The sequence below is a fragment of the Phoenix dactylifera genome, unplaced genomic scaffold (genome assembly GCF_009389715.1).
Source record: "Phoenix dactylifera cultivar Barhee BC4 unplaced genomic scaffold, palm_55x_up_171113_PBpolish2nd_filt_p 000402F, whole genome shotgun sequence".
NCBI classification, from domain to species: Eukaryota; Viridiplantae; Streptophyta; class Magnoliopsida; order Arecales; family Arecaceae; genus Phoenix; species Phoenix dactylifera.
Genome location: NW_024067844.1, coordinates 329644 through 400454, shown reverse-complemented (window position 1 = coordinate 400454; position 70811 = coordinate 329644). Strand labels below are relative to the sequence as shown.

General features: G+C 45.4%; 3 protein-coding genes across 12 annotated transcripts in view; 1 reads left to right on the top strand and 2 right to left on the bottom strand.

The window, feature by feature from the left end:
* The first annotated feature begins 33876 nt into the window (after positions 1 to 33876).
* On the top strand, positions 33877 to 48773 carry LOC120105939 (E3 ubiquitin-protein ligase At1g63170-like). Of its 9 annotated transcripts, none has more exons than XM_039118738.1 (8): positions 33881 to 34564; positions 35344 to 35414; positions 35518 to 35579; positions 35667 to 36279; positions 38074 to 38199; positions 38279 to 38573; positions 46435 to 47399; positions 47494 to 48773. In XM_039118738.1, exons 3-7 carry the CDS (start codon positions 35558 to 35560, stop codon positions 46669 to 46671), a joined length of 1293 nt encoding a protein of 430 aa, XP_038974666.1. In that variant the 5' UTR covers positions 33881 to 34564; positions 35344 to 35414; positions 35518 to 35557; the 3' UTR covers positions 46672 to 47399; positions 47494 to 48773. The 9 variants fall into 9 exon arrangements, with proteins under 9 accessions (XP_038974667.1, XP_038974666.1, XP_038974665.1 ...); XM_039118737.1 differs by having other exon boundaries at positions 35512 to 35579; XM_039118732.1 differs by having other exon boundaries at positions 35518 to 36279.
* Positions 48774 to 51827: 3054 nt separating this feature from the next.
* LOC120105938 (protein FAR1-RELATED SEQUENCE 11-like) lies at positions 51828 to 55642 on the bottom strand. Of its 2 annotated transcripts, none has more exons than XM_039118729.1 (4): positions 55307 to 55642; positions 53586 to 54664; positions 52975 to 53418; positions 51828 to 52863 (listed from the first exon to the last, which is right to left on the bottom strand). In XM_039118729.1, the coding sequence occupies exons 2-4, from the start codon at positions 54615 to 54617 to the stop codon at positions 52075 to 52077; spliced, it is 2265 nt and encodes a 754-aa protein (XP_038974657.1). In that variant the 5' UTR covers positions 54618 to 54664; positions 55307 to 55642; the 3' UTR covers positions 51828 to 52074. The 2 variants fall into 2 exon arrangements, with proteins under 2 accessions (XP_038974657.1, XP_038974658.1); XM_039118730.1 differs by lacking the exon at positions 55307 to 55642 and adding an exon at positions 54910 to 55281.
* A 9247-nt stretch (positions 55643 to 64889) lies between these two features.
* Positions 64890 to 70811, bottom strand: part of LOC120105937 (N-terminal acetyltransferase A complex auxiliary subunit NAA15-like) — a 22894-nt gene continuing 16972 nt past the window's right edge. Inside the window, exons 15-26 of the mRNA XM_039118728.1 lie at positions 69352 to 69480; positions 69164 to 69246; positions 68856 to 69086; positions 67845 to 67977; positions 67655 to 67765; positions 67181 to 67312; positions 66542 to 66598; positions 66344 to 66441; positions 66200 to 66258; positions 66010 to 66121; positions 65813 to 65913; positions 64890 to 65667 (exon numbers count right to left, since the gene is read on the bottom strand). Of these exons, the coding sequence (XP_038974656.1) occupies positions 65468 to 65667; positions 65813 to 65913; positions 66010 to 66121; positions 66200 to 66258; positions 66344 to 66441; positions 66542 to 66598; positions 67181 to 67312; positions 67655 to 67765; positions 67845 to 67977; positions 68856 to 69086; positions 69164 to 69246; positions 69352 to 69480 (1446 nt within the window). The 3' untranslated portion in view covers positions 64890 to 65467. The remainder of the gene's footprint in view (positions 65668 to 65812; positions 65914 to 66009; positions 66122 to 66199; positions 66259 to 66343; positions 66442 to 66541; positions 66599 to 67180; positions 67313 to 67654; positions 67766 to 67844; positions 67978 to 68855; positions 69087 to 69163; positions 69247 to 69351; positions 69481 to 70811) is intronic.

Sequence of the window (70811 nt, the reverse complement as noted above, 5' to 3'; positions counted from 1 at the left end):
GTCGACGTTGAGGGCGTGAGAAACGACCTCCGGGTCGATCCCAGGTACATCGGCCGCCGACCAGGCAAACACATCTGCATTGGCTCGGAGGAATTCCACTAACCGGAGCCGAGCTTCCAAGTCGAGGTTGGCACCGACCCGGACCGTGCGGTCCGGGCGGCCTTCTTCGAGGGGAACTTCGATTACGCCCTCGGCCGGCTCCCCGTGCCGCAAGGCCACTTCGTCTCTGGCGTCAAGTGACTCGACGCTTAGGGCCTCCATGGGCTTCTTTCCTTTGAGAGTTGCTAGGAAACACTGCCGTGCGGTCGGCTGGTCACCTCGGACCTCTCCAATCCCGGCCGCTGTGGGGAACCGCATGAGCAAATGGTAGGTAGAAACCACCGCGCGAAGGGCGTTCAGTCCGGGTCGTCCGAGGATAGCGTTGTAGGCCGAGGGGACACGGACGACCAAGAACCCGAGCCGCACCGTGGCTTCTGCGGGTGCAATGCCCGCAGTCACAGGCAGCTCGATGACACCTTCGGCCGAGATAGCGTCTCCAGTGAATCCTATGAGGGGGGTGGATGTTTTGTGCAACAATTGTCGGGAAAAGCCCATCTTTTGGAAGGCCTCGTAATACAAAATATCAGCTGAGCTTCCACTATCCACAAGAACACGCCTTACATCATAGTCCGCCATAGTGAGAGAGATCACCATGGCGTCATCGTGGGGAGTCTGAACCCCCTTTACATCTTCATCACAAAAAGTGATTACATTTCCGACCCGCTGCCTCTTCGCGACGGCCACTCCTGATACTTCCGCCGAACCCCCTGCATTCCTCACGGGCCGAGAGCAGCCCCCAGTGATGGTGTGGATCACTCCCGCAACGGGTCGATTCTGCTCCCGAGGCTCCTGAGGGGCCGGGTCGGCTGGACGCGGGTCTGCGGGGGGACGTCGGTCGTTTACATATCGACCGAGACGCCCTCGGCGAATGAGAGCCTCGATCTCGTCCCGAAGCTGGAAGCAGTCTTCGGTATCGTGGCCGTGGTCTCGGTGGTACTCACAGTACGCCCGAGAAGGCTTCCTCCCAGGGATCTTCTTCATCTGCCTCGGGACCGGGAGGTCCTCCCGCCCCTTGACCTCCATGAGGATCTGGGCCCGGGGGGCCAGGAGTGGGGTGTACCGGTTGAAGCGTCGGTGCGGAGAACGAGGGCGTGTGGCGCCGTGGTTCCTTGCTGGTGACGGGCTTCTGCGCCGGCGTTGAGGCGTCGGGCTCCTCCTCTGGGGTGCCTCTTTTCGCCTTTTCTTCCCGGGCTTTAGAGGGGCCTCGGCGGCCTCCTTGTTCCGGTGGGAGGCTGCCTCCTCGGCGTCTGCATACTGGTTTGCCCGAGACAACAGCTCCGGGAAGCTCCGCGGCAGGCGTTTGTCCAGGGAGAAGGTGAGTCTGCCCTTCCGGAAGCCTCGCTTCAGGGCTGAGAGAGCCACCTCCTGGCTCAAATTCCGGACCTCCAGTGTTGCCTTGTTGAAGCGGGTGAGATAATCCCGCAGGCTCTCTCCCTCGTTCTGCCGGACATCGAAGAGGGAGTCGGAGACCAGTCTTCGCCGGCTACTGACGGCGAAATGGCTGATGAAGAGACGGGTGAACTGGTGGAAGGACTGGATGGAATTAGCCTCCAGGCCGGCGAACCACGCCCTTGCCGGGCCGCGGAGGGTCGCCGGGAAGGCCTTGCAGAGGAGAGGATCCGATGCTCCATGGAGGAGCATAAGAGTCCTGAAACTCTCCACGTGGTCCCGTGGGTCCGCCGCCTCGTCGTAGGGTTCGATCGCCGGCATTTTGAACCCCGGCGGGTTTAGGGTTCGCAGGATCCTTGAGGCAAGCGCCGGCTGGGAGGAGATTTCCAAGTCGGCGAAGGGATCTTTGGAGTGGCCCTTCAGGACCTGGAGCTGTCTGTGGAGATCGTCCACCCGCCGGTCCAGGGAGCGCGACCGGTGGGTGGGAGACAAGGAGCGGCGCGAGGGGGACCGACTGGAGTGCGGGCCCCTCGAGGACTGGGGTGTCTGAGAACGCGCCCGGGTCCGCCTCTCGTACCCCGCGCAGCTCCGATGAGAAGGTCCTGGCAGAATGGACCGCACTCGAGAATCCTCCCCGCGCCGGCGCTCCTCTCCATGGGAGAGGAAGGAGCGCGGGTTGTGAGGAAGAGGCGAGTGCTCGGGGAGCAGCGGCTCCTGAGCCCGCTGCGGCACCCGAGAGATCACACCCTGCAGATTCTGCACTGCCTCCGCGAGGGTGCGAACCTGCTGGGCTAGCTGGTCGAACTGAGCAGGTTCGACCGTCTGAATGGGAGGAGAAGCGGTGGAATGCTGCTGAGAGTGTGTTGGGGACGCAGCAGCCTCCCGGCCAGAGGCGCGAGAGGCTCCGCGACCGGAAGCATTGGAAGCTCCGCGACCACCTCGCCGTGCCATTACGATCGTTCTGAGATTCGTCCCTTCCTCTAGCGCCATCTGTTGCTGGTGGTCCAAACCGAGAACGATTGACACGACGGTGTGAACGGGGTTCCGCCTGAGTTGTCTTGGTTGGTGCTGGTTGCGCTCCACCTTCCGCCAAGGAACCTGCAAACAAGCCTTGCACCACCACCAGGGTGGTGATGGCCCTCCGACGGTCAAGTCAGAGGAGATTGGAGGAGGAGAGATGATAATCACAAGTGGGAGAGAGTGCTCTGGGAGGTATTGCTTACCCCCCCCCCCTTCTCCCCCCAGCCGCATATATACCTGGCTGGGAGGTCTCTCAGGGGGGTTTGTCGTCGTGGGGCACGATAGAATGGCCACCGACATGGCCGTTACGGGGCGTCGTGGAGCAGCGCTGGGTACGGTCATGGCAGGGCGTAGTGGAGCTCCGCTTTGTACGGTTGATACAGGAGATCGTGGGCAGCATCGGGTACAGCCATTGCAGGGAGTAGTGGAGCAGGAGGCCGCGGCGTGCCTCTGGAGAATAGCCTGTCGTTATCAAAAGATCTCCGACTCGGGGTCGGAATGCTGGATCATAGGGCAGCCGACCCGGGGTCGGGCTGCGAAGCCGAGGAGGTCCGACTCGGGGTCGGAGTGCTGGATCATAGGGCAGCCGACCCGGGGTCGGGCTGCGGAGCCGAGGAGGTCCGACTCGGGGTCGGAGTGCTGGATCATAGGGCAGCCGACCCGGGGTCGGGCTGCGGAGCCGAGGAGGTCCGACTCGGGGTCGGAGTGCTGGATCATAGGGCAGCTGTAGCTTTCCTGGATACGCGTGCCGATCACGTGGGGCATGGCGGCTCAATTCCCCCATAACAATATATATATATATATATATATATATATATATATATATATATATATATATATATATATTATATATATATATATATTGTTGCTGGAAATTAGACCGGGGGCGATGATCGGCTGAGAAGGAGGAGCTCCGGTGCTGGATCAGCAGGAGGAGACAGTCCGTCGGCGAGCGGCGTCCTCCGGTAGACCTGCAACAAGCCCGTGGCCGGGGTTTCCGGCGCCGGCCCTCCGATACTTAAGTTAGAGGGGGAAATATAAGTAGGAGCAATATGTCCAGAGTTTCAGCGTCCAGCCCCTTTTAAGGTAGAGAAGTTCTTCTTTTATAGAGGGGTGCTGGGTTACCTATGATGCGACGGGACCAGGTTGCCGTATGACTGAGCACGTCGCACGAATTGGTGCACGATCATGTGAATTAATGCCTTGCCGTAGAGGATGAGGTCGGAATCAGGGAGTTGTCACGGCTGACTGAACGCAGCCGAGCTGACTTGCCGTGGAGGGCTGGAGATCCGCAAACAGCAGGAGCCATGCGCATTAATTGTTGAATAAGCCGGGGGTCTGCAGGGTTCGTGCGCATTAATTGTTGAGTAAGCCGGAGGTCTGTAGAGACCATGCGCATTAATTGTTGAGTAAGCCGGATATCTGCAGAGACCATGCGCATTAATTGTTGAGTAAGTCGCCCAAGCCGTGGTCCCAAATTGGGCTGTAGGAGAATGTGACCGCAGCGGGCAGTCAGTGAGGTTCGACTTCTGGGATCGGATGCCTTCCGAAATCGGGCGCTTTCTAGGTCAGACGTTCCGAGGTTGAGAGTTTCTGGGTTGGACGCCTGGTCGGGCGTCCGAGGTCGGGCGCCAGGTTGGTCGTCCGAGGTCGAGCGCTTCCAATCAAGTGTTTTGGGGGGACCCGTATTTCCCTCAACATATATATATATATATATATATATATATATATATATATATATATATATATATATATATATATGAGAGAGTGAACATCGAGCCATCACTAGCACACTGTTTGGCCGTGCGATAACTCCCCAGGCGTGAAGTAGCTACTTAATGTGCAGTAATTGTACAATATCTCGTCCTGCAACATATCTCATGAATATGTGGAATTGTAATTGCTTCTCTTAATGAACTTCATTTGTTTTTAATATGCTTTGAATTAAAGACACTAACCCCTTGTTGCCGGTCTGTGGGCTTAATCATCATGGCCTCTAGGTTGTTTGGCTGAATTGGTTGGTCATAAGCCAACGAATCCAGGCCACATCAGTTTCATCAATAGAACATAGCTAAGGATTCAGCATGCACCATGGATGGTTGTGTTCTCTCAAGAATGCATGCTCCATTTTTTGTAGGAATGTTCCATGTCCAAGCAAACCTCGTATGAATTTAAAGAAAGGAATCATTTGTTACCCAAATCAGCCAACGTCGTTCGAGGAGAAAATAGGCATACAGACAGCAATGTATATTCATGTATATGTTCAATGTGAACGAGAACATTTATTTATTGGAATCAAGAGTATGATTTGAGGGAACGCGTTGTTTCTGGGTCTGGATGGTGGCGGCCAGCCGGGCACTGGCTAAGCCGGAAGAAACGGAAAAGAAAAGGGCTGGGAAGGGAAAAGGGAACCGGGGGAGCGGTATGGTGGGCCCAGTCAACTTTCCAGAAGCGGGGAGTAGTCGGTCCCCGGAAGGACAACCATGTGACCTCTGCCGGTCCGTGTCGGCGGCCTGTCCCCCGAATCCACACTCGTCGGTCCACCACACCGCTCGCCCGCGCGGTTTACGTGCGGCAGCCGGCGCCGATGACCGGGTTCCGGGGGTCCTTGCCTCGCTATAGCGTAGACTCCAAAGTTTTAAGATGATGGTGGTGAAAATATAAGGCAAAAGTATATCAGAACTCTTTGGAAGCGTATCTCTTATACGAGGCGAGTTCTGGAGCCTGGTGCATCATTCTGGAGGGAAACTTAATGAACATGATTAAGTGGATTCTACAGAAGGGGCCGGAGGTGTTTGACCATCTGCTTCTTGAGGACGCCTGGCAGCTGCTACAAGAGTGTGATGTCTTTTAGGTTGTGCATGTGTTCCAGAAAACAAACAAAGCAACTAATCGGATCGCCTTCTTTACTGCTCATCATTCTGAAAAGATTCTCTAGACTTACTTTGCATCTGTTTTTCTACATCTATGGAGTATTTTGCCCCTTGACTCAGTAGGCAGTGCTCATGCGAAACTATTGTGAGCCGCCGGTATACCAAAAGAAAAAAATATTAGAAAAGATTATTAGTTGTGGTTGGGAATTAGAAAGTGGTGGGAAATCCTGAGGGTTGGGTTATGATTGGTCTTTCTTTAGGTGTGGTCCATGGAATCTTTGGGGTCCCTAGGTGCACTAGATTTGTTAAAATCATCTTTCTCTTCTTTTTTTCTTTTTTTTTTGCCTAAAAAAAAAAAGAGAAGGGGGAGGAAGGGACAAGCCCACTTCCGCGAAGCAGTCCTCACTGGGCCCCCCATCCCGCCAGAAAAATATTCAAAGCGGACAGAAATGATCGTGTGTGTTGGGCACCCCAGCCGGTTTTACTCATACCCTCCCTACTCGTGGGCCCGGCTCGGTTACCCCTTTGGGCTCCGATACAAATACCATGTGTGAGTACGTCACACCTGGCACCACCGAGGCTACCAACAGAGTGATACGTCCTTTCAGATTCCGTGTCCGAACAGGGAGCATCCGGTCTCCATAATTTAATCGATGCCTGTGCGTTTCAAACTTGGAACCACTTGATTGGAAGTAAGGCCACATTTTTATTGGACTACCACCCCGATGGTAATCATCTTAATTTACTAGGAGCAGGAATAATTTTGAGCCGTTTCTCTCAAGCTGCATCTAGGTGATGAGAGCTGCAGACGACTCGGTGCATGGACCTGACATTGCGTGGTTGACTCGCAACCTTCGACGAAAGTAGTACTTGCTGGAAGATGTTTGCTCGTACACGACAACATTTAATTTCATGATGTTACGGTGGAGATAGTCATATGCATTAATAAAGCAAAAGATACTCGAACAAGGGAGCCGATTTTTCCAAATTAATGTAATTTTTGGGGTTAAAAAATTTGCTAAGTTATAAAAGAGAAAATAATTTGTTTTTCCTGATACAAACAGGGCTTAAAGCCTTTTTTTTTTTAAAAAAAAGAGGTAAACAGCAATATGTCCAGCCAGGGAGCATGATGATATATAGTGGGCAGCCAACTATACAAATAATGTTAAATTTATTTGATGTAATGTAGTGCATAGTGTTGGATTTACTTCCTTTAGAAAGCTAATGTTTTCAAAAATTGAGAGCATCTGCTTGAGCAAATTTCACAACTGCTAACTACATGCACATCAGCATAATTTATCATCTTTGTTTTTATCGTAATATTTTCATCGTAACGAAGAACTTGGGAATTTAAAATAATCCTTAACACTATCTTAGAAAAGGAAAGCAAGGGGAAAGCATAATTTACCATGTAACAAAGAACACAGGGACACCCTGTTCTGTAGCTCTCGGTTATCTGTTTCTTTACCTGAAAAAAGAGATATATTTTAATAATATTTATTATAGTCACTTGTTATAATTATTGTGCAAAGAAATTACTAGAAAATATCTAAGCAGTAGAAATAAGTTATAACAGTAGAACTAGGGATGCAAATAAGTCAGATCGAATCAGGCCTTGAGTGACCCCGAAACGGTTTTTTTGTTTGGATCTTAATTTTGGACAGACCTGACCCAATTGAAGGTCGGGTCGGATCGGGTCAGGTCCACGGCTATAATATTTGACACAACGGGTCATTAGGGTCAGGTCAGATTTATGTATAACCCAAATCCTACTCTAAAAATTCGGGTTCGGGTCTGGTCCGAGCACGTATGGGGAGGGAGAAGCTGCCGGAGAAGGTGACATTCTCGAGGAAGACCTGGGCAGCGAGGAGGAAGACATGGGGAACGGCAGCCTTGATGCCCTTCTTGTCACTGGCAAAACGCTGTCGAGTATGTAGGTGATGGGGAGGAGGAGGCCGAGGAGGGTGCGGACAGAGACGTAGGCGGCGAGGAGGGGGTTGCGGCCGTTGAAGACCAGGGATCGGGGGCAGCGGTGGCGGAGGAGGAGGAGGGGGGAAAGCAGCGGAGGAGAGGAGGGGGAGGTAGACGAGGGAGAAGAGGGCAAAGGCGATGTCGGCGGCTGCGACCATGCTAGAGGCCAAGAGGACGATGATGACGGTGAGGGCGTTGAGCTGCCGGAAGGACAAGAAGCGGTGGCGTGGGGAGTGTGCGGCGATGCACGAGCACGAAAGGGGAGCTTGATTCGAGAAGGCACCAATGGAGAATCAAGAGATCGAGAGAGAGGCAACAATGGAAACCGAAAGTCTTGAAAGGAAAAGTCGAAATGTCGAATGAGCCTCGAGTCTTGGTTGAAAGAGTAAAAGCCTGAAACCTTTAAAGAGTTGAAGGCTTAAAGTAGCCTGAGGATCGAACCCGAGCGAGCGATGCCGACGAATGGCCGAGTGACCCAGTAATCCGAGTTCCCTTGTTTGCAGCTAAGGCATGTGGGGCTACAGGCCCAAATGGGTAATCCGGGTTTGGGTCGGGTCGGATCAGGTCGTTGGGTAAACAATCCAAAATTGACCCAAAAAATAATGGGTCGGATCCGGGGCAGATCGATAATTAGTAAACCCAAACTCGATCCGAAAAATAGAGTAGGTCTAATTTTAGGACTCGACTTGGCTCCGCGGATCCTCTAAATCGGATTGGGTTGGGTTTAAGTGGGTTGGGTCGCGTCACGGGTCAACCCGACCCATTTTCAACCTTAGGTAGAATACTCTGTGACATCTTTAGTAGACACAAAAAAAATCTAATTTTTTGTGGAAGTACAATATTTTGGATGGTAATATTTCTAACAAAAAAATCAACATGATATGATAAAATGGTAGCTCCTGGCTTGCAAAAGTTCGCCAATATCTCCAACGAGTGTTGTGATCATTTTTAGTATATAAAATACTAGTTAGTTACATGATGAGTTAATGCAGTCTCAAACTATAAACTATTTAATTCTTAATTCCAAACTATCCAACTTAATCTAGATATTTCAATATATATGTAGATGAAATTTAACTATTTTAGATGTTCTAAATTAGAAATCTTGCCGAAGTTAAAATTTTGTTTTCATTTCATACACGAGCAAAAGCTACAAATTTCATGTTTGTTTAAATTTAATTTTAATTTACAAAGTATTTAGAATTGAATATTCTTTAAAGCATTTTAACTATATAAAATAAAAATGAACAAATCAATAACAACACATAGCGTATTACATACGTCATGGTCACATCATGGATGTCAAGAAACTCTGCTGCAACTAGACTAGCCTCTTTTCTCTCCCTTTTTAGGCTTATATTTGGTTGAACATTTTTTTTTAAAAAAAAATTTTTGGTCAAATATCTACTATACTTTTAATAAAGAAAAGTAACTTATTTAAAAATTGTAATGACTTAAGAATAATTTTTTAAAAAATTAATTTTTATTCGGTATAAAAAAAGTAGCTTTTCTATTTTTTTGTAATTTTTTTATAAAATATAAAAGTTTTATTGGTATAAAAATATATATTTTTTTGAAAACTCTAATCAAATAATTTTTTTTATTTGTTTAATTATCAGGTCAGGACCCAGCGCGCGTGCGGGAATGTAGGAGGGGGACCGAACTTTTCCGAAAGCGAAGCTGCCGCTGAAGGAGAGGGGATCTCGTCCGAGCGACCTCGAAGCGGATATTTTGGGAGTAGTTTAAGCACGGATTTTGGCGCGATGTCGGGGAGAAGCTAAGCTAAAGCGACGTTTTGAAGTAATTAATTACAGCCAAACGTTCAACCTGTGGGAAACCGACCGTCAAAAATCTCCGAGGCTGCGCCGCGTGCCAAGGGACGGGATCCTCCTCGGGAGTTGTTTCGATTTTTTCTCGGACCACGATATAATTCCCATCATTCGTTTTTCCAGGGGCGCATTGGAGAGTATAATTCCCGTAGCTCGCTGATATCACGGGAAGAAGAAAGGGGTCAGCTCCGCATACCAGCTCTAACATGTGGTGGAAGCCGGGGATGGACCATGAACGTGACGTTCTTAAGCTCGAAAAATAATGGCCCAAAAATAGTATGACTACATGCGGCTTGTGTGTGGATGACGATAGTGAGCAAAATTTAATACATGCATGGTAGCCATATCATACCAAACATCTTATGCCATATTGATACCAAATCGGTATATAGTTTCATACTATACTGATATTCAGTATTGTTGCTGCTAGAATCCGAGCTAAGGTCGGTCACCATCCGAGCTCTCTCAAGGTCGGTCTGATTCGAGATGAAAGCAGGTTGATCAAGAGTTAAGGAGTAGCTTTAAGACACTGATGGACCAACGTCGCTACTTCGAAAGGCGAGCACGACCTGCAAGAAAGTTCATTTGCCCAAAGATTTCTAGCAGGGGACTCTCCGATGCTTAAGTTAGTGAAAATCTAGAGTATCAATGGGAGAAAAAGAGAGAGGCCAGGCGAGAGCGAAAGAGTGTTTACTAAAGAGTGCCCCCGTCATTCCTATATATAGGATGGGGTGAGTACTCGTTATCTTATTTGTCGAAAGGTACGATAATTGTATGGCGACAGCTAGCCTTATTCGCTTAATGCATGGTAACAACTCCTTATGATATATCTACAATTGCATTGATTGTGTATTTTTGCCCCAGCTCGATCAGTTGTTGTACCATAATTGCAACCCTTTCATTATCTTGCATTATTCCACAGTCGGTCCGACCAGCAGAATACATCGCCCAATACCAAGGTTATTCACCTCAGTCAGTGCCAAAATCAGGGAGGTTGGAACAATCTGAGAACATGATAACTAATATTCTCCCCATCAAGTACACCTCGCCATCTCATACATACCACATACCGATACTATAATAGAATGATATTGGTATAAAATTTAGTACATAAATGGTGTATCTTGGTCATAAGTGTTTGTTCGTAGACTCCACCAGTCTTCAAGTTGAGTGCCTTATAATCAAGACAGACCTAGAACAAGGTTTGTTTGTCCATGACCAAAACAGTATTTTGCAAGATTTCGGAAATGACACTTGTGCAATGAGATATAAATGGTTCGCGTCATGGTTCAAATGTTGGTACATTCTAAAGTAACTAAAATGAGATGCAGATACCCTGATGATTAGTCAACCAAAGCATATGTCACTACCTAAGCGTAAATGCAACGTACATGCATGTTCCATTTAGCTTGTCTTTTTTTTTCTTTCTGTCTAAAAAAGAAAGAAATAAGGCCAAGGTCTACTAGATAAGCAGGGATCTCGATGTTTTTCATTGTATTATACACTAGAAATATGTGAAGATTCATACTGGATTCTGTATTTGGGGAGATAAATTAGTGTCCTTTGAAGTTAAGCCATGTTGGGCCCCATATCGTCTCTCTATGGTGCATGCACGGAAATATTGCGCACCTGGAGCTTTTCTTAAGGTCGAGACCTGGATTTTCGAGCTAAGCTAATGCGAACGTTTAGCTTATCGATGCTGGATACTATTTCACTACAAGAATAGTATCTTATATCGGCGTTTTTTATAGCTTTTACCGGTGCTTATTAGTGTCGGTAAATTACCGACCGATGCTAGAAAAAGCGTCGCAAAAGCGTCGACGATATTTGAGTGGAAAAAATTTTTACCGACGCAACATGAAAGCATTGGCAAAACCAAAAATTTTCCGACGCTTATTAAAGTGTCGGTGTATGTTATTTTACCAACACAAAAATGCATCGGCATAAACTATCACTTGGGCGTGCCGGGATGCTGTCAGGGTTTTAGTTTCTGCATGCAGGGCAAATTGTTTCATTATAACATTTTAGTTTTTGATTGTCTTTTGGAAGTCACGCCATGGAAACCCTTTTTAGGTCGGGAACGCATGATTAATTTGATATTCTTGCGGTGACTGTTATGATGTCATGATGGTAAGTTGTTTATCTAGATTCATTTTTGGGTAAGTATCATGTTTATAAGTTAGGATTTGTAAATATACAAACACCATTCATGATACCAGGGAACGGTACGAAACTAGCCTATAACCCATGTGATGCACTGGATATAATTTCTTCTCCTTTTCTAAGCTAGTCTTGAAATATAATATTGTTGCTGGAAATTGGACCCGGGGGCAATCTTCGGTCGAGGGAGAGGAAGCTGCGGGTCACCACTGCGGGGCGGCGACCAGTCGGCGGGCGGCGTCCTCCGTTTGGGGTGGCCGGAGAGAGGGAGCAGGGGGTCCTCACAGCGGGGCGGCGATCCGTCAGCGGGCGGCGTCCACCGTCTGGGGTGCCTGCAGGCAAGCCGGTGGCCGGGTTTTCCGGCGCCGGCCCTCCGACGCTCAAGTCAGGGAGAGGGCAAAGTGTGTAGAGAGGAGATAAACAGTGTTTGTAGGGCACGAAATTTCCCCCCAACCCCCTCCTGAGAAGCCAAGGCTCCCTTTTATAGGTGGGGGTCGGTTTACCTGTAATGTAACAGGGCGAGGCCATAGTACGGCTCGGCATGTGGCTCAGGTCGGCGCACGGTCAGGCGAATCATTGTGCTGATGTCGGCGGTGGGGGCGTCGTACGACCCGAACCAGTACGCTACCAGGGGAATCATTGCATTGGTGTCGGAGGTATGGCCGAGATCAGAGACTTATCATGGTTGACCAGACTCTGCTGGGCTAACTTGCCGTAGAGAGCCGAGAGTCCGTAGATGACAGGAGCCATACGCATTAAATGTGGAGTAAGCCGGAGATCCGCATTAATTGCAGAGTAGGCCGGAGATCCGCATTAATTGTGGAGTAAGCCGGAGATCCGCATTGATTGTTGAGTGAACTGGAGGTTTACAGTAGCCATGCGCAATAAATGCTGAAGCAGCGGCAGGATATGGTCCTCAGTTGGACCTCAGAGGAGTACGGCCGTAGTAGGTGGCTGACAAGGGTAGACCTTGAGCATCAGGATTTTCCTAGGTCGGAGGTCTCGAGGTCGGATGTCTTGAGGTCGGGCGTTCCGAGGTCGGACGCCGACTTTGGCTGTTCAGGGTCGGCGATTGTGCGGCTTCTTGGGGGCATTTGTGTCACCTGGGGGAAAAATCTTATTCCCCCAACACTACCCCCCGACTTCCGAGTTCGAGCGGCCTGCGGGCTCGGACGTGGGAAGTAAAGTCTATCATTAAAGTTGGGGGGCGAATCTCGTCCGCGCCCTCGTGTTTCTCGGAGTTTTTGTGGCGAGACCTGCGCCCTTGGGCGTTTCGAGGTTGCTTTATTCAGCGAACTTATGGTAGAGCTCGTATCCTTACATTTCTCGGAGCGGATATAACGGGGGTGGCGTCTCTTGGATTGCCAAGATCGCTTCGTGCGGCGGACCCATGGTGAGGGTCCTCGGGCTCAACGAGGCGGCGCCTCGATCCCGTAATCGAGACTCCCCGCTTATTAATGAGTGTGCCGTTACGGGGTTCAAAACGGACACGCGGCATGACCTAGGGTCGGACGCTTCCGATCTCGTATTACTGGATCATGGATCCGGCGAGGTGGAGGCTACATCGGGGCTCCACGTGCCCCGGGGCCTTATTAAATGAGGGGAGCGGAGGTGCCATCCGCTCGTTCTTCAAGGCGATTCGATTCTGCGGACCCATAATGAGGCCCCGAGGTCCGATGGGACAGGGCTTCGATTTCGTACCCGATTTATTGATCCGGAGTGAATACGGTGCCTCGGCCTCCGAGGTCGACACGTAGCGCAATCCGGTCGGGGGATGGGAACCGACCCCGCCGATTTGGGCCGTCAAGGGGGTCTATATAAGCCCCTCGAGTTTGCCCTAAAGGTTTTATTTGGCTGCCTCTTATTTTTGTTGTCTTTCTCCCTTGCTTCCTTCCTTAACCGAACCTCGCCGTCGGTGCCCGGAGCGATTTCCGGCGATGTCCAGTAGGTCCCTACCCTGTGATTGCTAGGGTTCCTCTTCTCTTTTCCTCCCAGTTTTCATCCTCTGCTTTTAATTTTATTTCTCTCTCCTGTGAAATGGGTCTTGGTCCGGAGGAGGTAGGGTCAAGTCTGTCAGGGGAGGAGTTGGAGTTAATCCGCTCCCGGTTTTTCTTCCAGCCCGGGTTTCGTCTCGAAACTGCGGGGCCGGAAGACAGGGTGACGCAGCCGCCCCCAGGTCGAATCGCGGTTTACCGCGAGATGCTTTGGGCCGGCCTACGGTTCCCTGTTCACGAGTTCGTGAGCAACTTGCTGGTCGAGTACCAACTCGTCCCAGCACAGCTCGCTCCGAACTCGTGGAGAACCATCATCGGGATCCTCTCCCTGTGTCTCGGGCATGGGATCCCGATTACCGTGAGCGTCTTCCGTCGGTGTTTCTTATTAAAGAAGAACCCGGCGGACGCGGAGTGGCTATACTTTGCCTTCCGAGGCGGTATGTCGCTCTTTCACGGGGCCCCTTCCTCTATACATGAGCGGAAGGGGAAATTTTTCTTCCTCGCGTCCGAGGCGCCGTGGGGGTTCAATCCGAGGTGGGGACATCCTTGGTTGAGGGCCCTCAACAAGCTCTCCGAGCCCTCGGGGAGGGAGCAGAGGACCCTGGACTCTCTCCGAGCCCTCGAGAAGGGCTACGACCTGACCGAGCTCCTATGGGAGGACGCCCTGGCGAGCGTGGGTCTGAGCTCGGCGCGCCCCGAGGGTAAGGATAGTTACATTAGTTTCTTTCCTTGTCCTTTGTTTTTACTACCACTGGTCTGACACTTAGTGAAATTTTTGATTTCAGATATTCCCCATATGCCGACCAGCAACACATCACTTTTTTCCCGCCTGAGGAGGCGAGAGGCCGAGGCCGGGGGAGCTATGCCCCAGCCTCGGAAGAAGGCGAGGTCGGCCGGTGCTTCCACGTCGGCCGGGACGAGTGGCCTTGAGGCGGGGGCCTCTACAGCCGACCCGAGGCGGGCGCGGGTCGTCAGCGACGCGGGCCCAGCGGCCCCTCCTTGCCCTGCCCCCATTGCCCGGCGGGAGGGCCCGGCTTCGGGTTCCTCACAGCGCTCGGGGCCCGAGCCAACCAGGGGCCCTGAAGCAAGCTGCCCCGAGATCCCGAGGCCGGACGTGCCGAGCTCCTCAAGGTACTTTCAAGAGGAGTCGGATGAGCTGGACTCCCCTATCCCCGAGGGGAGTTCAGCTATTCATGATGCTGAGGTCGCACGCGCCGTGCTCCGGCGTGTGATGCTTCCGGCGGACCGGGCCGAATTCCGGAACATTTCGCTGGAAGAGGTCGTTGACAGTACCTACTGCAACACCGCCCGGGTAAGTCCTTTTCTCGATTTCCTTAAAGTTGTTAGCGAATCCATATGTTTTTAACTCACGATCATTTTGTCTCTTTCTTTATAGCATGTTCACGAGCTCGACACCCTGGTGTTCATCGCCCAGGGATGTCAGAAAGAGACCCGGCGGGTCAGCCGGCAGTTGGAGCCGGCTAAGAAAAGGATCGCCGAGCTGGAGGCGGCGTTGGCCGAGGCCGAGACTCGGCGAGAGGCCACCGAGGCCAGGCGCCTCTCTACGGCGGAGGCGCTTGAGGAGGAAAGGGCTGCTCACGCCCTGACCAGGTCGGCCTTGCGCGCTTCAGAGGCGCGCTTGGGGGAGGTCCAGTCCGAGGTTGCGGGCCTTAAGTACGAAGACGGAGTCTCCCGCCTTAAAATCGAGCAGCTCGAGGTTCGGGAGAGGAGGGCGCTCGAGCGAGCCGAGAACGCCGTGGATCTCTTTAAGGGGTCGCAGGAGTTCCGCATATGCTCGAGGAGGAGACGGTGGACGGGTTCCTCCGGGGCTTCGAGAATTTCCGGCAGCAGATGGCCCGGTTCTGCCCCCAGTTCGACCTTTCGACGGTCCGTCCGAGGATGAACCTGGGCTATGGGTCCGACACGGAAGACCTTCCTGCCATTTTGACATCCGAGGCAGGATTGTACGAACAAGACCCCGCCGAGCCTTCGACGAGGGCGGCCGAGACGGACGGCGTCCCGGAGGCGGCACCGGCGGCCGAGACGGACGGCGTCCCGGAGGCGGCACCCGAGGCCCCTGCCCCCGACCCTGAGCCTGTGCCGGCTGAAGGTCCCGAGGTCATCACTGTGCCAGACGACCCCGCGGATGTTGCTGCCGCCGCTTAAGACTGGGCGTAATTTTTCATGTCAGCGGACGAGATTGTGGAGGCACAGGCGGAGAAGATGGATCCTTCCCTGATAGAGATGCTAAAGAAGCGTGGGCAAGACAAGTTAGGGAGAAAGAAAGGTGCTGACTTGAAACGGGAAGGGGGATGGCATGATCTGGAAAGTGCTAAGCCAGTTGGAGAAGACCCCGAGCCTGTGCTGGCTGAAGGTCCCGAGGTCATCACCGTGGACGACCCCGCAGATGTTGCTGCCGCCGCTTAAGACTTGGCGTATTTTTTCTTTTTCATTGTATCCGAGGTCGGCTCTTGAATGGCCGACCTCCAATTTTGTAATTGGCCTTCCGGCCCTTTGTCAATGCAAAAATACTTTTGTCGTTCTGTGCTCGTCTTTCCCTTTCTTGTCGTGAATGAGGCTAGAGCCTTAGCTAACCGCCTCGACGACCTCTAACCTTGTATTTTAGTTTTCGGGCTGCTTAACGAAGTTGCCCTTTTTTCTGGGTTATATCTTGGCCTTCTCGGATTTTAGTCATTCCGACCAAAGGGAGCTCCGAGCTTAGGTTTCTAGAAAATTTCTCTAAGTCCTATAACTCGGATCTTAGAATCGCAGAATCTGTCATGCCTGGCCTTTAGGCTACTAAGGCATCAGAGTCGGGCCTTAGCCCCTCAAGTAAGACCGGGCTAGGTCTGTGCGTGCCGTTATTCGGGGGGTCTAGTCGGGTTCTCGAACTCAACTCCGGATCCTTCGCGGGGAACGTGGGCTAATAATCAAGTTATTGCCGAAGGTTTTCATAGTTATCGTTCTCGGACTCTGCCGAGATTTCGGTGGGCAAGGCTGGGATTTCAAAGATTGCCTTGGTATTTGTGTTTGGCTGGTACACTCGCGGTCGGGACCACTTTCTCAGCTAAACATCGGAGTTTACGCATGGGGGCCGTGTTGGGCCCTAATTTATGAAGACTTTGTACAAATTGTGGAGACTTGATGAGCGGAGCATGCATAATGTGGTTAGGAGATCGGTCTTAAGCCGACCCATTGGAGAAGCCCGGCTTTGGGGCGAGATAAGACTCCGACATTGGATGAGATTCCGCTTAGCAGTATGTAGATAAAATTTGACAAGGAGGACGTCGAGTTAGATGTACCTCTTGCCTTCTCAGAGTTGTGCTTTACATGGTGGAGTAGGTTGCCTCCCTTTCTCGTCGACCTCCGGAGTCATTTTTGACTTTAAGGGGGCTCGGGCTTCTCACGGACCCGACGGCACCAGCCGAGGTTGAGAGGATTTGGGGAGACTTTATTGATTTGTAGCTTTTTGCGTGGTCGAGGGAGCATGAGACCCTATGGTCGGACCTCGGGGCGCCCCAACCTTGGTCGAGGGATCTTGCGCCAGGTCGGCGGGTCTGTGGATGCTTTGCTGACCTGTGGTGCCTCCCGAGGTCGAGGGAGTGTGGGACTCTACGGTCGACCCTCGGGGCATCCCGACCTTAGTCGAGGGATCGTTCGTCAGGTCGGCGGGTCTGGGGACGCTCTACCGACCTGCGACGCTTCCCGAGGTCGAGGGAGTCTGGTTCTCTACGGTCGACCCTCGGGGCATCCCAACCTTAGTCGAGGGATCGTTCGTCAGGTCGGCGGGTCTGGGCACGCTCTACCGACCTGCGACGCTTCCCGAGGTCGAGGGAGTCTGGTTCTCTACGGTCGACCCTCGGGGCATTCCGACCTTAGTCGAGGGATCGTTCGTCAGGTCGGCGGGTCTGGGCACGCTCTACCGACCTGCGACGCTTTCCGAGGTCGAGGGAGTCTGGTTCTCTACGGTCGACCCTCGGGGCATCCCGACCTTAGTCGAGGGATCGTTCGTCAGGTCGGCGGGTCTGGGCACGCTCTACCGACCTGCGATGCTTCCCGAGGTCGAGGGAGTCTGGTTCTCTACGGTCGACCCTCGGGGCATCCCGACCTTAGTCGAGGGATCGTTCGTCAGGTCGGCGGGTCTGGGCACGCTCTACCGACCTGCGACGCTTTCCGAGGTCGAGGGAGTCTGGTTCTCTACGGTCGACCCTCGGGGCATCCCGACCTTAGTCGAGGGATCGTTCGTCAGGTCGGCGGGTCTGGGCACGCTCTACCGACCTGCGACGCTTCCCGAGGTCGAGGGAGTCTGGTTCTCTACGGTCGACCCTCGGGGCATCCCGACCTTAGTCGAGGGATCGTTCGTCAGGCCGGTGGGTCTGGGCACGCTCTACCGACCTGCGACGCTTCCCGAGGACGAGGGAGTCTGGTTCTCTACGGTCGACCCTCGGGGCATCCCGTCCTTAGTCGAGGGATCGTTCGTCAGGTCGGCGGGTCTGGGCACGCTCTACCGACCTACGACGCTTCCCGAGGTCGAGGGAGTCTGGTTCTCTACGGTCGACCCTCGGGGCATCCCGACCTTAGTCGAGGGATCGTTCGTCAGGTTGGCGGGTCTGGGCACGCTCTACCGACCTGCGACGCTTTCCGAGGTCGAGGGAGTCTGGTTCTCTACGGTCGACCCTCGGGGCATCCCGACCTTAGTCGAGGGATCGTTCGTCAGGTCGACGGGTCTGGGCACGCTCTACCGACCTGCGACGCTTCCCGAGGTCGAGGGAGTCTGGTTCTCTACGGTCGACCCTCGGGGCATCCCGACCTTAGTCGAGGGAATCTTGCGCCAAGCCGATGTCTCATCGTCCTGCGATACTTCCCGAGGTCGAGGGAGTTTGGGACTCTACGGTCGAGCCTCGGGGCATCCCGATCTTAGTCGAGGAATCTGAGGATCACAAAACGACCCAACATTAGAAGAGAATTGTAATCATTAAAATAGGCGGTTCATTCGCAGAAAAGAGATTGAATCTATAGTCCCGATCGTCTTAAACCCCATGGGGTTTCATTGGTAGTACACTCGTAGATTCTCAGAGTTCCAGCTTCGCGGGATCAGAGTCCCCTCCAGGGACTTCAATTTGTACGCCCCTGGTCGTTGTACCCGGGCGATTTGACACGCCCTTCCTCTAGCGCCAACTGTTGCTGGAAATTGAACCCGGGGGCAATCTTCGGTCGAGGGAGAGGGAGCTGCGGGTCACCACTGCGGGGCGGCGACCAATCGGCGGGCGGCGTCCTCCGTTTGGGGTGGCCGGAGAGAGGGAGCAGGGGGTCCTCACAGCGGGGCGGCGATCCGTCAGCGGGCGGCGTCCACCGTCTGGGGTGCCTGCAGGCAAGCCGGTGGCCGGGTTTTCCGGCGCCGGCCCTCCGACGCTCAAGTCAGGGAGGGGGCAAAGTGTGTAGAGAGGAGATAAACAGTGTTTGTAGGGCACGGAATTTTCCCCCAATCCCCTCCTGAGAAGCCAAGGCTCCCTTTTATAGGTGGGGGTCGGTTTACCTGTGATGTAACAGGGCGAGGCCATAGTACGGCTCGGCATGTGGCTCAGGTCGGCGCACGGTCAGGCGAATCATTGTGCTGATGTCGGCGGTGGGGGCGTCGTACGACCCGAACCAGTACGCTACCAGGGGAATCATTGCATTGGTGTCGGAGGTATGGCCGAGATCAGAGACTTATCATGGTTGACCAGACTCTGCTGGGCTAACTTGCCGTGGAGAGCCGAGAGTCCGTAGATGACAGGAGCCATACGCATTAAATGTGGAGTAAGCCGGAGATCCGCATTAATTGCAGAGTAGGCCGGAGATCCGCATTAATTGTGGAGTAAGCCGGAGATCCGCATTGATTGTTGAGTGAACTGGAGGTTTACAGTAGCCATGCGCAATAAATGCTGAAGCAGCGGCAGGATATGGTCCTCAGTTGGACCTCAGAGGAGTACGGCCGTAGTAAGTGGCTGACAAGGGTAGACCTTGAGCATCAGGATTTTCCTAGGTCGGAGGTCTCGAGGTCGGATGTCTTGAGGTCGGGCGTTCCGAGGTCGGACGCCGACTTTGGCTGTTCAGGGTCGGCGATTGTGCGGCTTCTTGGGGGCATTTGTGTCACCTGGGGGAAAAATCTTATTCCCCCAACAAATATGAAATAGATATAAAAGCTAGATTATTTTTTAAAAATATTTTTTTTGATATTAATATAATGATATACTATTAATATACAAATTTCAATAGTATATGTATAATTATTGATATAGTTAGATAATGCATTATTATAAAATAATAAGATCATGATAGGAATAGAAATGTATTGAATATAGAGGTTTAAATACAATATAGTAAAATTAGTAGTTGTACTTTCATTTTTCGAACAGAACATGATCACAAAATTACAATAAAAATTAACAAAATATTAGTGTGATATAATGAATGATACAAGATATGGGCAGAGTATCGTAGGAATGGAAAATATTTTTTACTAATACCAGCATATATTAGGTAAATATGATTATTAATAATATCAATTAATTTCTATATTGATTTAATGATACTGATGAATAGTTCTTTATTTGATATGATTTAATAAGCTAATAGACTCCTTATTAATGGATTAATAATCTTCTTATTTAATACAATATTGGATAAGAGAGAGACTATTGGAATAGCCCAAAATGTATCTTTTTCCGCTCTTTGATCACTTTTTAGAATTGTTCCTGAGACATGCTCGAATGGATCCGGAAGCCAAGTTGATCGCTTTCGAAGCCGTCTGATCTCGCACCACTCCCAAAGTAATGAGGATCGTAATGGGAACCATTAAGGCAGAAAAAGAAGAAGCATTAATGAGCTGTTGTCCCTTCTCTTCATTACAGCAGTGTCGTGTTTACAAAAATATACTTCATTAATTGTTGGGACAACAATGCTACATTTCAAGAAAAAAAGCACTTCGTCAATGAAGTGTTTATTCCATGGTGTTTCTATTTATTACCGTAGTCTAGTATATGAATGCCTAATAGGTTTCTGCTTACTCGTGGCCCGTTTGTGCTTACTCCTATAAGATTTATGTTTATTTTACACTATCTTGTGTTTATTGCATTTGAACTTTATATTTTTTTTACAAAAAAAACTTTGTATTTATCCTTCATCTTTATTGTTTATCATGGGCGAGTCTTGATCTGACCAAAGATGGGGGGTCGAGTTTCTGTTTATTTCTATGATATTTCTGTTTACTGGTACAAACTATGTGTTTATCTTGGAGGATTTGTGCTTATCCTCGAGTGGTTAGTGTTTACTCTTTAAATATTTCTCTATATTTCTACAGGGGAGTGCAAGTTTCTATCCATCCGCTGCCAATTTGTGTCTACTTCTAGAAATTAATATAGTAGGTCCCAACAATTAGTAAAGTGGCCCGTCTGTAAGGGAGAGTAGAAATTGTACGCTCTCACCCTCTCCCTCCATTACAGTGGTTTTAAGGGAAAAAAAAAAAAATTCCCTTGTAGTATGTCGTGCCGATTAATGGTTCTTTATTTCTGGAGTTTTTTATATTAATACCCTCCTAAATATCAAATTTTATATAAATATCCTTTCAAAATTGATATTTACATATATACCTTCGTCAAACACTTGTTTGGCTATTCTACCATTTTTTTATTCTTATTTTTCCATATGTACCCATGCCATCTAATACCATTAAAAATTAACAGTTTTAAATTAAAATGACTAAAATATTTTTAATAGGTAGATGTGCAAAAAAATATATTTATAAGGCGATCGTAATGAAGGAATTAATTGCCACGCTTAAGAGTGTATTGGAACATAATAAGTTGAGATTGGAGGGTATTGGGGAAAAATAAATCGGGCCGCTGCATATGAGCACATTGCCAACACGTGATCGGAGGCGTCCGACCTGAAGGCGCCCGACCTGAAGGCGCCCGATTTGAAGGCGCCCGACCTGAAGGCGCCCGACTTCAGGGCTCCCGATATCAGAGCTCCCGACCTGGCGCCCGACCAGGCACCCGACTTCGAGACATCCGACCCGAGCACCCGACCTTAGCATTCCTGACCTCGGAAGCCCAGCCTTACCATTCACCTGCTGCGGTCACATCCTTCTGCAGCTCGACCGGGGACCATGCCCTGCTACTGCTGTCAACAATTAATGCGCATGGCCTCTGCTGATCTCCGGCTCACTCAATAATTAATGCGCATGACCTCTGCTGATCTCCGGCTCACTCAACAATTAATGCTATCTACGGACCTCAAGCCCTCCACGGCAGACAGCTGAGCTACTTAGCCACATCCGAACAGCCACGACGACTCACTGGCTCCGGTCTGATCTCCCACGGCAATGCATTGATTCACACGATCGCGCATTAATTCATATGATCATGCCCAATCACAACGGTAACTCATTCGCCCCGTCACATCACAGGTACACTTGTATCCCTCTATAAAAGGAAAACCCCTCACCCTTAGAGGGGGCTGGACTCCGAAACTCTGGGATATATTCTCTCTCCCTCCACATATTTGCCTCCTCTGACTGAAGCATCGGAGAGCCGGCGCCGGAAACCCCGGCCACAGGCTTTTTGTAGATCCCCCGGAGGACGCCGCTCGCCGACGGACCGCCACCCGCCATCTCACGCCGGAGCTCCTCCTTCTTAGCCATTGGTCGCCCTCGGGTCCAATTTCCAGCAACAGTTGGCGCTAGAGGAAGGGCCCGAGTTGTGGCTATGAAGTTGAGAAGCAAAGGAGCCTCCAATGCCTCTCGGCGTCTCCCACCAAATCCTGTACACTCTGTCCAGAATTCGCCACCTCCGGCTGACCCAGTTCTCCAAGTCCAGCCGGAACAGTTCAATATCCTGGTGCAGCAGGTTCAAGCCTTGGCCGCAGCCGTCCAAGGCCTACAATGTGAGGGAGCCCCACCTATGCCGCCTCCACAGGCCTAAGTCCAGCTAGTGCTTTCTCCGAACGGACCGGTGCCCCAGAGCCAAAATCTCCATGGCTCCTCGAGGGCCAACGATAAAAAACGACGCTGTTGCCAAGGCTCAGCCCGAGCGTTTCCCCGGAGAGAACTGCTAGGGAGGAGCGCAGACAGAAGGCCGCAGCGCTCGGAAGCTGAGTCAGCCCCGAACCAATACGAGCCGGAGCAGACTACTGTGGCAATCCCCCAGGCTGGGGAGCTCGACAGGAAGGTCGAGAAACTTGAGCGCCAGATTGAAGCGCTCCACAGCAGAAAGGCAAGGTGCGAGGGTGACTTTGAGTTCACCACCAAGTTCTCCTTTTTCCGCCAGATCGAGGACGAGCCGGTCCCACCGAGGTTCAAAATGCCTCAGGTGCAGCCCTACAATGGAGCTGCCGACCCCCTCGATCATTTGGAAAGTTACCGAGCTCTCATGGCATTGCAGAGGTCCTCAGAAGCTGTGCTCTGCAAGGACTTCCCAGCAACTCTTCGGGGAACGGCTCGGCTCTGGTTTTCTGGACTGAAGTCGAGCACGGTATCCTCTTTCGAGCAGCTCGGTAGGCAGTTCGTCACCAACTTTGCTGCTAGCAGACGTCAGCGGCGAACATCAGATTCCCTCCTCGACATCAAACAAAAGGAGGGGGAGTCTCTCAAGGATTACCTCGACCGTTTTACCGCTGCGACCTGGAAAGTCCGTGAGCTCGACCAGTCGATAGCCATGTCGACACTTAAGATTGGGGCTCGATCCTACAGGTTCATCTTCTCCATTAAGAAGAGCTTCCCCGCCAACTTCACTGAAATGCTGGCCCGAGCTCGGAAGTATGCGAAGGCCGAAGAGGCTATCGCCCTATAGACGGGGCGCGACCGAGCAGGCCTCAAAGAAGCAGAAGAAACGCCGCGATGAGCGCGGCCGCCCAAGAAGCCGGTCTCCCCGCCGAGATAAGAACCTGCCTCGGCTAAGGAGTCCACTCGGCAGTGGGGACAGCTTCAACCAAGGTCCCCGCCTCAACCGAGATCTCCACCGTGACCACGAGTACCTTCGGGGAAATATGAGAACTACACTCCCCTCAATGTTTTCCGGGCAGAGATCCTAATGGAGATAGAAGGTCGAGACTACTTCCGACCTCCACCCCCGATGCGGGATACAGGAGCTCGGCGCAACTCTAGGAAGTATTGCCGTTTCCATCGGGACCACGGCGAAGGATTGCTTCCAGCTCCGGGATGAGATTGAAGCACTTATCTACCGCGAGGTACTCAACCGGTTTGTGCGGACCCGGCGTGAGGAAAGGAGGCCAGTGGAAAATGCCGCACTGCCCGAAAATCCAAATGACAACAGGCCTATCGCCGGCACCATCAACACTACTGGAGGAGGAAGCTCAGCTGAAGATCCAATCGGGAGAGGGACCCCTCCGAAGCGCCCGTGCACATCCGAAGCCATCTCATTCTCGGACGAGGACCTGGAAGAAGTTGAGACTCCTCATGATGACGCTGTGGTCATCTCCATGATTGTAAACAAATTTGATGTAAAACGCGTCCTAGTTGATAATGGAAGCTCAACCAATGTTTTGTACTACGATACCTATCAAAAAATGGGGATGACGAAAAGCCAGCTTCGGAGAATGAATGCTCCACTGGTCGGATTTACCGGGGATTCAATCCCGGTTGAGGGCGAGGTCGGCCTTCTTATCACGGTCGGGCTCGCTCTCCGAAAAAGTACTGTGAGGTCGGATTTTCTTGTGGTCCGCCTATCTTCGGCCTACAACGCCATTCTTGGACGACTAGGGCTAAATGCCCTCCGAGCTGTGGTCTCGACCTACCACCTGCTCATGCGGTTCCCCACCGACCAAGGAGTAGGCGAAGTTCGTGGGAACCAGTCAATAGCTAAGTGGTGCTATATGGCGACTCACAAAGCAAAACAACTGGCCAAGGCGCCAACCCAAATATCAGATCAGACGCTGCCCATCGAAACCTTGGAAGTGCGGGACGACCTCCAAAAGGAATGGGTAGAACCTGGTGAGCTTCTTACTTAGATTTCTTTATAAGAAAATTGCCCAGAGCTAACCGTGCAGGTTGGCTCCGGCCTGAGCACCCTCGAAAGAGGCCGCCTGATCGAGTTCCTTTGGTCCAATATGGACGTCTTCGCCTGGTCGCCCGCCGACATGCCAGGAAAAGACCCCGAGGTCATGGTTCACCGACTCCAGGTGAAACCGACCTGCAGATCTGTGCGGCAGAAGAAACGGGGCTCCGCCCCTGAACGACAACTAGCAGCGGCCGAGGAAGTGGACAAACTTCTCGAGGCCGGCTTCATCCGAAAGGTCTTCTATCCAGACTGGCTCGCCAACGTAGTCCTCATGAAGAAAGCTAACGGGAAATGGCGCATGTGCGTGGACTACACCGACTTGAATAGAGCTTGCCCAAAGGACAGCTTCCCACTCTCCAGCATTGACCAACTTGTGGACTCCACCATGGGACACCAGTTGCTGATCTTCATGGACGCCTTCTCGGGATACAATCAAATTCAAATGGCACCAGAAGACGAGGAGAAGACGGCCTTCATCACCGACAAGGGCATTTATTGCTGCAAAGTGATGCCTTTCGGGTTGAAAAATACCGGAGCAACATATCAAAGGCTGGTCAGCCAAATCTTTAAAAACCAAATAGGCCGAAACATGGAGGTCTATGTGAATGACATGCTGGAGAAAAGCCGAACAGCGGAGGACCATGTGGCTGACCTCAACGAGACATTCTCCACACTTAGGAAGTATCGGATGAAGCTCAACCCTGCCAAGTGCGCATACGGAGTCACCTCGGGCAAATTTCTTGGCTTCGTAGTCACCCAACGTGGAATCGAAGCCAATCCTAAGAAGATCCGAGCGCTGCAAGGGATGGTGCCACCAAAGACGGTCAAGGAGGTACTGCGGCTCACTAGGCGGGTCGCAGCTCTGGGAAGATTCGTTTTCAGGTCGGCCGAGCGGTGCCTCCCATTCTTCACAATCCTCAAGCAACCAAAAAACTTTCTATGGTCGGAGGAATGTCAGTAAGCTTTTGAAGAGCTTAGGCGCCTTCTTGCTTCCCCTCCATTACTCACAAAACCCCAGCAGGATGAGTTCCTCTATTTGTACCTGGCCATCTCCCCGGTTGCGGTAAGCTCGATCCTGGTCCGAGAAGAGAACAAGCTTCAAAGATCAGTGTATTATGCCAGCCGGGTCCTGAGGGATGCCGTGACCCGATATTCCAAACTGGAGAAAACAATTTTTGCCCTGGGCATCTTGGCTCGGAGGCTCCGGCCCTACTTTCAGGCCCACACTGTGGCCATACTGACCGACCAGCCTATGAAGCAAATTCTGCAATGCTCGGATCACGTCAGAAGGATTGCAAAGTGGGCAGTCGAGCTCGGAGAGTTCGACCTTGAATATCGTCCGAGGCCGGCGATCAAAGCCCAAGGACTCGCCGATTTCATCGTGGAGTGCACTTTGCCGGATGATCCCGAGCTCCCACTCATGCCAGCGGAGGAGACCCCGAGACAGCCGTGGGTCTTATATGTGGACGGCTCCTCGACTTCGGGAGGTAGCGGAGCAGGTCTTATCCTTACAAGCCCAGATGGGGTAGTTGCGGAGCAGGCCCTACGCCTCGAGTTTCTAGCCTCGAACAATGAAGCAGAATACGAGGCGCTCATCGTCGGGCTCAAATTGGTAAAGGAGTTGAAAGCAGAGGACCTGAAGGTCTTCAGTGACTCCCAACTGGTCGTGAGCCAGATTCTGGGAGACTTTGAAGCAAGAGAGCCATCGATACAGAGATATCTTCAAAAGGTGCAAAACCTCACGTCCACCTTGGGCTCGTTCAACATCCAGCACATCCCCAGAACAGAGAACATAAGGGCAGATCAATTGTCGAAGCTGGCGACCTCCCGTATGAGCGAGCTTCCTAAGGCAACAATGCTCGAATATCTCCAAACGCCCAGCACAGAGGAGCCTAAGCCAACCCTCTGCATCGACACCGAGTCGAGCTGGATGGACGAGCTCGTCAGCTATCTACAAAATAAGGCCCTCCCCAACGATGAGCTCGAGGCTCGCTGAATCAGGTGCCTAGCCTCCCAATACATATTGTATGAAGGCAAGCTTTACCGAAAATCTTTCACCTCTCGCCTCTTCAGATGCCTCCGCCCGTCATAGGCGGACTATGCCTCCTCAGATGCCTCCGCCCCCTGGCCATTCGTCCAATGGTGGATTGACATCCTGGGACCATTTTCCTTAGTCTGGGTAGAGGAAATTTCTGGTCGTCTCCATCGACTACTTTACTAAGTGGGTCGAAGCCGAACCAGTAGCCCGGATCTCCGAGCAGAAGATGCGGGACTTTGTTTGGAAGTCAATAATCTGCAGATTTGGACTACCCCGCATCCTTATATCTGACAACGGCCTTTAGTTCGACAACACCCATTTCAGAGAATTCTGCTTCGAGCTCGGCATCGACCACCGCTTCACCTCGGTAGTCCATCCACAGACGAATGGAGAAACCGGGGTGACAAACCGTACCATCCTTCAGGGGCTCAAGGTTAGGCTCGATCGATCCAAAGGGCAATGGGCCGAAGACCTCTACAATGTACTCTGGGCCTACAGGACCACATTCCGACTTCCTACCGGCGAGACCTTCTTCAACCTGGCATACGGAACAGAAGTTGTCATCCCCCTGAAAGTTGGACTCCCCTCACCGAGAGTGGAACATTACGACGCAACCTCCAACTCCTCCCAACTAAGGGGCAACCTGGACCTCATCAAGGAGACAAGGGAGGCAGCCCGAGTCCGCATAGCGAGATATCAACGGAAAACGGCACAGTACTACAACTCCAGAGTAAAAGCCAAGCTCTTTAAGGCAGGAGATCTTGTCCTCAGAAGGGCTGAAGCTTCTCAGCCCGCCGAGCAGGGGAAGCTTGCCCCGAACTGGGAAGGGCCATACCGGATTGCACGAGTCCAGCGGTCCGGAGCATACAAGCTGGAATCTCTCGAAGGAACCCTCGTTCCACGAAGCTGAAATTTCGAAAATCTTCGGATGTATTACTAGTAGAGCCCTAAGGGGTCCTCGACGATTTGGAACACGATTCTCATCCCCTTCTCATGTTAATTCATTCATAGTTCTCCTTTAATTATTCCATGCTCCTCCTGATATCGGTACACTTGTGATCTTCAGAAAGCCCGACCAAGCTCGGATGCCCGACCAAGTTCGGATGCCCCAGTCAAGTCTGGAACACCTCGCCACGTCGACGTCGAGCTCGGTCTCGATCTCCATCAAAGACCCCGACCGAGATCGGGATGCCTCGTCGAGTCGACAGTGAGCCCAAGCTCTCTCGACCCCGGGAAGCGTCACCAGGTCGACAGCGAGCCCAAGCTCCCTCGGCCTTGTGCTCGATCCCCCGACTAAGATCGGGATGTCCCGCTGAGTCGACAGTGAGCCCAAGCTCCCTCGGCCTCGGGACCGAGGCATTTAACGACGGGATAGTACCTACGCGGAACCCCGTGGCGCGCGACGACGACGACGGGGTAGTACCTATGCGGACCTCCGTAGTGCACGACCTAGGGGTAGTACTTATGCGGACCCCCGTAGTGCGTGACCCAAGGGTAGTACCTATGCGGACCCGCTGGTGTGCAGGCGCATCCAAAGCGGATTACAGGCCAAAGAGCACCGCTGAAAGCCGACTTCAGAGCGGAGTCACTTACCTCAACATGAGATGCCCGGCTTCGATGGTGCGAGAGGTATATCCTACCCAGCACCTACATCATTGTGCTTACTTGCTTATATTACAGGACGGTCAACAAAATCCCGACTAAGGCCGGGATGCTCTCCTGAATCGATCATGAGCCGAGGTTCCCTCGACCTCGCACGAAATCTCCTGACCGAGTGCGGGGAGCTCCTCACCATCAATCTTCGGCTCAATCTTCCTCCGGGCCCCCTTGAACGAGGGCTTTGCCAAGTTCGAATGTCGATTCAAGCCGAGACGGCCTGTAACGACGACCTCGAGCTCCGCTCGATAATGCTCTAGCCGAGCTCTGAAGCGCTAAGTCACTCACCATGAGCCCTAATCCTACCTGCTGGTGTCCTGACCAAGTTCGAGATCAAAAGCATGAAAGCTCCAACGATATTCTGACCTCGGCATATGTTATCTTCGGAGTCCAAGCTCAAAGCTTCGGCAGTCTGGAAGCCGAGCCCAAGGACTTGGCGAAATTTTTCTAGAAGATAAACCTAAAGATCTAGCGGAACTTCTTCGGAGTCCGAGCTCAAAGCTTCGGCAATCTGGAAGCCGAGCCCAAGGACTTGGCAAAATTTTCCCAGAAGATAAACCTAAAGGCCTAACAGAACTTCTTCGGAGTCCGAGTTCAAAGACTTAGCGAATTCTCGTAAAGTCTAAACCCAGAGCCTTAACGTGATCCCTCTCAGAGCTAAGCCTAACAACTTAGCGAATGCTACCAGAATCTAGGTCTAAAGACTTAGCCGAGCTCGAAGACTTGAAGGAATTCGCCAAAAAGAATCCAACTTAAGCAGCCAAGAATAAAAGTTCATCAATTATGCAAATGGAAACAGGCACAAGTTTAGAAAAAGAAAGCTCTTCATTGATAGAAGCCCGAAGGTCAAGTACAAAATCGAGGTTTGGCCGTATAATAATTCCAAAGGCCGACCTCACTTACAAAAAAGGAGAACAAAGAAAAAAAGAAGGGGAGACTAAGTCCTAAGCAGCAGCAGCAGCTGCATCGACGCCGACCTCGGGGTCGTCCACGATGATCACTTGGAATTGGCACAGAACCTTCCGTGGCAACCTCGGACGGAGCCTCGCCAGTAATCTCGGGAGCGTCCCCGGTAACTTCCCCAGAGGGAGCCTCTAGCGCCGCCTGCTCGGCTACATTAGCCTCGGCCTCACCGACCTCCTGCTCGGCCGAGAGGATCGCGAGAACGTCGAGCTCGCTCTCTGCGCCGACCCCCATCCTTGGCTGAATGCCTGTGAGGTCGAGCTGGGGGTAGAACCGCTGCATCTGCCTCAGGAAGTTCTCGAAGCCCTAAAGGAATCCGTCCATGGCCTCCTCCTCCAACATATCGCGGAGCTCCCCCGATTCCTTGAAAAGGGTCACCGCGTCCCGAGCCTGCTCCACCGCCCTCCTTTCCCGAGCTTCGAGCTGCTCGGCCTTCAGATGGAGGACGCCCACCTCGTACTTATGGCCGACGGCCTCCATGCGGGCCTCGGCCAAATGTGCCTCGGAAGCGCACAGTTCTGACCTCGCCAAAGCGTGCGAGGCCTTTTCCTCCTCGAGCTGGTCGATCACCGATCGCCGCTCGGCTTCAGCTACCTCCATCCTTGCGACGGCCTCCCGCTGCATAGCCTCGGAGTCGGCGAGTTTCTTCTCGGCCGCCTCCAACTGCCTTCGGCTCCTCCGAGCCACACCATCGCACTCCGACGCGATGAGCACCAACATATCAAGCTGGTGAAGGTGCTGTCGAAAAGAGAGGAAGAGAAAGAAAGAAAATCAGCCAAAGTCAAGGAGATGTCAATGATCAAGATAAAAAAGCAAAAACTAAGACTACTTACCCGGACGGCAGTGCAGTAGGTCTCGTCGACGAGACTCCCGGGATCGGTGGCCTCGAACTCGGCCGGAAGCAATGCACGACGAAACACCTCGCGCGCAATGTTGCTGTCACGGAGGGCCGAAGCGCCCTCATGGATTGGAGACTCGGGGTCGTCGGACCCCCTCTCGAAGTGCTCGCCGACCCCAGAAAAGTTCGGGAAGGTGGCCCCCGACGAGCTCGGCCTGCCCGGGCTCACGACGGCAGGACGAGACATGCCCAGGACCCCAGGGCCCCTGCTCGGTTCGGGGCCCGAGCGCCGCAGGCGGACGACCGGCCGACCTGGCCGCTGAGAGATGGGGGCAGGGTAGGCTAGGGGCACCGAGTCTGCCGCCCTCCCCGAACCCGAGCTCGCATGCTCGACAGCTGGGGTCTCTTCCCGGACGGATCCGAAAGTTCCGGCCCCAGAGCCTCTCACCTCGGGAGGAGCAGAAGTCGAGGCCAGCTTGGCCTTCTTCCTGGGCTCGGGGTGAGCCTCGCCGGCCTCGGCAGCTCGCCTCTTCAACCGGGCGAAGAGCGCAGTGTTGCTTGTCACCATGTTGGGAATATCTGAAAAGAAGAAAAATTTCTAAGTGTCAGACCAACACCAAAAAAGAAAAGGAAAGAAATAGATAAGATAGAAAACAGTGAAATGAAGGAGTAGTGCAACTGCTCTTACCCTTGGGGTGTGCCGAGCTCAAGCCGACGTTCACCAGGACCTCCTCGCTCAAGAGGTTGGCCAGAAGGATATCCCCCCGAGGCCGTGCAGGGCGTCGAGAACCCTCTGCTCATCCGCCGAAAGCTGGGGGAGCCTATTGAGGGCCTTCAGCCGGGGATGCCCCCACCTCGGGTCAAACCCCCACGAAAGCTCAGAGAAAAGGAAGAAAAACTTCCCCTTCCACTCATGAATGGAGGAAGGGGCACCTCGGAAGAGTGGCCTACCGCCCCGAAAGGCGAAATAGAGCCACTTCCCGTCCGTCGGGTTCGACTTCAACATGAAGCACCGGCGGAAGACGTTCACCGAGGTCGGTATCTCATACGCAAGGCAAAGGGATAGAAACCCGATGATGGTCCTCCACGAGTTCGGAGCGAGTTGTGCTGGGACGAGCTGGTACGTCACCAGTAACTCGTTCACAAACTCGTAAAAAGAAAACCACAGGCCGGCCCAGAGCGTCTCAACATACACTCTGACCCGACCTGGAGGAGGCCTCATCATCCGGTCCTCCGACCCCGCCGGTTCGAGACGAAATCTGGGCCGAATGAAAAATCGGAAACCGACCAGCTCTAGTTCCTCCTCAGTCAGGCTAGACCCGACCTCATTTGGACCACGAACCATTTCAAAAAGAAAGGCGGAGAAGAAAACAAAGGATGGAGGAGGAAAAGAAGAAGAAGGGGAATCCCCGAGCCAACATGGAAAAATGACCTACTGTGGGGTCGCCAGAAATCACCTTTGGGCACCACCGGAAAGACTCGGTCCCAACTAGGAAAGAAGGAAGAAGGGTGAGCAGCGAATGCAGCGGCCAAATAGGAACTTTTAGGGCCAGGTTTGAGGATTATATAGGACCTCCCGACGGCTTGGATCTTTCAGGTCCGGCTCCCGCCTTCTGTCTAGATCATGCCACGTGTCGACCCCAAAGGCCGAAGCGAAACATTTAATCTGGATCGACGCTTCGAATACAGAATCAAGGCGGCATCCCATTGGATCCCGGAGCCCCATTATGAGCCTACAACGCGAAGCAGCCTCGAAAGGTGAAAAGACGTCGCCCCATCTCCTCTCATTAAAGGTGCACCGAAGCGCGTGGAATGCCGTAATAATTTAAAGCTTTCTGGCCCCCGCTAATGCAATAAAGGCAACTACTTCCCACGCCCGAGCTCACAAACGGCTCGAACTCGGAAGTCGGGGGTAGTGTTGGAGGAAAATAAATTGGGCCGCTGCACATGAGCACATCGCCAACACGTGATCGGAGGTGTCCGACCTGAAGGCGCCCAACCTGAAGGCGCCCGACCTGAGGGCGCCCGAAATGAAGGCGCCCGACTTCAGGGCTCCCGACATCAGAGCTCCCGACCTGGCGCCCGACCAGGCGCCCGACTTCGAGACATCCGACCCGGGCACCCGACCTTAGCATTTCTGACCTCGGAAGCCCGGCCTTACCATTCACCTGCTGCGGTCACATTCTTCTGCAGCTCGACCGAAAACGATGCCCTGCTACCGCTGTCAACAATTAATGCGCATGGCCTCTGTTGATCTCTGGCTCACTCAACAATTAATGCGCATGGCCTCTGCTGATATCCGGCTCACTCAACAATTAATGCTATCTACGGACCTCAAACCCTCCACGGCAGACAGCTGAGCTACTCAGCCACGTCTGATCAGCCACGACAACTCACTGGCTCCGGCCTGATCTCCCACAGCAATGCATTGATTCACACGATCGTGTATTAATTCATATGATCATACCCAATTACAACAGTAACCCGTTCGCCCCGTCACATCACAGGTACATCTGTACCCCTCTATAAAAGGAAAACCCCTCACCCTTAGAGGGGGCTGGACTCCGAAACTCTGCAATATATTCTCTCCCTCCACATATTTGCCCTATTTGACTGAAGCATCGGAGGGCCGGCGCCGAAAACCCCGGCCACCGGCTTTTTGCAGGTCCCCCAGAGGACGCCGCTCGCCGACGGACCGCCACCCGCCATCTCACGCCGGAGCTCCTTCTTCTCAGCCACTGGTCGCCTCCGGGTCCAATTTCCAGCAATAGAGTGGTTAATTGCCCAAATCGTTTTCGATTGAGGACCACATTTCAAATCACCCATCTTGTGATCGCTCCCCTCCGCCTCTAGGTGATGGACTCCTTCCACGGGAACCCCGAAAAATTCCCACGCGATCAAACGTCTCAAAGTTCTAGTTGGTGATGTGCTTCTTCTTGAACAGACGGTCCTGATTTATTATGCCTGACTCGTGGCCGCATCTCAGCGTTCTTACAATATATCTGGAAACGTTGCCGATACCGTACATCGAACCGCTCGGACAAATATGTCTTTTATCGGCCGAATTACCAAAATGCCCCCCCGGCGGCAGCGCGTGATACCACTTACCAGTCACCGCTCGACGCGTTAAGAGAGGGATGCGGTTTCTATTTAGAAAAACAAAAATGCCCTCCGAAATGTGCTTCGTTGTCCAAACTGCTTAGAGGAGTCGGCGACGTCATACTAATCATCACCACCGTTCAGTTCATCGACAACCATGATCGAAGAACCAAATGATACCCCTTCCCAATTTCCTTTGTTGACTTCGGAATAGAGTCAGAGATCAGACGGCCAAGATCAAAAGTCCTGCCTGGGCACTTGATACTGTTACGCCGGGTTCGTCGTTTTTTATTTTGTTTAGTCATAGAAACTGCAGTAGTACAAAAATATGAAATATGAGGGCAAGAATAACGGCTGCAAATTTGAAAAGGAAGAATTCTTTTATTGCCATGGCAGCGATCAAAATTCTATAGCAATGGCCAGGCTTCGATCTAAAATAATAAAAATAAATGAGTTTTAGAGTGTGGTTGGCAGAGACTTTCTGATATCTAAATCAGAATGATGTTCAAAAAATAGGAAAAAATTATGCCGGAATATCCCAACACTCACCAAAGGTTACCAAAAATTTGGTTATATGGGCTAAGAAGAATACCAATGGAAATCGGGCATGTAGTCAGCCAAAAATGGCACGAACGTCCTATGTATGGTTGGCACGAACGTCCTATGTATGGATCATGCCCTACTTACAGCAGTGAAATTTCGTCTGTGATCCCGGTTAGAGTATTGAGGGGAGGTTTTGGGATTCGAATCTATCTAGCTGTAGTTGATTGTTTTTTTTTTATTTTTTTTTTATATGGTTGGATGTATTTATATTAAAGTTATATGAATTGCTGTTTTAACTTTAAAAAAAACTACCTGAACACTTTTGGCCTGCCATGTGGCAACTCTTAGCTGAGCATATGCTGACATCGTCGTGAATTCTGATTGGATCCTTCTAGCGGGCTGTGATTGGCCGTGATGCACATCACCTTTCGATCGCTTGCCCGGTGCGGAAATGGCCGGGAACGACTCCACCGGGCAACGGAGATCGAAAGCCGATGCCAGAAATATTCGGAAATCAAGGGAAGAAAGTCTGAAGATGAAAAAAAAACAAAAACGGGAGGGAACCAATCGATCAGATTCCTCCCGCGAATTGGCGTTAAATGATTTCTCTCTCTCTTTTTAATTTTTTTACTTTGTGTGTTTAGATTGATGAAACCCTCTCTAAGTTTAGTGTTTCTGTCTCGGGGATGAATTCTTGTAGAGATTTTATTCTCTTTTCAGGGCTATGGTTTGGTGGGAGCATCTATTTGTCGATTGATGAGAGATTTTAGGGATTTTCTGGTCCTAGTTTAAGAGACTAGGGTTTAATTTAATGTATCAAAAGGTGGATTAGACCTGGGTTTCGATTAATATGCCTTCCCCGTTTGGATTCAATTGCTGTATGTTGGGCTTTCTTGGGTTTTGATGGTCTTTTACTTGTTCATGTTTTGAAGTTTCGTTCTTGTTGTTCAATGGTTGGATTGCAGTAGTTTGTGAGCATTTGACAGATGCTTCTACTGTTAGCTCGAGAGAAACTTTGCTGCTATTGATGTTTAGGTATTATTCTTTTGTGTCCATTGATTATTTCTTACTGTCTGATCTATGAGTCGGGTTCTCTACTGCATATACTAGTTAAAATGTTGAACAATTTGGTGAATGACTAATTAGCAAAGCAGTGTACTTCCCCATTCAGATGATTTGGCGTTTAAAAACACCTAAATTGGGTACTTGTTTCAGTGCTCTGAGGTGCTAATTTACATCATTTCGAGTTGTTACTGCAGCAACCTTATAGCAGCATCAGGAAGAAGAGTAGCTTAGTGCACTACCTGTTGTAATTGATAATGGTGCTTCTATCATTCTCCTTAGGGTGGAAACCCTGCCGTATTTATTCTATAATAACAAGAAAGCATCTTATTGTAACACATGCATTGATCCCTTTCTTAATTTTGTGTGTATTTGGATGGATGCTTTTTAAGTATATATTTTAATTGAAAGATCTAAATACCAATAAAAAAAAATGCTTGAAGAAAGTGCTGCATGCATTGCATGAAACTTGTCATTCTGCTTTTAGTGCACTTTTAGGGCCGTAAAGCATTCAGGAGGTGGGCCATTGATAATGCGTTCTCATTGCTGGATATTATTTGCTTCATTACTGCATTACATTTCACTACAATGTCAGCCTCTTCCTGTACTTTGTTTCTTTCATATATCTGTGATGCAATGAGTGAGGAGATACCATCATCTGAACCATTTCAAGCTTCAAATAGTTACCCATTTGATGTATTTAATTTCTTCATTTCTGAGCAGCTTATCCGGTCTACCAATTTATTTTGCAGGATGGGTTACTCTTGATATGTTTTGATTTTTAGAAGAGAAAAAGGAAGAATATATCAGTTTTGGGTTCATGGTAGATACAAATCATTGAGCTTTGCATTCCAATACTGAAAATTATCTCCATTTCCCTGTGAAATGAAAATGCCTTTTTTTCCCCCTTGTCTTTTGAGTTTAAGTGGTGTTATCAGAAAGAAGATCCTGTAGCTGTCACAAAGAATGACTGGCGAAGCACTGGAAAGTGGGCATCTTGCTATCTTCCTATGCTACTTCCTAATTCAAGTCTGTTAGTTGAGTTTTATGGCTGTTCCTTTTCTTGAACCACAAGGTGAAGTTGATCGAACCGACAGACATCCTCTGCTGATGGTGATCACAAGGGGTGATGTTGCTTCTTCATCGTTCTCTCATGATGGTGATCACAATGATTTGGGTGAATTGCATTATGAAGATGGTCCTTCAACAAGCACACAAGCTCAAACTTCTACATCATCTTCATCTTTGCCCAATGTATCCAATTCTAGGAATGTTTCTTTAATCAGGAGAGGTGATAACCATGGTCGTGGGCACAGAAACCCGTTAAATTCTGGTTTATGGATTTCGATTGAGTTTATTGTGAATGTGAGCCAAATTATAGCAGCTATTGTTGTTCTTTCCTTGTCAAGGCATGAGCATCCGCAAGCTCCATTGTTTGCATGGATTATAGGCTATACTTTAGGATGTATTGCCACTCTACCTCATCTTTATTGGCGCTACATTCATCGTAACAATCAAGGCTCTGAACAAGAAACTGCACATTCACGTCAGAGTTCTTCTCGAAATAACCTTGCTGGGTCAGCTTCATACGCTACCATTTTTTTTAATCAAGCCTTGGAAGGAGAAAACCGCCATAGCGCCGGAGCAGTCTTTCAATTTGAACAAAACTTGGTAATTTCTAGTCCAAGGTATCATTCATCATGCAATTATTATAACAAACTGATTCTTGAAATCATTTTCTTTGTTCTTTTTATCATTATTAACGTAACCCTTATGCTTTTAGGTAAACCTTTATTAATTAACTCTCTTTAATATATTTACTCATGTTATAACTTCAGTTATATGCATGTGATGCCAATACTGCTAAAGATAATTTTATTGCTGGATCAAGCTATATGATCATTTGAAGTTCTTGTGGCTATCGTGATTTGTGCAAAATGTCTATGAGCAGCATGCAGTAGTAACAAATATTTATGATAACATTGGGTCTCCTAAGGATTTTCGGAATTGTCTGAATGGTTATGTCTCTTTGGACAAGTGGGATGGACGCATTTTGCAAGAACATGGAAAACACACATGAAAGTTGATTTTTGCTGAATACACACTACTTTCGGTGACATTTGAGCGGATGCTATTGCAAATGGGTTTTATCTGTGCTACAGATATGATGCAAATGCTCAGCATGATGGGACATTTGTGCCTGCGGTTTGTGTTTCTCAATGTCCTTGCATAAAACACTCTTCTCTTGGCTAACATGCCCCTCCATGTTCATTTTGTTGTAAATATCTGAGAAAGATAGAGAAGTACATATACTTAGATAAATATATTTATCAAGTCTTACCATAACCTTAACCATCTAGCCTTTGCCAACTATTCGTGATTGATCCATTTCATAATTTGACATTAAACCTCAACCTTTCTCATGCGGGCTTGGGACCAGCCAAGACAATGTTTTTGATGGAATGACATCCATCAATCAAATGCTCCTTCTTGACTTAATCAGATGCAACTCACAAGCCTAGCAATAATATATGTAGCAAAACTCTATATGTTATATGTTGAACATGGTTAATTATGTTGTTTTTCTTTCCTTTTCTTTTCTGTCCGATGCCCCAATTATATGCTCTTTTTTCGCTTTCATTGAAGCAGTTGTGCTCTTATTAGTGTAAGCTAGCTGGATTAAGGCTTATATTTTTTGGAGAATAACTGCCATATTAGAAAGGCTTTAGTTGGACTTATTGGATGTTAGATTTGTTTCCTTTTCAAAGAATTTGGTGGCCCCGGAAACTTGCCAGTTGGCTTGGGTATGTGCAAGCACATGAGCTGAAATGTCTGTTTGCCATCCAAGTCAATTGTCTAATTTGGTTATCATGATGTACACATCCTAAAACACACAAGGAACAAATTTCATTTTGTTTACTTCAATACTATAGTTTACCATGTGCCATCTTTTGACAGAAGTTCATGTAATTTGCTCCCATTTTATGACCACTTTAAGTAGTACCCATTAGATTTATTTTTGCTTTTCTTCCTTTTGTCTTAAAGAACATTCTGAACCATTTTGGATCACATGCAACGATTTTTTGGCATTAATGTATACATAAAGAAAAACTTACCCTATAAATTTAGGGATGTACTGCAGTTTTGTTGGTATTTTCTAAATTAACATATTGCTGATGATCAGGGAAGTAAAACAAAAAAGAGTAACAGGACTTCCCTGACGGGACAAATATTCTCTGATGGCTTAGATATTCAGTGCAGGCTTCATAATTTTTTTTGACATGTTTTAAATTTGTGATTTTTAAAGTTATGCAAATTACAATAGAAAGAAAGAATTTATAGTAATCTGCAAATAGAATTTCTTGTGTTGCTATCTATGATTTTGACAACATTGAAACAAATCTGAAGTTACTAGATAAACTTTCAAGTATATTGCAAATTATAAGTACGTATTTTGTTTTAAAATATCATGTGCTCAACAGGCTCAGTGAACTGGTTGACCATTACAAGGTGGCTTTGTATTGTTTTTTTGCTGTGTGGTTTGTTGTTGGCAATATTTGGATCTTTGGTGGGCACTCATCTTCATCTGATGCTCCCATCTTGTACAGGTACATCCATAATTGCTTTAATTTTTTTTCCACTTCGTTCACATCTTGATGCACCCTGTTTACCCCTTGCTCTCTCTAGGTTATGTATAGCTTTCCTCACATTCAGTTGTATTGGGTATGCAATGCCATTTATCCTGTGTGCCATGATCTGCTGCTGTTTGCCTTGCATAATATCTGTTCTGGGCTTTCAAGAGGATTTGGGACAGACCAGAGGAGCTACCACTGAGGCAATTAATGCACTGCCAACCTATAAGTTTAAGGCAAAGAGAAACCAAATTAGAGGAGGGGTTGAAACTAATTCAGAGAACATATATGATGGTGGGACAGTTGCTTCTGGTACTGACAAGGAGCAAATTATTTCTCCTGAAGATGCTGTGAGTTTTTATATTTCATCATCAATTTGCTTTTATTTCAAATTTAATTGTAGTTACTATACAAAGTCATTGACCTTCAATTCTTATCTCGGATTGCTGTAGCACTTGTTTTTCATGAGAAAATGGAAAGCAACTGCTTGGATGTGGTGTTAAGCACAAAATTTAGGGGAAATTAATTTTGGCTGTCTTTGATTCTTTGGGAACTGAAAAGATGAGTGACATCCGATTTTTGAGGTGTATCATAGGTTGGCATCATGTAAGAAGTAAGTTTATTGGTGGAAGCTTTCTTCGGATAAAAGTTACTGGTGTGGACACCAGTGTCAGACTGCCTGTCACTCGGGTCTACAGCCGCCGCAGGGGGATGGTTTAGCCATTTTTGGAGTAATTTTATTTTATTTGGGCTTATTAGGGTATTTTGTTATTTATCAGCCTTTAGGGCTTATTTTGGCATTTCGTTATTTTGAGGGTCTTTTGTGAGACTAGTTTTTTTTTAGGTTTCTTTTGCATCTTCTAGGTCTTATAAATATGTTGGACCGTACATCATTTAGAGTTATACTATGAATAAAATTTCTGAATTTCTTTTTTCGCTCTGGCGTGTGAAACCCTGTGCAGGGCTAGGTGCAAAGCTTAATTCTTTCTTCCTCCTCTCTCCTCTCTCCTTTCTCCTTCTCTTCTTCTTCTCTCTCTCTTCTTCCTCTTCTCTCTTTCTCTCTCTCTCTCTTTTCCTGCTGTTCGACATCAACATTGGTATCAGAGCAAGGCAACAAAACATTTTCTGGCCTTCTGTGGCATCATTCTTCACGTGAGGACTCAGACTTCACGCGGTTTCGGCGACGACTCCCTCAGTCGAGAAAGGGCCCCGTCCCCTCCTTCTGAAGCTGTGCGGCCAAGTTTCCTTCCGTGGCCATCCCTTGGGGATCAGGCCTCATAGGGAAGCAACACCAAAACACACACACACACAAAAAGGAAGAGAAGTCCTTTCCGTGAACAACATTTGTGTCTCCCTCCCCATCCCCTTGCCTGCATGCCGACGCGCACTAGATCCATCGCCGCAGCCCGCGACCACGCTGCCGCACGCTGGGTTCGGAGAAGCAGAAGCCCACGCAGCCGTAGCCTCTGTGTCTCCTTCCCCAAGCCCTACTTGGCAACAACCCGAGAGGTTCATCGGGTTGTAGAGGGTTAGCGGAGCGAGCCGCGCCCGTTAACCCGAGGTAAGAATCCCCCAAAAAGAAGAAAAAAAGAGAAAAAAAAGAGAAAAAAAGGAAAAAAAAGGTATTGCTCACCTTCATCCCCGAGGTTCTTTCCCCTCTGCAGTGCCGCTCCCCTTGACTGCGTTCACAGGCGGCGTGGTCTGCTTGGCCACTGCCGACTCGTCACCACCTCCGGCGTCGGACGGCGGGACGCACCCGTCCGAGCTCCACTGCCCGAGCCCTAGGGGACGCAACTGTTCAAGCTTCGCCTCTGCCCTTGCCGTCTCTTCTTTCCGCCGCTTTCCCTTTCTCTTCTTCACCGTCACCGCCCGAGCTCCGTCACCATCCCTCCTCCCCTTCATCGCTCTCCACCGTCCCTTCGCACCCCCCTGATTCGCAAGCCCCCCTCCTCACCGTCTCCTTACCCCTTTTCCCCTCTCTCTTATGAAACCAGAGGGTTTCGGCACCCCATCCGACTTCCCCCCCACCCCTCCCCCTGGCCTTTCGGGTCCAACTACATACCGACCCAATCCACCCCTTTCCCCCTCTTCACTTTAAGGGCCTTTTCTTATACAGGCCCACACAACACCTACCCTCCTTTTAGTTCACAGGCCATTCAAGCTGTACGAGTTGCTGATATTTGGCCCACCGAGTTGCTGCGATCAGGCCCAATTGGAGCCATCTGACGAGCCTACTTGTTGTGCCACATTTTTGGTTGTCGCCTAGCCCAAGTCAAATTTTTCTATTTCTGGAAATTCTATTTGCTTGTCTAAAATTCAGTATCGATGAACTCTTGTGTGTTCTATTGACTTAGCTTACTGTGAATTCAACACATACACCCTAGACAATCCTAAAACCCTTGTAGTGGCCTATCTTTGTCATTAATTGTAAGGCTACCTAATCTTTGGGAGTTCTTCGAGGCTGCGTGCAACCCTGCAACACATAGAACACTCGCACTATTTGACTGCAATTACTTGCCTACATTTATTACACAATTCTAAGCTTGATTTCAGTTGCTACGAATTAGCTTTCCGTTTTATTGGGCATATATATTTCGCTTTAAGCATCATTTTCATGCATTAGGTCTGCCTAGGAACTACCACTGTCTTAGTATTGTAGAGCCACGCACAACTTTGCATACTCATTATATGCACCTTCGTAGTGGTCGTGTTGTCTCCCAGCTAGAATCTCAACTTGCCATGGATTCCAACATCGAAGCCTTGCTAAAGGCTGTCCGAGACTTGACCACAGTGTCCACCCAGGCCTGCGCCTGACTAGACTTAGCTGAGTCTTCCCTTCAGAGGATTATAGGATCTAAAGAAGGTAGTGCCTCCCATTTGCAAGGCCCAGAGATCGAGGATGAAACCCTAGACCATCTAGGATCTGTGCGATAGGGCCACTTTGACCCTAATCCCTTCTTAGGCCGCCCTCCAACTACCTCGTCACAAAGGATCGGGTCCAGTCCCTAATGTCGATAGGGGTTATCGCTACAATGTAGAACCTAGAGAGCCTTGTGACTATGATGAAAATGTGATGGAAGGCATTCGGATTGAAGCCCCCACCTTTGATGATCGTCTTGATCCAAAGGTTTTCTCAGATTGGTTCCACGAAATGGACCACTTCTTTGAGTAGTATAATTTGTCTGAAGAAAAGAAGGTTCGATTTGCTAGAATGAAGCTCATTGGTCGAGCTAAGCTTTTTTAACAAAACACCGAACAACTTCTGGCAAGGAGACATCAACCTGCCATATCTGACTGGATAGAAATGAAAGAAAAACTTAAGAAAAAATACATGCCTATTAGCTACCAAGATCTTCTTGACCGATGGAACAACTCGAGACAAGGCACCCGATCAGCTACTGACTACATTGCCCAATTCGATGAATACATGATGCGATGTAATGTGATTGAGGATGAGAGAATGGTTTCGAGCCAGTTCCGTAGAGGTCTCAATGATGAACTTAGCAAGGAACTTGTCCTTCGAGAGGTGTCCACTTTAAACCAGGCATATACATTCGTGTAGAATTATGAGTTGGTCTCCAAGTCCATATTTGTAAGGCGCTTTGACAATCGGGGCACTTCCACTAATCCTTATTCTTCGGGGCCCAGACCTTTTGTGGGGTTCTCTGCCCCTAAAACTCTTTCTACCGCCCTTGTCCCAAGCTGAGACACCAAAGGCAAAAAAATCCTTTGTGAGCCTTTCAAACCATATTCCTAAATTCAGTGCTACAAATGCCAAGGTTTTGGTCACGTTGCCTCCCAATGTGCTAACAAATCTCTCGTTATTGCTCAGCAAGAGCAGGAGGTGACACTGATAATTTGAAGGAGCAAGTCTACGAACCAGACATTGATGATATTCAGGACATTGATGAAGAAGCGTGTGATGAAGGACTTGATACTCTAGGATGCATCCACACTATACCTATATCATTTGCAGAGTCAGAGAGAGAGTTTGACCAGTCCACCATGAGTGTAGTCAGATGTGCCCCCGCACAATCCGACGAAACTAATGACTGAAGAACCTCGATTTTTCATATTTATATTAGAAGAAAAAGATTGTAAAGTTATCATCGATAGCAGGAGTTGTATTAATGCAATATTCTCCAACATCGTCTCCCGCTTAGGTTTGACTCCCATTCCCCAACCACAACCCTACAAGGTCTCTTGGATTGACACAACTTCTATTTACATCAAAGAGAGATGTCTTGTGCCCATTCACATTCTTTCTTATAAGGGCACCATATGGTGTGACATAATTCCGCTGGATGTAGGACATCTAATTTTAGAGAGACTCTGGTTGTTCGACTTTAATGTTACCATCTCTGGTCGATCCAATTCTTATTCCTTCGTGTTCGAGGGCAAAAAGATTAAGCTCAATTCTTCGCCGCCCAAGCCACATGACAAAAACAAGAGAAGAGAAGTGTCAAAGGACAAGAACCTCCACATCCTACGTTATGCTGAATTTGAGCAGAAAGTGTTCAACGAATTTTTGGTGTTCACTCTCCTTGTCCAAGAAGTTCACCCCCATAATTTAGTCAACATGTTCATAAGCATGAATCCATTTGAGGTAGTGCATGGTTACAAAGCTAGAAAACGTCTAGATCTCTTATCCATGTCACCTGATATTAGGATTTTTGAGTCTGCACATGCATTTGCACATCACATTCATGAGTTGCATTAGGAAATCCACAAACGCATTCATGCACGTAATGCTCACTATAAGATGCAAGCTGATTTCCATGCTAAAAAATTTCAAACTAGGGATTACGTAATGATCCGTATTCGGCCCGAGCGGTTTCTTTCTGGAACCGTTAAAAAATTATAGGCTTATAGTGCTGGGCCATTCAAGGTGTTGCACAGGGTTGGTACCAACGCCTATGTCATTGACCTCCCCTCTGATTTTGGTATTATCCCGATTTTTAATATTGAAGATTTGGTTGCTTACAAGGGCCCACCAACCCTCCCCGATGACCCTTTTGTTGAGCCATCTTCTGAGCCTGATGATTCCCTTATTATTGATCCCATACCAGTTTCGATTTATTTACTCCACCGAGCACAACAAGAGCACATTGATGTTATTTTAGACGATCAAACAGTTTTTACCAGTGATGGAGGTATCCAGCGCTTTTTGGTTCGTTGGCGAGGACGACCAGCGTCCAACTCCACTTGGCTCACGCGCGAGGAGCTTCAGCAGATTGATCTGGACCTATTGGAGTACTGTCAGAGCTACACCGAGCCGCGTTCGTTGAGGTCGACTTCTTTCCATCCGGAGAGAGCTGGTGCGTACACTAGTGCTAGACCGCCCGTCACTCGGGTCTACAGCCGCTGCAGGGGGATGGTTCAGCTAGTTTTGGAGTGATTTTATTTTATTTGGGCTTATTAGGGTATTTTGTTATTGGATAGCCTTTAGAGTTTATTTTGGTATTTCATTATTTTGAGGATCTTTTGTGAGACTAGTTTTTTTTAGGGTTCTTTTGCATTTTCTGGGTCTTATAAATAGGTTGGACATGCATCGTTTAGGGTTATGTTATGAATAAACTTTCTGAATTTCTTTCTTTAGCTCTGACGTGTGAAACCCTGAGCATGGCTAGGTACTAAGCCTAGTTCTTTCTTCCTCCTCCCTCCTCTCTCCTTCTCTATTTCTTCTTCTTCTCTCTCTCTCTCTCTCTCTCCCCCCCCCCCTGCTGTTCGGCATCAGTTACCCTTGTGTTTATCATTATTTCCTCCTGTGTTCTTCATGTTTCTAAAACTAGTTCTTACCTGGAGAATCTTGTTATCTTTTTTAAGAAAAAGAATAGTAGTGATGTGATATGTTATCTCTTTATTTAATTTGGATTAGTCGCTACCCTAATGGGTTGTACTATTTTGTATTATTTTGGACGAGGAGATCAAAGTTAGCAGATTCGATATTATTACGAAATGATAGTGGAAGTGTGAGGAGGTGGATGAGCATAACTTTTGTGTTATTGTTAGTGCCCACTTCGGAGGGAGATTGGTAGAGGCAAAGGTAAGTTAATAGCTGGTGTTGAATTGCTTGTTCTTGGGTTTGGAAGCAATGTGTGGCACATTAATGTTTAAGCCATTATTCTACATGTTACATTATAAAAAAATTGCACATACAAGGTAGCATTTAAGTTGCTGCTGGTTTTCCAAGTGTTATAAGATGGTTTGCTGTCTTAGACTTTGTAAAAACTTATGGGATTTAAGGATGCAAGAATCTGATAGCTTCTTATTTCTAGTAGTAAAGTAAATAGCAGGTGCCGTTAAAAGTTTATGGCATTTAGTTTAGCTGAAGCATTCTTGTTTAGGTCATGTGCTACGATATTAGTCACATCCTTTATCAGGGCAACATCAGTATTGCTTCAAGTTCTTTTATTTACTCATGCTGAGGATGGAGATTCTTACATATGATCACTGATACCTGATTCCAATTTCGCTTGTGGATTCTCCTTGCAGAACTGTGAAATGGTACATCATGTGTTTTTTCATTAGCCCTACTTAATCGAGATTTGAATTTATTCTTGTATCTGCTTTATGGAGGACAAAAATATTATTATTGTATTTTTGGACGTTTTTCTTAGGTATTTTTTTAGAGTTAGTTTTAAGGTCCTGTTTTGAGTAAGATTGTTGTGTAAGAGTCCTAGTTGTATATTGGGTTGGATGAGTTGGAAGTTCTAGGATTTAATTTTTAATTGTTATTTTGGAAGTTTAGATATAGCATAATTTTAGATTGATTAGGTGTCATTTATGGAATCAATCTATGTGAAAATAGTTCTTGGATCTTGAAGAGTCCCTTTTGGGCAGCAAGCAAAGCTTTTCACTGTTTCAGAGTCTATAAATATGGGCAGCTTTTGTTGGCCAGGTTCAGCCCTCTCTGCCTGCTCTCTCTCTTCTTCTTCATTTTTCATTCTCATAATCTGTTCTCTCTTTTGTTTATTCCCTACTACTAATTCCTCTTTTATCTCTCTCTCTCTCTCTTATTTTTTCTTGAACATCCATTGCCCCTAATTTCAAATTCTGTTGTTGGCTGTCCTGGTTTCAGATTCTGGAGAGCAAGTAATAGAAGTGTTTGCAGCCCTATTTCAGCCGTACTAGACCTCCTTATATGTGTGTGTAGTTCCTATTTCAGTATCAATATGAAAATTCAGCGTCGTGTCAAATTAAACTGGTAATTTAAGAAGGTCTCTCTCTCTCTCTCTCTCTCTCTCTCTCTCTCTCTCTCTTTTAAAGAAATACTATGGGAATTCTACCACCCAGGTTTGGACCAAGGACCTCTACAAAGTGGAAAGGGATGCCAACCAGCTGATACAAGTCTAGTTGTTGAGGTGGTACTTTTTATTGGCGTGTTATACATGGCAAAACATTGGTTGGAAATAAGTGAGTTTTGGGGTGATGGATGATTGCCTTAACATTTTCTAGATTTGCTCACGATGTGGAATGTGGATGCTTTTCTTATTGCATTGTGGGTGTCGTGACATCTTTTTATGTACATGGAATAGGAAAGGCATTAGCCTTCTTTCTCCTCTGTATTCTCATGTCATGTTGTTTTTCTTTTTCCCCTTCCTTTGTGAGATGGTTTTGATATGTTTAGTCTTCATCTCCTCCATCAGTAGCAAAATATTTTTTTGAATAAAATTTAAGCTTGTTGATAATATTAACAATTTTAAGGAGTCATAGACCTCTCCTTTGTCTTTAATAGTTTGTCCTGGGTGATCATTTAAGGTACGTAAAATCAATTAAGAACTAAAAAATATAACAGGTGTTGATAGAAGCATTGGTTTCATTTAGGGATGATGCTGAAACCTGCTGCTATAGGATATAACACATGTACTGAAGTGCTACGTTGTGAAATCAATGTTTATGTAAATAATCCTCAAATTTCACGTCATCTGCAATTACATGCATGCAGTCCTATATGTCTTCCTTGAATCATTTTTTTATTAAATTTTTGTTACTTTTGATTTGTATTATTTTACATCTAGCAAGTCCTTTGGTTGACGGTGCACTTGTGGTCCTTTAATGGGTGCATCCTATAATCAAGATTCTGTGCAAGATAATATCTAAACTGTTTTTTGTGTTATATGTCCACTTTTGATTTCTCGTAAAAAAAAAAAAGAAGTAATATTGAAACCTACTGTTAAATTATAATTTATTTGGTGTGTGTTGCTGCAGGTTTGCTGTATCTGCCTTGCAAATTATGCAGACAATGATGATCTCCGTGAGCTCCCTTGCTCTCACTTCTTCCACTTGATGTGTGTGGATAAATGGCTCAAAATCAATGCCCTTTGTCCCCTCTGCAAGTCTGAGGTAGGGGACACAGTAGGTTCAATCTTTGGTGCACACTTTGGCCGGCCACACACTGACAGGAGGGTGGGGAGTGGTGCAGATGCCACAAGATCTGCAATATAGACGTGTAAATTTTGTTGATAGATCTCCAACTTTTGCTTTGTTGATTGGGATTGAGGTTGCTAGCCTTCTGTAAGTTCTGTTTATATATATGTATGGGAGTAGCCAAGCATGGCTCCGCTGCCTTTGGGGGAAAAATGGATTGTTTTATTCTATGAAGATGTTCTTACAGTAATATGCTTCAAGGTTCCTGTTTCTCTGTTGGATATGCTGGTCTGTGTCTTTGCAGTTGAGATATTATAGGTGGATGACGTGGGGTAAGTACATGACAGTTCAGGCTTTGAAACATAGGCTATTGGTAGTATATGGTGATGATCAGTTGACTACGAGTAGATGGAAAGGTAATCCAAATATCTTGAAAGTTCAGGACAAACTTCTTTAGGTCCTTTGCTTGTAAGATGCAAGATCGTGCCAATGCTTTAAGTCTGATTGGAGATTAATGGATCTTGGTGATCTCTGATTGCTTCACTCAGATTAAATAAGCAAAACAGGTTTATTTGATAAGAGGATTTGATTTCCAGCAGATCCTCACACAGTGGATCCTGGCACATGTATTTTCACTTGTATAGATGGCTTATGTCATATTGGAGGCATCTATAACACAACAGAATACTTGACACGGCTTAAGGGGTTCATCATGTTACAATGTTCAGTGCATCGCCTGTTGACAGTTTGTTAAGGGTGCTCGCCTGTTGAACTTTTGCTCCTGGGTGGAAGAAATGGCATAGCAGGTACGTGACCCTCATAAAAGTTTCTACAGGCCAGCGGGCATTTGATTTGAGAGCTTTTATTTTATATGATTAACAATAAAATTTTTATTTTTAGATCGACAATAAAACCTCCGATGCAAAGGTCCTCCTGGTCTGCTTTCATTCATTGGGAACATTTCGGACTTTCAAAGCATTTCATCCGCTCTCGAAGGTCCTATCTTCTTTCCTGTTGAAAGAGAAGTTGTTGCACGAGCATCCATTTGTTTTACCAGCAATAACTGGCTGCTTGAACGAACTTTCATGTCCTGAAGCATTTGATTGTACTGACCGAGCATCGGCTTATCTCTACAAGTTCGTACTCCAGCATAGCCTGACCTTTTGTACAAAGATACAAATTGTCCTGTGTGTGTGTGTGTCTGTGTGTGTGTGTGTGATGGATCCATTGACATCGATTGCAGCTATCTGTTTTAACTCCTGATATATCATCCAGTTCCTAGCCAACACCTTGAGTTCAGCAGCTCCCTTGCACCCAACATGTCGGGTGGTGGCTTCAGATCATTGATGCTGCTGAAGCTGAAGCAACTGCAGTCCTCCATGGCATTCATGGAAGAGGATGGTGCTTGGGCTGCATCTGGTGGCAGCAAAAAAGTCGAGCTGTGGTCATGAACTGTATTCAAGTGCCTGAAAGCAAGTTCCTGCTGCTGCTCGATGACCTCTGGCAGCTGGTTGATCTTGCAGCAGTTGGGATTCCATACCTTGACAATCCCTGGCACAAGGTGGTGTTTGCAACACGGAGTGAGGATGTGTGTGGCGGCATGGACGCCCAGGTGAAGGTCGGAAGCCTGGGGATTGTGAATGCGAGGAAACTAAGTCTTTGGCTCTCATGAAAAATTCATCAGCTAGGAGAGATCGAGTGTTGCTAGAGAATATAGTAGTCTGCTTCTGCATCTCATCACAAAGTGGCGTGCATGCTTCACTGCTTGTTCTTTACTCCCCAGAGGAATACTCGATCCACAAATACAAGCTGATAGAGCTGTGAGCGATGCTGGGGATTGTTGATGGGTTTGAGACCGTCCATGAAGTCTTCTACAGAGGATATGATCTCATGAAAACCTAGAGTTGGCATGCATGCTCGAGCTTGGGGGAACGATGAGGCGAAAAGAGGTCAGGATGCATGACATGGTTCGGATCCTGGCCTTGTGATTGCCTCTGAGCTGAGCGAACAACGGCAAGTTTCGAGGTCAGGCTATGCCGCATTTGTGCCTAGAGTTTGTTTGCTGCATTTGTTTGATAGAGGTGAGGCTATCGCGCTATCTTTGCCAGCTATTCAGGATATCCTAATTGTCAACCTGTAGACATCTAAAGGAAGGAAAAGAAAGAACTAAATAGACCAAAGTTGCCTGTGTCTGGTCATCCCCTACCCTGCATAATTGTGGATGAAACTTATACAGCTGGTCGAAGTCGAATTACGAGTCTTTTTTTTTAAAGGTAATATTTAAAAAACTTAAATCATTCAAGAATTTGTACTGTTATAGAAATTAAAAAATAAAATATTTAAAAATTGGCTAGGAAGATTTGAAGTAGAGTACAATATTATAGTTTTAATATAGTTGGCTACATAAAATGTCATCTAATTAGCTGCACTATTTGCTTTCTTGTAAATATGCCGTGCTTGAGCAAAGTGTGCATCATGCACCAATAATTATGTAAAATAGGATGAGATCTAGCATCAGCACATAGTGGATTTAAGAGACATCTAATAACTATTGAGGAGTTTTTTTGGATAAATGTGTGAAGCCCTTAATATCTATGTTTGGTCCATGTATCTTGCATGCAATACCGGCTGGAGTCCACTCAGGCTTGAATTGCAGAATTGGTCACTTTTTAGCAAAAAGTGTAGGATAGCTTTTCCTCGGTTGAAGGTAGAATTTATTCTGGTTGCTATTGCAGCCATAAAAAATACCCATAAGGGTTCGTGTTGAGATCTGTGCAGTTGATCTAAGGAAAAAAATTGGAGTGCTTTGAGAGCTGTACGAGATGCGATCCGGTTGACGTGGGAAAAAAAAAGAAAAAGATCGATTCTTTCGCGCGGAAGATACGACCCGAACCCAGAGGCCTATACTTCATTTGCCGCGTGGGCTTACGTGAAGGCTGCCAACTCGAATTCCTAGCGGAACGACGGGATCCATGGGTCCACAAGACATGACCAAATTTGCGCCTGAGCAACAAGATATCGAGGACCTTCGACCGTGGTCCAAGCTCTTTAAAAAAACCAATCGAAAGCGTGCCCAGACCCAATTTAGCGGGGCGCAGAAAGCCCGCCGTCCTTTTTTTTTTTTTTTTTTTTTTTGCTAAAGCAGAAATTTTGTACATTATAAACATAAATAAATTTAATAAAATCAGTAAACAACAAATCACGAAATATGCTAAGCAGCTCCTTCTCTTTGGTGCACAGGATGCCTTCTGAGTGGCTGGTCACATATACCGTCATTCAGTTGGCTGCTCTATTGGCCTCTCGGAATACATATTGAGTCTTGAGAGGCTGCTTCTTCTCTAACCATCACTCATATGCCTCTTGGAACAAGCCGTTTTTGGTGAGTGGGGCATGCATTCTGTTCTTTCTTTTCATGGAAAATACTTTCAAAAAAATTTTGAAATCTCAATGGGAATTTAAATTTTGAGAAAGGACAATACCCGTGAATCAAACCCCATGCTCCCCAGCTAACACAAAGGTCGTGCTGCAAGGATCTTTTAGATGCTCGATATAAATCATGATTCTTTTTGACACGAGTTCTTTTACAAAGCATCTCCACTAATCGCATCACATTGCTGCAATTTGTTGCTGGGCTGCTCCATTCCCAATATCTCTAGTGTAAGCAACTTCCACTTGTGGCCTAAATTATATTAGGTATATATTTCAGGCTTGCATACAGAATAGGTTGATATACATCTCGGATGTTCGATACGAGTGATCTAGTTTCATTTCCGTTCTTACCTTAATTTTGCCGATCTTCTTCTCATTCTTTTTCTCCAAAAGAAAAAAAAAAATCCACATGATGCTCTATTTCTCGATAGGTTTTAGTGGATCATCAATTTATTGGTAGATATAAAACATGGTACTTTCAGTTCTAATGCACGTAAATAAATGATCAGAATTATACACTTGTATATGATAGAACTTGTTGTCAACGATGCATTGTTTTGGGTTCACAAAATGATGCTCTTTATAATTAGAAAAAGGCCAGAGTGCACCAGCTTCTTTTCCAAACTATTCCCCGTTTTGACGTGGCTCTCGGTCATTGGCCGAACCCCAATGAAATATTGCAACATTCTTATAATTAGTAAAACTCGACTGTAATCAGGCTGCTGCCACTCATCGATTCACACGGCTATGCAGATGGTCGCGAGGAAGTGTGAGATAAATATGGATGTACATATAGTTACAAGAAGATCATGAGCCAAACAGAAGCCCTTGAGTTGATTTGCTCGATTTACCGCCACATACTAATTACTATACCATAGGGGGAGGGTCTTCTCCGAAGCTGGGCGGATGTCGACAGCCAAACAAGTTAGAAAGTTATGTAACTGGCACAGGATGATGGTTTTTGTTCAGTAAGTCTGCAGTTTAGATTCACCGTGGACGATTAACTTCAGAATTCTCCACTAATCATTATGCAGAACAGGATTGGTGGACAAAAAAGGAGGTGAAACTTTCAGCACTCTCAGCCTTGTAGAGATTATAGGGTCTGTAATTAATTTGTCAGTCTCTGAAGTGGAAAGAAGTGGGCATTTTTCCCAGATTTGAATCAAGGACCAGACAAAGCAGCCAGGCCGCAGATTGTCAGCTCTTGCAATCTCTGCATCAAGGGCCAGAGTTGCAATATTTTCAAGTTTCATGATGATCAAGAATACAAAGTGATGGCTGTTAACAGATGAATTCTTTTGTGTTCCTCCTTGCACTAGTGTAAGAACAACTGACGGGAAGATATATGATGCTTGCGTTTCTGACAACACTTTCCTGGAACAAAGCACTTAACAACAATATCTTGCCCTTAGTCTAGTAAGATCTTTTGTCAAGCTGCTTTTGTATACGTGAATCCCATGCAATCTTAAAATTATTGATGCTCAATGCTTGTTGTATCAAATTCTTCTTCTTTTCTGGATTTAACCATTCAAGCGACACCAGTTTCATTCATTGTTTTGACAAATAAATTTGTGTTAATGCATCAGAGTTTTCCCTCCCTCATCCAAAGAAAGGTGACTTTCTTTTCTCCTTTATTTGAGAAGCTTCATGCATCCCAAGCCCAACGATTGCACAATTGGTTGCTTTATTTGTTCGCTGTCATGCATTTTACTCCCACTTAGTTTTACTGTCCTATGAGATGCACGTCCAGTCGTCCACAATTTGCTAACCAGTCCATGACATTTGGCTCAGAACAAAATGAGCAATGGATTTGAAAAGCTTGAATTTATGAATAGTCATTATCATCTTCTGACCAGAGTTCAGCAACTCACTTTCCAAGAAGCGCTTTCTGGCTCGAAGTGGCCTACAAAATCATTAATCTAAACTTACTAAAGGCAAGATACTGGAAAGTATAGAACATGGCTTTGCATTTCGGTCAAATCAAGACTAAAGAAATGAGCCCAGCAAGTCTGATGAAAGAGAAGCAGGCTTCGCTTCTTCCCATGCGCTCAACTATGACAATGCTTGTGTTTCTGACAATGCTTGTGTTTCTGATAAATCTCGTGTTTCTGATAATACTTGCATTTCAGGCAATGCTTGTGGTTCCTGCAATGCTTGCATCTCCTTTGGGATGTCAATGGCAGCTCTTAATTTTTTGGGCCTTCCCCTAGATCGTACAGGAGTGACATCCACCGTCGCATCCAACGATGAGACTGGCTCCAAATCTGAGGCACCTTCATCAACTGTTGGCATGTCCCTCACATGAGTAAGAAGCTTGCTCATATGCCACTGTACATAATCAAAACGATCTTTCGTTAATGATGATTCTTGTATTATGATTGAAGCAAGCGAACGCAGAGCTTGGGACCGATACTTATAACCACTGCTCTTAGGAAACAATGAGCTTTCACGACGCCATCGAATCAACAGATATTTATCTGGAAGCATGAAACAGTTCTTCAACGAAAGCACTCGAAGAGAGTGTCTGCACATTATTCCAGAAAAGTCGAACTCTTTGCAGCTGCAATGTATCTCTTCGTTTGTTGGAATGCAGCTCACTAGGTGTCCTCCATCAGTCTTCAAGTGGTGGCGAACGAGATAAGTGTCTCCTTGTGTTTCGTAAACTGCAAATTGTGTAGATGACACGAGCTCTTTTTGAAACACTTCAAATGCATAAGGTGTCAGAACACTTGATGCATGTTCTTCAATGGGCATGCATGTTTTGATTTGGACATTTTGATAGTTTTGTCGCATTGTTGCTTCCTCCCCTGCTTGATTTTGTAAATCAATTGCAACCATTACCTGCAAAGAAACAAGGAAAAAAGAAAATGAAAATATTCCAAGGAGGAGCAAAAAACGACATAAGAAAGAAATATGATAATTTCAAAAAAAAACAGTGGGAAAAAAGAATACCTGTTCAACAAAATCCTTAAGACGTGTTTGCGAGATCAAAAACCCTTTAAAGAATGCCTTGATTGACAAAGCAAAACCAGTTGTCAGTAATCCCCCAAAAAACCAGCCTCGGAGAAATGGTAACGCCCAATATTCCCGATGATATGAAAGTATAGCTACATGTCTATCTGAACCTAGTCCAAACTCATTAATCATCTGACCCCACTGGTGCACAAAATCATTCTCACTCTCCAGAGCATATACTCTATGAAACTCGGACACAAACCTCTCATATCGAGAACCAAGTAATGTAGAAAACCAGCTTGGTAACTTAGACATGATATGCCATGTAGAGAATGCTTGCTTTGTGTTTGGCAGCACGTTTATCATAGCTTCTCTAAGTCCCATGTCTAGATCTGTAACAATCGTCTGCGGGACCTTCTCATCCATAAGATGAACAAATGACTGTAAGAAAAGAGGAGAAAAAATATCAGTTGAACTAAAAAATTGCCATGACATTGTGAATTAAGGATGTCAACTTCTCACTTCTCTACAGGGTCAAAAAAGAGGGAGAAAGATAAAGAATATTTGATTGAAATTTAAATTGATAGAGCAGCATGTAGTAGACAAACCTGCAATGCCCATGCAAATGATGCCGGCTTTTCATCTTGCAGTAGAACAGCTCCGAAAAATATTGTGTTTCCATAGTTGTCCACACCAAACCACACTCCAAAAGGCCTGTCATATGCATACAAATGATATGTTGTGTCAAATACCACAACATCTCCAAACACCTTGTATGCGCGAATAGAGTCAGGATATGACCAGGCAATATGCTCAAGCCTATCATTCATGTCCAGTGTAAATTCATAACGAAAATCTGGGTTTTTCTCTTTCGTAGCCTTGCAAGCTTTAACAAGTTCTGCTCCTTCATTTTCTCGATTAATGTTCTTGGAGGCCTGAAGGAAATTTCTCAGATCCCTCTCCGTGAATGTCAACTGACCTGGTTTCAGTCCCTTCTCCATTTCAAGAGCCCTCATTATAAGATTCACAGTGAAACCTGCCTTTGCAAAAAATAAGATACGCTCACGGTCGACCGACGATATATTCCGATAAGCAGGTAGATGTCGTACTTCATCACTATCCAACAATTCATGGTTATGCACATTACTGAAATGAACAACAACCCACCGAGTTACACCCTTTGAGACATTCTTCTTAATAATCATCTGCGCCTCGCATTTGCAACGTGATGATTTCTTATTTCTCTGGCGTTTGAGTTCTGCTGTCTTCCTAGGCAGCGATACACCAGCACGATGACACACAAGTTCCCGTTTATAAACTCCCAATGGATGAGATGGGTTCCCCTTGGAGCGCTCTCGCCTTATTGCAAAACCATTCCTCCGGGCAAAGTTGGTATAAAATTCTTGGGCCTCATCATCAGTGCGGAAAGATTGCCCTACATATGGAGGGGTGTCAACTGAAGCAACCTCAGAAGTATTGGCTGCTGCATGTATAAGGTTTGGATCCGCTGGCACCGTAGGTTCCACCGAAGTGTTGTCTTCTTCATCTCCCTCAATTCTAATATAACATTGTTCATCCCCACATGGGCACTGCCGCCTTTGAGTGAGGCAACCATTGTTTCTCAATGAAGTTTTGGTCATTCTCGAATCTTTCTTCGCAACAATGAGCTAATGTTCTGCTACTTGCACTAAAACCCAGGAAAAATTCATAAAGAAAGAAGAAGAAAAAGAAGAATAAGAAGCAATACAACATAATTTGAATGCAGGAGCCAAATTGAGCACAACAAAAGAATAAACTTAAAAGCTTCCAAAATCAGGGCATCATAAACATTCACAAAGATAAAATGAGAAGTGCAAACAAGTGCTACTATTAACATTCAAATTCTAATTCATGGCTATTATTTCTTGACTTCATCAGTTTATATACACATACCATACCCATCAAACGGGAAGGATATGGAATATCAACAGCACATCAAGAACCATCAATTTTGTGAAGAATCGAACGCCGGAAGCACTTAATTCGAATTTGAACCATCATCCAGATCGCACTTTTTGTTGGCAAAATTTGAACCATCACCTAAAAATCTCTCTCTCTCTCTCTCCTGAGATGACCGTAATTCTCCATAATTATCAGAAGAAACTTGTAGAAAATCTAAATTTTGATAAGGTTAATCAATCCATGAAAAGAAAAACATACTGAGATCAACTGGAGAACGAAATAGATGAAAACGATACAGAAAAGGAACATCTAAAGATAAAAATTTCAACCAGCATCAGGTATGATAATAATCTTATCCATTTCGGAGGATCAGGATCAGGATGATCACCTGAGAGAGACGTCGGAAAGAACCTGAAAGTGAGCAACGGTGGGGCTTAAGGGTTAGAGGTAGGGTTAGGGTTAGGGTTAGGGTTAGGGTTAGAGTTGGAGGTGGAGATTTGGGCTCGTGAAAGGGGAGGGACCGTAGGGGAAGAGTCTCCGGCGGCAAATCGGGGAGACGCAATCGCCAGTTCGCCGCCACCGGCCTCTTGATATTCCAACCCCCATCGATCCAGGCAGATCCCCACGGTGCGCGAAACAGGGGCAACCAGTGGGATGGAAGGATGGAAGGAGAGTCAAGGAAAGGGGGTGGGAATATCTAACGCCGCGGTTTTGGGACGGCACGGTTGGACGAAAGGACGACGTCCACAGGTGGACTCCAACCGAGTTCATTGATCAGATGGGGGTGGTTCTATATACACCCCCCCTGTTGCTCAGGACACCCCCCAAAAATTAAAAAAAAATTAAATACTCTCTACACCCTCCCATTTGCTAAGGACACCCCTAAAAAATTAAAAATTCCTAAATTACCCCCCACCCTCCCCACCCCCTCACCTAAATTGCTCTCTACACCCCCAAACCCCCCCCCCACCCCGCTCTTCCCCTCCAAAACACCCGCCGGCTTCTCCCTTCCGCCCAAAAAACCTCGCCTCAAGCACCTCGCCGGCGGCCAAACCCCCTCCGTCTCCCTTTGAACTGTTCCGCCCAAAGCACCTCGCCAACGCCCAAAACCCCCCCGTTCCCCCTTCTCCCTCTCGTCGCCGGCATTCTGTTCGGCTGCACAGAGCCGGACAGAACCCTTCTGTTCGGCTGCACAGTGCCGGACAGAAGCCTTCTGTTCGGCACTGTGCAACCGAACAGAAGAGTTCGGTTGAGGGTTGCCGAACAGAAGGCTTCTGTTCGGCACTGTGCAGCCGAACAGAAGCCTTTTGTTCGGCGATCCAGTGCCGAACGGAGCACGAACCGTGAAAAAAAAAATTTCGAAACAAGGTGGAACACGTACCTTTGCGGCCGATTCTTCGTCCCAAATCACTAGTTGCTTGTCCATGCTTCGAATGGGGCTTAAATCTCCTTCAAAGATCGCCTAAACGATGTAAATGGATCGAGGGGTTTAAGGGGGGTTTGAGGGGGGTTTTTTTTTTTCTTTTCAAAACGAAACGGAGGAGGAGGAAGGGGGGTGTATGAGAAAATTTCAAGGGCAATATGGTAATTACACTAAAGGTTAGTTTGGGTATTTTTTTTTTGGTTTTTGGGGGGGTGTCCTGAGCAATAGGGGGGGTGTATATAGAACTACCCATCAGATGGTTGGGAACAAAAAATTTCGGTGCGTTCGCTAGAGAAAATCCTATGATGCGGGTTTTCTATTATATTAATTTTTTTTTCTGGTGCTTGTCTTTAAGAAAAAAATTAAAGAATAAATTGAAACGTGTTGTAAAATAAAGAGTAAAGAAATTGGAGACAAGAAAATAAACAAGACATAGAAATTGTAGAAAATTAGTTCTTCATAAACTAATAGTATTTTTCATTCCTTTTTATGCCTTTCTTTCTCTTTTCACTTATGTACATTTCATCATCCTCAAGGTATCCTTTTATAGGCCTAGGGTTATAATGAGGAGATATAATGGTGATAATGAGGAGATATAATATTCATAATCACAAGACAATTAAAAGACAAAAGGTGAAAAGGTGGATGAAATGTAGACATCTCCAAGGAATAAGGGGCACATCTAGGAGTTACAAAAGATGGAAAACTCAAGAGATAGGGAAACTTAAGAGGTAAAGGTTAAGTGGTCATCCACCCAAATACGGTGGATTCATAACACTCACCCTTGGATGACCACACACAAAGAACATGCCTCGTTAAAACCTTGCCAAGGAAAAACCCTGTGGGAAAAAAAAAACCAATGGCGAAGGAAAAAAGAGTGCATTATTCTTGTGTAACATCAAGTGCTTTAGGATTGCCTCATTAAAACCTTGCAAAGATAAACCCAGTGGGACAAAACCTTAGCGAAGAAAAAAGAGTACAATCGACACAAAATCTTCAAGATCCTTGACTCCCCCTGAAAAATGCACGATCAAAGGTCTTTAAGTTGTCGCATTCTAATGTTATGCACAATCTTCTTAAATGTTGTAGTTGGCAATGCCTTGGTGAATAAATCTGCCAGATTTTCACTTGACCGTATCTGTTTGACGTCAATATCACCTTTCTCCTGGAGTTCAGAAGTATAAAAGAACTTAGGTGAAATATGCTTCGTTCTGTCACCTTTAATATAGCCTCCACTAATCTGGGTGATGCAAGCAGTATTATCTTCATATAAGATTGTTGGGCTATCATTGATTGTGGATAGACCACACCTTTTTCGAATATGGTGAATTAGTGATCTCAGCCAAACACATTCCCGACTTGCCTCATGGATAGCAATAATCTCTGAGTGATTCAAAGAAGTAGCAGATAATGTTTGCTTCGCAGATTTCCATGATATAACAGTACCTCCACAAGTAAACAAATATCCTGTTTGAGATCGACCCCTGTGTGGATCAGATAAATAGCCAGCATCTGCATATCCAATCAACTGTGAGTTTGATTCATTAGGATAAAACAATCCCATATTAGTTGTTCCACGGAGGTAACGAAGAATATGCTTGACCCCATTCCAATGTCTTCGGGTTGGAGTAGAACTGAATCTTGCTAGTAAGTTAACTGCAAAGGCTATATCAGGTCAAGTGCAATTTGCAAGATACATTACTGCACCAATAGCACTCAAATATGGTACTTCGGGATCAAGAATTTCTTCATCCTTCTCAGGAGGACGAAATGGGTCATTCTTCACGTCAAGTGATCGAACAACCATTGGGGTACTCAAAGGATGAGCTTTATCCATATAAAAGTGCTTCAGAACTTTTTGTGTATATGTTGACTGATGAACAAAGATTCCATTTGAAAAATGCTCGAGTTGCAGACCGAGACAAAATTTTGTTTTTCCAAGATCTTTCATTTCGAACTCATTTTTCAAATATGTAGCGGTTCTTGTGAGCTCTTCAGGAGTTCCAACAAGATTAAGATCATCAACATAAATTGCAACAATAGCAAATCCGGATTCTGACTTCTTAATGAAAACATATGGGCATATAGGGTTATTCTCAAATCCCTCCTTCAACAAATATTCGTGGAGGCGATTATACCACATGCGCTCGGATTGCTTCAACCCATATAAAGATCTTTGAAGCTTGATAGAATAGTTGCTTCGGGATGTACTTGAATTACATGCTTCAGGCATTTTATATCATTCAGGAATTTTCATATATATATATCATGATCCAATGATCCATATAAATATGCAGTGACCATCCATCAGCTGCATATCTAATTTTTCTGTAACTACCAAGCTAATCAAAAATCTGAATGTAATTGCATCCATAACAGGGGAATAAGTTTCTTCATAATCAACCCCAGGTTTCTGCAGGAAACCTTGTGCAACAAGTCATGCTTTATATCGCACAATTTCATTATTTTCATTGCGCTTTCGTACAAATACCCACTTATATCCAACGGTCATTATACCTTCAGGTGTTTGGACTACAGGTCCAAAAACTTTTCTTTTTGCTAATGAGCTTAATTCAGCCTCAATAGCTTCTTTCTATTTTGGCCAATCATTTCTACGTTGGCATTCTTCGACGGTCTTTGGCTCACTTTCCTCATTACCTTTGGTAATGCCAACATTACTTCTGGTAATGTCAAGAGCCACTTTAAATGAAAATATATTGTCGACAACGATTTTATTTATATCCTATATTTCTCCTGTACTTATATAATGTATTGAGATCTCATTATTTTCAGGTATATCTTCCTCTTCAGGGGATAACTCTTCAGGAGGTTCCTCTTCAGGAGGTTGTATTTCTGGAGATTTTTAAAATGGAAGTTATGGTCTCTTCATGAGCACCAAATTTTATGGTCTGTTTTGTGGGTATGGCCTCTTCAGAAGCTCTAGTTTCTTTTCTTTATACTTTTCTCTTCCGAGGATTCTTATCTTTCGATCCAATAGGTCTTCCACGCTTCAGGCGTGCCTCAGACTTATTTGCTGCTTTATTAGCAAGTTGTCCTTCAGGGATCTCAATTCTTGCTGAATATAATTCGCTAACTGGAGCATTACCAGCAGGAATATGAGATTTTACTACACTTCTGGTGTCAGTAAATACATCCGGTAATTAATTTGCAACATTTTGCAAGTGTATAATCCTCTGAACTTCCAATTCACATTGATTTGTACGAGGATCAAATTAAGATAAGGGCAAATATTCTAAGTGATTTCACGTCGTGCTTCAGGCATCGACTTTTCTCCCCCTAATGATGGGAAGACTGTTTCATCAAAATGACAATCCTCAAAATGTGCCTTGAACAAATCCCCTGTAAGGGGCTTAAAGTATCTAATAATAGATGGAGAATCAAAACCAACATATATACCAAGTCTACATTGAGGACCCATCTTAATGCGTTGTGGGGGTGCAATTGGAACATATACAGCACAACCAAAAGTGCGAAGATGAGCAATATTTGGTGGTTGACCAAATACAAGTTGCGAGGGAGAATATTTATGATAAGCAGATGGTCTAACTCGAACTAATGATGCTGCATGCAATATAGCATGTCCCCAAGCAGAAACATGTAATTTTGATTTCATAAGCAAAGGTCTTGCAATCAACTGAAGTCTTTTGATAAATGATTCAGCTAAACCATTTTGAGTATGTGTATGAGCAAAAGGATGTTCAATATCAATTCCAATTGACATGCAATAGCTATTGAAAGCTTGAGATGTAAATTCACCTGCATTATCCAATCGGATTGTCTTAATTGGATAATCAGGAAATTGTGCTCTCAATCTAATTATTTGAGCAAGAAATCTAGCAAATGCAACATTTCTAGTAGAAAGAAGACAAACATGTGACCATCTAGTTGATGCATCAATCAAAATCATGAAATATCTAAATGGTCCACATGATGGATGTATAGGCCCACAAATATCTCCATGAATTCTTTGTAAAAATGAAGGAGATTCAACAACAAGTTTTGAGGGGGATGGCCTAACAATCAATTTACCTTGAGAACAAGCAGAGCATGGATAATCACTTGGTAAAAGAATCTTCTGATTCTTTAATGGATGCCCAAATGAATTCTCAATAATCCTCCTCATCATTATAGAACCTGCATGTCCAAGGCGATCATGCCAAATCATAAAGATCTTTAGATCAATGCACTTTTGGTGCATTACAACATTTGATTCAATTATTTTCATCGGTGCATAATACAACCCAGATGAGAAAGCAAGCAACTTTTCCAAAACGAGCTTCTGGCCCGAATTCATTTGAGTAATAAGAAGAAGTTCTTTGTTGCCTTCATCGGTGGTTTCAATATGATAACCATTACGACGTATATCTTTAAAACTCAATAAATTTTTTCTAGACTTTGAAAAAAATATAGCATCGTTAATACAAAATGTTGTGCCTTTTGGTAACATAATATATGCTCTTCCAGAACCTTCAATTAAATTTGATGAACCCGATATGGTATTGATATTGGCATTGCTTAATTTCAAGCATTGAAAATACTTTTCATTTGTAAGAATTGTGTGAGTTGTAGCACTGTCTACCAGACAAACATCATCACCATTCAATTCATCAGTAAGATCCATGTCTCTACAAATATGCAAAACATATGTAAAATTTTATTACTTAAAACATAACATAAAGTCTTACAACATGATAAAGAAAAATGCACTAATTAAAAGAAACACTTCGCCACCAAGGTGGTAGCCTAGTGGTACTGGGCAGAAATTTTAACCTTAAGGTCCCAAGTTCGAATCGCTGCGGCGACGATTAAATTGTGGACCGGAGCTCACTACTTTGGCCACTGCTTGGACTTGAGGTATAGGACCGCTCTTGAACCGCTAGTAGCCGGGGTGGTGCCGGGTGTGACGTACTCACACTTGGGACTCGAGCCAGAGCCCAGAGGGGTAGCTGAGCCGGGCCCATGGGTGGGGAGGGTATGAGTAAAACCGGTCGGGGTGCCCAAAACACAGCCATTTCTGCCCGCATCGAACATTCTCATGGCGGGGCGAGGGCCCAGTGGGGGCTGCTACGCGGGGTTGGGCTTGTCCCTTCCTCCCCCCTACCCCTTTTGTACTAGCCAAAAAAAAAAAAAAAAAGAAACACTTCCATCACCAATCAAATGATCAATTCTACCACTAGGATCTTCAAAGAAATCAGAAACATCAAGATGAGTAATATCAACCCCATCAGAGGTTTTGAAATGTGTTGATGGTTCAGCAAAATTTGTTTCAATTCTTTTTTCTTTTTCTTTCAAAGAGGCTTGGTAGAGGTCTGCCAAATGCTTAGGCGTACGACAGGTACGCGACCAATGTCCATTCATACCACATCTATAACACACATCTTCAGATTTCTTTTTACTCTGAAAGCCTTCTCTTTTATCTAAGTTATTTCACTTTCGGTGGTTCCACTTTTGGTGGTACGGTGTATCCTGCTTGTTATTTTTCCTTTTGGTGGTTTTACTTCTGGTGCCACCATGATAATTTTTTCTACCACGTCCTCTCCCATATCTACGATTCTTTTAGAATGATTTATCATTTGCTTCAGGGAATGATGTGCTATTCGCTTCAGGGAATGGTATGGAACTAGTGGGACGAGATTGGTGATTTTTCAACAAAAGCTCATTATTTTGCTCAGCCACTAGAAGACAAGATATAAGTTCAGAATACTTTGTGAATTTTCTCTCTCGATATTGCTGCTGCAGAAGCACATTCGAGGCATAAAAAGTAGTAAATGTCTTCTCTAACATATCTTCATCGGTGACTTTCTCACCACATAATTTCAAAAGTGAGCTGATTTTAAAGAGTGCAGAATTATATTCACTAACACTCTTAAAATCTTGCAACCTCAGGTGCATCCAATCATATCGAGCTTTTGGGAGGATTACGCAATTCTGGTGCTCATATCTCTCCTTTAAACTATTCCACAAAATGGGGGGATCTTTTACCGTTAGATACTCAGTTTTTAATTCCTCATGAAGATGGTGCCGTAGGAAAATTATTGCTTTAGCACGGTCCTACAGGGACGCTTGATTTTCTTCCTTTATAGTATTTCCAAGGTTCATTACATCAAGATGGATCACGGCATTAAGGATCCAAGACAAGTAATTCTTGCCAGAAATATCAAGAGCAACGAATTCAAGTTTGGTAAGATTCGACATTCTCTACAAACAAGAATCATAGGATTATGAATTTGTATCATACAAATTGCAAGTAAACAATTTGACCATTCTATGTCAATCATAAAAAACATAAATTAGATATTGAGAATACTAATTTGAAAAAGAAACTTACAGATTGGAGAATAGCACAAAAAATATTTTTCTTGCAGAAAGAACACCACGTACTTCCACAATTGATAGAGCCTACGTGCTGATAACGTGTTGTAAAATAAAGGGTAAAGAGATTGGAGACAAGAAAATAAACAAGACACAGAAATTGTAGAAAATTAGTTCTTCAGGAACTAATAGTATTTCTCATTCCTTTTTATGCCTTTCTTTCTCTTTTCACTTATGTACATTTCATCATCCTCAAGGTACCCTTTTATAGGCCTAGGGTTATAATGAGAAGATATAATGGTGATAATGAGACAATTAAAGAACAAAAGAACAAAAGACAATTAAAGTATTTTTCTTAATCACAAGACAATTAAAAGACAAAAGAAGGTGAAAAGGTGGATGAATGTAGACATCCCCAAGGGATAAGGGGCACATCTAGGAGTTACAAAAGATGGAAAACCCAAGAGGTGGGGAAACTCAAGAGGTGAAGGTTAAATGGTTATCCACCCAAATATGGTGGATTCATAACAGAACAGTTTTTTTTTTTTTCTAACAGAATCCAACAATTATATGATATTAAAAGAAAAAAAAAAGCATGCACGAAGAGAGGCCGATTGCCCCTGCATCCTCTCTCATTTTGGTGGCTTGACGAGGAGAGAGAAGAATGAAAAGAGATTGAATAAAAAAGAAAAGAGGATGCGGACGAGCAACCCTTCTTCACAAGCACAATTTTTTTTAAAAAAAAAATATATAGGATTAACGAACTCCATTAATAGTGGAAGTACCATCCAGATTTAAGTTTTGGATTTTCTCTTTAAGATGAATATTAGAAAAAATGCAGCAAAATAGGGAGCTCACCCTATTCGATATTTTCTGGTGTGTGCACAAAAAGATTTTTGTTCTAAATTTCTGCTAGAAATAATGACAACTAATGCAAATTAACACCAAAACTGGGTACTAGAAAATGTATTTAGTTTGAAGCTTGCCTGCAGGTCTAACATGATATGGCCCAGCTTGAGTCTAGACTCATCATCTACTGTGAGATTTGGTCAGGTCCAATTTTATGGTATCGGCATGTAGATATTCAGAAATGCATCTACTCCAACCACCTGCTCTCCAACGAGTCTGCGTTACGGATGGAGGATCACAACAATCATAGTACCAGATCCTTCTGCACAAATTAGGCTTAACTGGATCCAGCCTATAGCTCATAAGCAATAAGCATCAGGATCTTTTGCAGAAGTAGAGGAGGAAACATGTCTAAACCGCCAAGTTGAGATCAGCAACTAGGACTTTGGAATTTCACTTGTCTGATAAGCAATATGCATGCAGATCAAGAACAAATCCATATACTTGGACACAAAACAAGACAGCTAACCACTCCTAAGCCTCGTCAGAACCCAACCAGGCTTCAAGAACACGCGCGGATCCAGTTTGATACTTCAATTGGTTTCCCCTTAATAATTCCTAGGCATGCCCTGTAGGCAAATTATAATGATGAAACATTAAGATTGACAATCTACACCCAAAACATCAACAATGATCGAAAGATTTAAATACTGTCGCTATACCTGAAAAAAAAGGTAAATAAATGGTTTCCCAGCATTATGACAGCCGATACATTAGCCTATGATTTTCCAAAACCATCTGAATCATGTGACGTTTCATCCATATGCATCACCTTGGATACCCCCAATCCTAACATGTACTTACCATCAGGATACATACATGCACAGAAAATTAGACAATAGCGTCCCATGGCTAAGGCTTTCCTGCTCTTACTGTTGAATGACAATGTGGAAAGAGCCAGCAAGCAAGAGCGAGATGTTTCCACAGAAGAGAGAGCCAGCAAGCAAGAGCGAGATGTTTCCACAGAAGAGAGAGCCAGATAGCGAGAGACGGCACCGGGGGTGGGTGGGTGCGGGCGAGAGCGAGAGATTAAATACGCTTTGGAAGAGACTGCAGGCAAAAATTAAGCCTGCTTAATGCAGCAAAACTATACCAATTTCATTCTACTCTAGGAATAATTCATCTCCAAGCAGCCTGCTAATTATAGTTCATGCATCTGCTCTTGGAGAAGATATCATCCATGAAATACACAGGCTAATCCCACCAGCTTTGGTGCCACTGATCCAAAAAATTATACATTCAATCCAAGCATTGCCACAAGTATGTACTAAGAAAATCGTCTACAGGAATGACGAATGCATGCCTCTGCGTTTGTAAATCAGATTTCAGAGTATCACGTTTTTTTCATCTTTTTAGACCAAATTAAGTAATACAGAGTTTATGCCAAAATTTTTAATTGAATAGCAACACAGGTCACATAAAAATAGTGGTCCATATGAAGTGCTGAGTACAACCGGATAATTAGCACCAACCCACGGCTTAAAGAATATTATGCTTCAAGCTGTCTGACCGCTGAACCTGCGGACATAAAAAGCTCCAAGCTACTGTACCCTCACCATGGCCAAATCGCTGATTGAATGAAGAAAGGTAAAGACCCTCTTCATCATTTTCACAATGCTAAATAATAATACAATTTTGGAACAGACTAATGAGCGTAATACAAAGAGCCATTTGAGATGTTAGTCTCAAATCAACAACATAACTCTACAGCAATGCGCCGACAAAAGTCCCAGAGCGGTGCTCTTGCAAGATCATTCTTCTGTTCCAAAGTGATTTCTCTTCCCTGCATGCGGCAGATTCCACCAGTGCAATGCTTGCTCTGTGTATCAATCAAGCCCCTTTAATTCCAGTGCAGGTGTTAGCCAAAGAGAGCATGCCATACTATTAAATGGTCAGGTCCTTAAAGGCATGCAATTTCCCATTCAACGAGCGAGTCTCTTCTTTTTTAGCTTCTTGATAGGCCAGAACTCCATTTTCCGGTGCATTCTGTACGTTGTGATTTAAAGAATAAGAAACAACTGAGCTCCTGCAGCCTCCAAAATATGTTGAGTATGGAAAATATTCTGCACATCGTGCTTTCCATCCTACAGAGGAAAAAAAAAAATAAGCAAAAGGTAGAAAGATATTCTGTACCTAGTAAACATATTCACAATCAAACTCCTATAATTTTAAATATATTGCAGCATGAATATAGAAGACTTAATGAACTTCATGCATTGAGGCACTCACTGGAAGCAGCATCTTCATCAATAAATACTGTTTCAAGCAATTTGTGGACTGCAATACAGTCATCAAGTTTCCATTCCCTGACTGGTCCCTGTGCCCCATCTCTGCTAACGAGAATTCAAGGATCATTTCGTTTTTGCTTCAAAATTTGCAGAATCTATGTTGAATATATGATTATTGACAATTTGAGAGAACTTTACACTGGTGCCAGTTTGTTTGTCGAATCTTCAATTAGCTTAATTGCCTCAAGCTTCTTTTCTGGCTCCAGAACAAGTAGCATTTCTGCAGCTGCAGCTCTATGCATCAAAGAATCTGTTTTTCCATACAAATTAAATCAATACCACTATGGGATTATAATCTAAGAAAACACATACGGCACAAGAACAAAACCTTTGTGATTCTCAAGGAAGGATTGGTTAACTTCAATAAGTGACTTCCCATGCAACTGGCTGCAAAAGAAAAAAGCTAGAATACTCGCATACATTCCAAAAGAAAAGGCAAATTCGTAACAACAAAGGGGCTTGCAGTGATAACCTTATGTCTCGTCGTTCCGATTCTAGGACACTCCAAATTAGTTTCTGTGTGTCAGTTTTTGGGGCAGGAAAACTGCTAACTCTATGAAAGAATCTTATCTGTGAAAAATCATTTCCAGATACGTCATGGAAGTAATCAGAGAACTTTAAAAGATTTAGGTACACTGAAACTTATATAATAACTTCTGGGGTGACATACCAAACACCGATGGCAATCAGGATTGTTCTCATCCAACTTAAGCAGCTGCTTGACAGCCTGAAAATATACAAGCATTAAGATAAAAGAGTTAAAATAAAAGATTTAGTTATATGTTCACATAAAGTAATGCCTCGGTCAATGTGATGGAAGATATGACAAGTACACGCAAGTCTTAGCATGTTTGATACAACAGGAGACGTGACTGATTGAACTCAAGTTCAATAGACAAATGAACCTGATTCAGGATTTGCTTCTGTTTTCCTCTTTTCTTGGTCAGAACTTGCAAACATCAAAGATTACAGCTGAGCCTAGATATCTCAGCTGTTGACACCTAAATTTTGCTCTTTCCATCACACAGACTCACTAGATAGATAACTCAGGCTACATTAATCAATTGTACAACAACAGATGTGGCATACTTATGTTTTTTTCTTAGTTCATTTCAACAGGTACCTAAGAAAATATCTGAAACAATCTAAATACAAGTAAATACATTTCCAATCATTTGGAAGAAGCGTAAATATCAAGGTCTAAAGAGATTTGGTGAATAACTGCATACATACATATACATATCTTGAAGAACATGTATCAAGTATCAAGGAATGAGAGTTCAATATTTGCCATTGAATATGGAGTTACCTGAAAAGCAAGTAAAATCTTTTGCTTTCTCATGTTTAGCTCGAAAGAAAGAATGTGTGTTTCTAATGAGCTTGCAGAGTTATTTTGGAGCAACTTCAAATACTTTGTAGCTTCCAATAATGGATCCTCGACCTGCCTTCCAAAATAATGTATCAACACACTTATTCAGATGATAACCATCCGATGCCAACCACTTGAAATTAACCTGATAATTTGAGTGCCAACTGCCTCACTTACTGTATATATATATATATATATATATATATATATATATATATATATATATATATATATATACACAAAATTCAGAATTAACCACTGGCTGGCTACAGGTCCAGTGGTGTAAGACATTTGATCCCGCAGAAGTAGTTTGTATTTTCAAATCCACACCAAAGAAGGGGATGGAGGAGGCTTTTCAGCATGAGTAACACACCATGGAACTCAGATTAACCAAAAATCCACATTAACAATTACCTGCAATAACTTTTGCCCGTGAGGATCTAAATCAACAGGTCTGGCATGTTGTCGCTTTCCAGACTTTGATGAGCCAGAAGTTGTTTCCTCCTCAGTTTTTTCTTCAGCCTCCTAAAAGATGTCGAGAATATTATCACAGAAAACAGCTAGATTGTAAAATTTCTAAGACAAAAAAGAGTGGCAATATTACTTTCTTTGCACGAGCTTCAGCTTTTTTTTGTTTTTGTCTCAGTTTCTTCCTTTGTGAAGGAGGCAAGTTTGACATATCATCGCCCTCTTTTGTTGTTGCCTTTATTGGAGAATCATGCAACTTCATATAGCATCTACACTTACATAAGTAATATATAATTAATCACATTTTCTAAAAGTTGAATGATAAGACAGAACTACACAAAAACACACAACACTACAGCATAAGCAAACTGAAGTAGCATCCAGTATCATATAGCATAATTAATGACTCCAATGAGCAACAGCATGCCTTCTACATTCAGCATTTTCTTTCATAGAGAACAAACTAGGAATATTTTCAAGTAACCTCCTAAAGATATGGAACAAGAAAATTATACCCCCTATTCTTTTTTAATCCAAATTTCAGCACATCATACATTTTAAAAGACAAACTATGTACCAAGAACCAAAACATTTTATAGAAGAAAAATATGAGAAATGAGACTAGATGCTTGCAAGGGAATAAATGGAAAGAAATAAGAATGTGAAACACGACCAATACTTCATTAAAGACATTAGCCATAGCAAGACAACATGCAGCTAAAATATACCTGGGCACACAAAAAAAGGGCAGCTGACATGAGGAGAGAAAACATAACATACAAGTAAATTTAATCTCAAGCAAGCAGAACTGATTGCCAACAACTGTCATCTCAGATGGTTGGTACCTTCCTCAGCAAGTGAGAGGTCTCAGGTTCAAACCTGAGTAGTGGTGAATGACCACCATATTCTTTAGAAAAAAGGGAAGCATATAGAACTAATTAAGATACAAGCACATAGCATAACTAAATCGGATTGCAATTGTCGATAAATGAGATGGCAATGAGACAAAGATTACCAAAAATTTCATTGCTAACAATCAAGATTACAGTGAATAGGAAAGTTGAGGCATTAGAAAGTGCATCTTAGCAGTATACATTCAAGAGTTCAGTTAAATAAATAACTAAATTATACTAAATGGCAGCTTCACCTGATAGCTCCTGCTGCGGCTTTATGAAAGTACTCATGTGAATGCAACTTATCTTGAAACTTCAACATCGACACATAGGCACGCAGGGTCATTTTACGTAGACAGTAAGAATGGAAGTCAAATTGATCCTCAGTCATGTCTGCATAATGTTTCTCAACAGCCAAGAACATTTTCAGAGCCCGCCCCAAATCACCTTGACGAAAGTAACTCTCGCCAGAAGCAAGTTCATACCTTCCCACAACACATGAATCATATAAGAATAACATAAAGAAAACTAAAACTTGGCAAATAAAGTAACAACAACACACCACATGCATTGCATGTCATGCAGGTTATTGTGCTGATCTCCATCCTTTGTAAATAACACAGCAGTTTTCTCTGCTAACCCAACCTTAATCAACCAAAGATTTCAAGAAAATTTAGTTCCACATAAGAAAGACAAGAACCGCACAACATAGTAGGCAGAAGATCTTTGGTTTTGGATCTTTCAATGTACCTGATCAGCCTGAAGCATGCGCATGACACATTCACTGTTTAAGTAACGGTCAGCAAGATCCATAGACCTAGCTTCATCTGCCAAAGCAGCAGCAGCAGCTAAATCACCTGCATGCTTTAATATTCTTCCCTGTGATGACAAATATAGTATGTTAATGTACAAGATGATTGATTTGCTATTTCTAAGTAAAAGATTAACATCAATTTACTTGTCATATAAGCACATGACAAAGTACATTACCATCTAGTAGTGTATTATGATTGCCAAACTTCCAAACCATGATCCTGACTTCTCGAGATTGTTGAAATTAAATGATCCATGATCAATAAGAAAATCAAAACATAGAAAGACTTATAGAGTAGCTCAGATGAATTCAGATGGGCTGAACTATGATGTCAAAAGGAGACATATAAGATGTAATGGCCAAACCTCATTGTGGAGGGTTCTTAATCAGTTCCATTTTAATATCTTGCAGAATATGTCTAATGCCAGTTCAATTTTAATTTTTTTTAAAGAGATCAATTAGAACTTAAGGTTTAGTTTTGCGGTGAAAACTCCCTGTTTTTATCAGACTAGTAGCTTGGCACATGCTGCACGTGCAGGTAGAGGAGCATGTGAAAATATAAATCTAATCAAAGTTTAACTAACTAATTAACAGTCTACACTCTACAATTATGTAATATTATTTTGTTATTGTATATGACTGATTTTGGGGGAAAATGCTATTGCAATGATTTTCACTAGTTATAACATAATGTAAGGATTATGGTGATGAAATACCAATTAAACTAAAATTATTTCTTAGATTTTCATTATGCATATAATATAACAGGATATCTCCAAACTATAAGAATCATTATACCATAAAATTGTCCTATCTACAAGCAAGAGACACCAACAATATCATGAATTGTGCTCCATGCGAACCCCACCATCAGTTATTTAAGACCAACACATCAGAAGGTTGTGCGACCAATACATTGATGTACATCTAACACACTTTTAAATTAACCACACAGTAATGACATAAATAAACTCATGAACAGAGTGTTATAAATTGATAACGTAGTTCACAAGGATAAAACAAAATACTTTCTTGTTCTGATTAAAAATGTTTTGAGTGTCCACAAAAGTTAGTAAAAATCATCATAATATTTTCTGTCACCTCCTTTTCCTTCACATCAGGCATTTAAAAAATGCACATTATGTGGCTATCATCAACACTATTAGTTATTAATTCAACTAATAATGGCATAGTCAGCAATCATTATTATTTTTTTATTTTGCAGAATTACTAATAATAGCCACTAAAGCTGTCGAATATTTTATTTTAAAATAAACCTCACATTTTTGTTAATGCAAAAAAGAACTAACAATGATTGTTACGATAATTGTTTTCGAGGAATTGTGCTTCAGGTTTATTAGTGTTATTGAAACCTTATATCACGCTGGAAGAGGCA

What these genes read in the sequence shown, in the direction of transcription:
- LOC120105939 (XM_039118732.1), top strand. Translation starts at nt 35,639, where the DNA reads ATGGCTGTTCCTTTTCTTGAACCACAAGGTGAAGTTGATCGAACCGAC. An exon ending in GATGCTCCCATCTTGTACAG is followed by an intron (nt 38,200 to 38,278) that starts GTACATCCATAA and finishes TGCTCTCTCTAG; the next exon opens with GTTATGTATAGCTTTCCTCA. An exon ending in TTATTTCTCCTGAAGATGCT is followed by an intron (nt 38,574 to 46,434) that starts GTGAGTTTTTAT and finishes GTGTTGCTGCAG; the next exon opens with GTTTGCTGTATCTGCCTTGC.
- LOC120105938 (XM_039118729.1), bottom strand. Translation starts at nt 54,617, where the DNA reads ATGACCAAAACTTCATTGAGAAACAATGGTTGCCTCACTCAAAGGCGG. An exon ending in CATTTGCATGGGCATTGCAG is followed by an intron (nt 53,419 to 53,585) that starts GTTTGTCTACTA and finishes CTTTTCTTACAG; the next exon opens with TCATTTGTTCATCTTATGGA. An exon ending in TTAAGGATTTTGTTGAACAG is followed by an intron (nt 52,864 to 52,974) that starts GTATTCTTTTTT and finishes GTTTCTTTGCAG; the next exon opens with GTAATGGTTGCAATTGATTT.